We start from the raw sequence: 72,089 nt of genomic DNA on the forward strand, positions 1-72,089 counted from the left end.
AGCTTTTTTCTTCCTAGCTCATCTCTGGCACTTCATTTGTAACATACTACAGGCTTCCAAAGACAGATGCAACACAAAAAGAAAAAGGGAGAGAGAAAATGCTGAGTTCATCACCATAAATTATTGATGTTTCTTCTACTTAACTTACTCATCAGGATTCATTGTTAATGAGGTGTGGATTTTAGTTTTAAATTTGCCATGTAGCACTGCAGGCATTCAATTTGAAGCACTGCATTAAAGAGGATGTCTCCCAATGTGTGTCTCTGGTTCCATTTTCTGCAGTAGGTCTTTTCAACTGTGACTTGGCAGGCACTGATGGTATTTATCCACAGCACAGAATGCAATAGGAAACAGAAAGACAAGAGGAAGATTTTTATTATGCAACTGATAAAACACAGAAACAGATGCTGCAATTGCTCTGGAATTAGTTGATTTATTTAAAGGGTTAATTGACTCATTGTATTCCTATGGGGTAAACTGGAATTCAGATGAATTGCAGTGATCCAGTGTCTGGGAGCACCAGGAAATCTGCCAACATATGTTACTGAATTTTCATCTTCCAGTTTGCGACTACTTTAAATTAGGGTCAGATGCTGCTGCTATTGTCGTTCCTGCTGCTGGACTCCCACTGCCTTTAACAGAAACAGAAGCTGGCTTATAGGATGGGGTCAGTGCTGGGATATTCTCAGTTAAACAGCCAAAATGAAAACTAGGAGGGAGGTGGGAGTGAACTAGTTTGGGTTTACCCCAGAGGAAGCTTCCACCAAGGCATGCTAAAAAAACAAAATGGGATGACAAATCGATTTGCTTTAGGGTTTTTCCAGAGAGTTCCAGTTGTGACCTGACCATCTGAACTGAAGCTAGTGGGAGCTTTATCAATGGCCACGGGAAGATCAGACATAAACCAGTGCAGCATCTTCTTGAAAACTCCACTTGGCCCATTGTGCCATGAGGCTCCCCAGGGCTGAATGTCACTTGCAGGACTCCACATGGCTCACACCTACCTTCTGGTACAGGTATTGGCCCCAGACATCTGCACAGGAAGAACAGCCCAAGGCTGAGAGGCTGAAGTTCAAAATCCTGTTCCATCATCTGCTTCCCACGGGACTTTGGGAAACCTGCATTGTCTGACTGTGCCACAGCTCTTTATCTGTAAATTAATACTAGCAGTTCACTGCTTTAAAGATCTATTGCAGGGATAAATATGTTATAGCTTATACAATGGGTACAAGATCAAATGAGTAGCTAAGACAGGCAGACATGAACATCCTGGGGTTTTTTTCATCCTAAATCAGGCAAACTAGCAATTAAAGTGGCCTTTTTTTTCTGCTACACAGTAAAAAGGAGTAGGGGAGAGGAGGAAAAAAAAAACCCCACTTAAAGAGCTGCTCCTAAAAATATAAAATGTATTTTAATTATGAAGGGGAATTAATTTTAGATTGACTGAGGAAAATCTCATGGGGCATCCAGCCAACCCATCCATCTCCTATCACCAGAGAATTTCAGCTTTCCAAACAGACCTGTAACATTCCACTTCTCGGGATCTTCTCTGAATACCTAACTTACTATCTTTCAACTCCTTCATTATCTGTCACTGTCATAAAAAGCAGCATATACTCCTAAGGAAATTAAACACTGAAGAAAAAAATGTATTATGCTATCTAATCACCCTTCCCCTCCCCTTTCCAGGGTTTCTCCCTACTGTATCATCTTTGCCCTTCAACCACGTGCAAAACCTTGTCAGTTTTGCCTCTGCTCTTTCCCCTCCTGTCCCTCCATTTTTTGCCACTTTGTTCCTTAAATTATCCAAACGCAGCTGTCCAGGCAGTGTCAGGTGAGTGGGGACACGATGCCATTCAGACAGTGTATGGTCACCATTAGCTGGCAGAGCTGAGCGCTTTGTCTTGGTCTCCTCCTTGGACAACACAAATACCAGAAGTTTGATTAAAACTCATAGTACAGTTCAACTCAACCCCCCCACGCATGGCTCCTCGGTGCTCTGCCTCAATGCCAACCCAATGCTCAGGCTCAGGCTGTGCCTGGCCTCACTTGCAGCACTGGGACCTTGTGGCTATGGTATTGGAGAGCTTTTGGAGAGTGAGTCGTCCCCCTGGTTTTGCCACTGGCCTGGAAAAATGCCTTTGAGCAGATCTCTCTACCCCAGTATCTCCCTGTGTAAAAGGAGATGCCCTTCATCACTGGGCCCTGTATGAAGTACTAGCTGCTGGCAGCAATGGTAACACAGCACCACACTTCCAACTCCAGTCCCAATACATTCATATGTGGAAAATGCCCTTACGACCTCACTTTCCTCTTATTTTCTGGAGTACCGATATTTGCATTGCTTGTTTCAGATCAGGCATCTCCCTGTATTCCAAACCATCTCAAAATGCCACTGCTGCCTTTACCTCCACCCCTGCCTCCTGCTGTTTCATCAGCTACTCCGTGGGTAGCACTGCTCCAACAGCCATCAGATTAGCGGGCAGAAAGTTTCCTTATTTTTACTTTTGTAATACATCTGAAAGCTCACATCTTCCAGCAGCACGGTCCCACAGCACTCTCCTCCCCTGACTGCACCCCTTTACTATGTTGCACTGTCCCCAGGGTCTTATCCACACTGCCTGGGTACTGTATACTGCCCTGTGCTGAATGCTGATGGTGCTTTGTAAAGGAAAATTATTTGAGAAAAGTAAATTGTGAGATTCCTCAAACAGCAGACTGGAAGAGTTTAAACTATTTTTTAATACAAATATTTTCAAAAATATATTAATATATTAAAAACTTCAGCATCCACAGCTATCAACGGCAATAGAAAAAATGAAAGAAAGTGAAACCATTAACATGCTTTCTAACTGAAAGAATAATGTCATTTTAAAATAGTGCTGTGGAGAGTATGGGGATTTCCCTTTACTGGAAAAAATGATTGAATTTTAGAACAAGAGAGAAACATGTGAAAAATAAAAGAAAATCTACCAAATCAGAACAAGGGAGCTAGGGATAAAAATGCACCAAGTAGTACAACTATAAACACCTTCCAAAAAATTGCACCAAAGGACCTTCCAAAAGTTGACCTAGACCAACTCCAGCTGACACCTGCCAGCTGAGGATCTGGCCCAGAACATCTCAGCTTTCTGATGAAATTATAATCAGAGTACAAAAGGGCAGATTATTCAGTCCTCCTCAGTAACACATGAAATCCTTCGCAGGGCTCATAAGAAACCCCATCTGATAAACATGAGATGTAAGAGGTGCAAAAAAAAAAAAAAGTGGGAACCTGAACTTTCCTCCTCTTCCAGCACAAGGCTGCTGATGTGCCTGGTAGCCCAAAAAGCAAAGCAGCATGCCTTGCCCAGCCCCTCCACAGCAAACCTGCTGCCAGTGGCTGGCTCAGGGGGGACAAGACCCACATCAGAAAAGCCACTGAAAATGAGCTTTGGGCTCTCACATCACTCTGATGTGAGTTGAAAAATGTATGGGATACGTGGGGATAGTTTTTATGGATATCTTATGGTTGCTTAAATACATTTTTTGTAAATATATTAATTAGATATTTATCAAATATTTAACTGAAGATTTAGGGCACAATCATGTAGTGATTGATTAGGTTAAAAAAAGTTTGCTCTGTGGTTGGAATGGCTTGTAATTTCTCATTTCAGGGTCCCTTGCTTTTGCTTTTTTTTTTTTTATTTTGCAGGGATTCTGTTCAAAGTATAGCAACACAACTTTGACCGTGCATAACAAATTCTAAATTCCCCTGCTTTAAAATACTTTTTAATTATTTGTGGTTCTGCTCCAGCGTTGTTGTCCAGTCTGCTAAGATCTGCTGATGCTCTCTTGAGAGTATTTTAATTTATTAATGTGAACAGACCTTGTAAATTCACACTTAGTGATTATTAATTTCCCTTCTGCTCCAGACAATTCTATCGAGGGTGTCTCATTTGAAGAGTTTTGGTGGGTTTTTATTAATCTCCATTCATCTCATAATATTCAACTGTTGTCTTCGCCATGCAAGGACGGCTGTTGAAACAGCCAAATCTTGCTATAAGGGGGCCCAGAGTTTATGCTTGAGGTGGTATTCATAGAACTGACAAGCTCAAACACAGTTCCCTGGAAAAAGAACATGCACCAAAAAAGTAGATCGAGCTGTACAATATTGGCTGGTTACACAAAATGTAAAAATATTGATATAGCAGGCTGAGCAATATGAAGGGGAACTGTAATCGGAAATTGCAGAAAGCTGCTTTAGAGTCAAAATGCTACTTAGGTAATGAATATGCTGCAGTCATACCTCCTGCTTTCATTCTCATTCAGTTATCCCTGACTGTCAAACAAAACTAATTGCACATCTCCTGTGAAATCACATCTATATTAACTTTAGTATCTTTTCACCATTTTCAAATTATCTTTTATAGATACAGCTCCTTAATTGTCCTTAAAGACATCCGGACAACACAGCAACAGAACAAACTCTTGGATGTGTTCTGAGACTCCTGCTGCTTATGCCAGTGTCATTGTCATTTCCTCCACCCCTTTTTTACAGTCTGCTTCTTGGACTAACTTTCTGAGGCTCACTGCTAGCAGAGCATTCATCCTTAACACTAGTCCCCAAGTAAAATAAACCTAAGGTGATATTGCAGCTACTAAAAAATGCCTGCAGTCTTGCAGTTATGGCTGACACTGCTGCCAAAATGGAAAGCATGTTTAGAAATTTTTTAGAAAACAGAAAAATGTCTGTCAAAATAGGTTCCATATTCATTCTTTCATAAGAAATACGTATAAATGCCTGCTCATATTGTCTCCACACTGTCCCAGATGATAGGGAAGAGAAGGAAAGAAAGAAACCAAAACCGAAAAATTAATAGCCATTAACATTTCTATTTGAAACGATAAATTATATTTAAAAAATATTTCTCAAAAAGACAATTTTCAAGGAGAAAAGTTTTAAAAGAAAAATATAGTTACATCCCCTTTTTCCTGAGCCAGTTCTTGCCCTTTGCTCGCTCTAATCTTCTACTATACCACGTCCATCTTAAATTGCAATATGCCGACAGCAGAGATTTGCTTTGTCCTGCTTGTCCTACAGACACGATGCTGAACATAAAAATATACAGCAATAACAGCTTGCTGGTCACGTGTGTTACAAAATGTCATCTCTTTGACTGAGACAGAGGGGACCAGAAATGAAAAATCATCATGGAAAGCAAAGCCCTGAGTCTAGGAAAAATAAAGGGCCAGTGTAGCTTAAAGTTATTGAATGTGTTTTAGTTTTAGGGTTTTGTTTTTTCTGATTTGTTTGCAAGCCATAGGTATTCACATAGTTTTGCATCATTAAATCAGACCTTTCAATGCCAAAATAACTCGTAAAGGACTTAAAAATCCACGATTTTGTTTGACGAACTTTCAGCAAAGAGAGCAAAGGTCAAAACCATACAGTTTGCTTTGCTGGTCTTGTTGCTTTTTTTGATGACAGAACTGAAAAGTCCTGTCGAATTTCATGATTGAATGAATACATAAGTCAATGTAATACTATATTCCAATGGAATAATATATGCAGTCGAAAACAAAGTAAGTGCCAATGTCAAGCTCATCTCTGGTCTGCCTCCCCTCTGCTTTCTAAGAGAAGTCATTACCTAGTGTTTATTTACAAGACTGGGAAAAAAAATATCTTGGAAAAATAAAGGCTTTGTGCTCAGATTTCAGGCATGAAATTGTGTCCCACTGTGTCATTTTGGATTTGCCATTTAAAAGCTTACAGTGTGTTTGCTTGAACAGTCCCTTCTTTTAAGAGGAGGAATTTAGTTCTTTGGAATCTGTCAGTCTCAGAAGGGCTGCTCAGATGTTTTTATTAATTAGTTAATATTTGTGCAATGCTTAAAGTATCAAGTGCTATATAAATGTTAAGCTATGGAATTTGGTCCTACAATTAAATGGCAATTATAAACAACGAAAAATTCATATTTATATATTTGCTAGGAATTTACATGAGCATGACATATTTGATAGCTTAGCAGAGAGCTTCTAATCTATCCAAAGCCATATAAAGTTTAGGGATATGGCCAACAGCCTATTTAAATAACAAAGCAAAAGTCATATTTTCCCCTGTGTTTCCACGTTAGCCTTTAAGGCTCCAATTAAAAGCAATTTAAGAACAGAAATTTCACATCTGATTTTCCCATGCAGTTGCCATCTACTAGACCTCTTACACATGCAAAATATAAATTTGCCCCTTAAATCACAATAAGTGTGCAAATTAAAAAAAAAAAAAAAAGTGCACACATCTGGGTTAAAATCCACAGGCTTGAAAGCTTCCAGCTCATCTGTAGACACTACAAAAGATAAAAATACCAGAGAAACAGCAGAAAATGCTGAGTGCTTTGTTACTTTTCCTGGCTTTTCCTTCTACATATGACTGTCAGACTGTTAATGAAAACACTCTTAATGAATCAACACTCTCACAACAGTGTCACTAATGAACTACTAGTAGATGGAAATGGAGACTAAAAATACTATGGCTCTCTTTAGTGCAGTTATCTTATCAATATGCTGTAGCCAGAACTGTTAGGCTGAAAGATGCTTTTACTTAAGAAAACAACATCAGGAAACAGAACCAGGGTAACAACAATACTTCTGTTGCCAGAACACACTTGTAGTTGGTGGGTGGCTTGTATAACTTGAGCACTTAATTAAGTGTATTTTTCCAATAAATACATTGTAGGACATTAATTTTTACTGATGGCTAAATATCTGCTAAGTAGCTACCCAGTCTCTTAGGCAACCAGGCTACATTTTAATAACCTGCAGGACAAAAGAGTAACAGGCGCATAGAGTCTGGTGAGGATGTCAGCATTTCCATTATAAATCCCATTTTAGCACTGGGGAGGGTACTCTAATTTGAACATTAAAACATGCTGGGGATGGCTTTTATCCTGGAGTGATTTTCTGTTTTTCTAATAAGTGCCATTTGCATCCATTTGGAAGAATCTTAAATGCACAGAGCTTGTGGGGTGGGGGGAAGCTTAAACAGAGAATAATAAAAAAAAGAAGAAAGCCCTAAACCAGAGTGGGTTTCAGGGTTTATATGTAGTATTGAGCCTTTATGTTTGACTTTGAAAAGCTGATGCCAGTAACTGCAAAGCTGATCAAGGATGGGCCCAAGGTCGCATGGGACCTTCAGGACACAGGTCTGTGCTACACAATCTGGAGACGCTGATTGACAGCAATGTCATTGTTAGGTCGGGAAAAAAGAGGCACAATGTGCTACTCATCATGGTGAGAAAAGGTGGTCCTTTGGAAGCAGAAAATTATATCAAATTCCTGGTCAGTCTGTAAATCCTAAGGATATGATACTCTCTCTTTGGAGGAGTCTGTGTGTTAAGTTCCACTGTTGTAGGCACTTTCTAATTCCAGCTCACCATAAATTTAAAATAGCCTTCACTTCCTTTCCTAAATATATTTGCAGGAGTTTTATGTGTTCTGGACCAGCTATGAATCAGCCACTCCATGTAAGAACGTTTCAGGAATGGATGAGAATGGTTCTCATATATTCAGTAGTTTGATATATATTTTAAGCTTGTAAAGTTGTTTGTAACAAAAGCTGTTCTATAACTAAACTACATTATTACTATGAAGCAGGCCAATAATACGTGTTTTAAAGCTATCTGGATACAAGTTTATGTTAGTGGTTCAGTCACCATCCACATCTGTAAAAAATAAAACAATAAAAAATAAATAATGCATGTAGGAACTGATGTCAAAATTCATTCAGGCAGTTCCATTTTATACACAATTCATTTCCTATGTTTTAAATACTGAAATATTGATTTATGTTGTCAAGGCATCCTAAACTTATACAGAAAATAGGCTTCAGAGACCTTACAGACTTTAAAATAACTTCAAAATACTGCAGATAGAGTGGCTTCTATCCAGACCTTCTTATTCTCAGCCTTTTTCCTTTTTTTTTTTTCTTTTTTTTGTACTAACCTATACTTTTTGCTTTTTCTCTATAGCCTTTGCTGTGCTGTCCCAGGGCCTCTGTACTGCTTCAGAAGTGAAGCAGAAAGGAGTAACTTCTGAAATTACAAAGCCAAGCAGTTATTTGTTGCCCAGTCTCCTGTGCTTAAAGAAGACACGAGAAAGAACTAGCCACAAAAAAGCATAGAAATGCTTTCTTACAGGAGACTATGTTTACAGACCTGGCAGTAAAAAATAAGTCCACTGACACATATAGAAGATCCAGTCCTTTGTCCATCACTAGAAAAAGCCGGAGGCCACTACAAAAGAGGAACTGAAAATCAGAATTTCCTAAATAATGTGTGTCCAGAATTTCCTACTCTTCCTCAAATAGGCAGGAAAATGAGTGGAAATATTTTAAGTGGTAAGTCCATGCAGTCCTCATCAAGTCTGTCCATTGCCTCCTCTAGAAGAAGACGAGCCCTTGCTGCTTCTCAGGGGCACCAACTACCTTCAGCAGCATTTACAGCCGCTCGGCGGGGCTCAGCGGCAGAATGGGTGTGATAGTTCAGAAGGCATTATGTCTTTATTTTCTTATGTTGCTGAGAACAGAGCCATATTATTCTCAGTTCAGAGGAGAAGAGCTGAGGCACAGGCACTGAGGGCTTGAATCAGCACCACAGACATTGGTGGCAGTGGCCAGAAGATGGGCAAATACTCAGCAGGGATGTACCCCTGAGAGGGCATCCTCAGCCCTCAGCCAAACCTGCCTTGCCGACTAAAAAGCTGCAAGAGCCACTGGGCAGTAACATTCATCTGGGTACAGCTTTAATTTTGCCAGCCACATCCAAAGCCATAGTGAGCAAAGCACCCTGCAACTCAGTTGCCAAGCGGAGGTTGCGATGAGCCTGCACACACCCCCAAAATGTGCCACACAGCTACAATTCGCACTGATCTTCCCCAAAGCAGGCCTTGGTACATGTGTATGCCAACTTGAGACACAGTAAAACACTTCCCTAGCTATTTGCTTAGTAATGAGAACTCTCATATTACTTGGCCACATTTTGGCAGAGCGTTTCCGCCTCCTCCATTTTACTGGCAGAGAGTTGGTGGCCAATTATATCCTTCTACAGTGAATGGGAACACTGTTCAGTGGGTCTACTTTCCCTATCAGCACTAAGATAAAAAACCTTGTATATGTATAAAGAAGAAGAGAGTTAAGTCCCATCAAAAATGACATGCTGGGATTTCAGGAGGATTCAGCTTCTCAAAATGAAACTTGAACATCTGCTGTATGATATAACCTGAATAAAAGTAATTAAAAGAAAATGAGTTCTGCCCTCTTGTATCCTCCTGACTCATGCCTCATTTTCTACTTCAGGATTTAGGAAAGCAAATGTCTATTTCTGTGTCCATCACCAGAGCTACATCACAGCAAGTTAATTAGAGCACATGACAGAGAGGCGCTATTTTTGCCTTCAAATAAAGATCTTTCTGTTGCATATGAACATTTTTCTTTCTGCGCTAGTGAAAGAAACTTCTTAGTTACCAGGAAAGGATTCTCTCTCCCAAAGGTGTATGAAAATTATGCTTTTTCTACAGCTTGCAAGCTTCAAGATTAGAGTTGCCAACCATGCTGTATTAAAGAGGATACAGTCAGACTTGACTGATCAAGCTTAATTTAGCCTTATGTTTGTGTTTCTGAAACACGGTAAACAATTTTTTAGCATGTACATGCTTACTGACTTGCAAACAAGAAACATTTTTCCTTATCTGAATAAAAATGAAATCTACAAACTCATGACCTGTGTATTAATTATGATTTTTATATTCCAGAGTGTATTGCTCCACAGGGGGGGCTAAACACCACCATATATTTATATGCCCTGATAAAGAATATTCCAGGCGTTTATCACAGATAAACATTACTGAAGCTAAAAGCTGTATTTCCTCCCCGGTTTGGTGTCTGTGTCATCATGCAGAAACAGCAATTTGTATTATGTGGGGACTGCTCTCAACTGCAGAATCCAGGGTGCCCGTCTGAAAGATTTCCCAGACTCTGACACACTGTGTGCCTAAAGCTGGATGCCCAAATCTATATTTAACAATCTGAAACCTATAAGTGAAAACATTATTAAGAAGCAGATGACATTAATCATAATTCCTCACTACTCACGCTCCTCTTTCACTGGCCTTTACTTACCTTTCCCTCCATCCTCAGAAAGGATGGCCAATGGCACCTGAGAAAAGAGGTTAATAAGACACCTTACTCCATTAGGGGATTCACAGCAAACAAAAAATGATCGGTAATTTATAAAAGGGAGTTTTGCGTAAGCAGACACAGGTCAGGCAGCTCGTTAATTTTTTCTGTGGAGGTAACAGCCCACACTGCTCCATCAGTTACCATCCAGAAGGACTCAGCTCCAGCTTTGATCCTGCCACTTTTCCTACAGCCAAGCAGAAGTACTCAAAGAATGCCTTGAATTTTGGCTCTGTTGTCTGTGTCTTGAAGTCTTGGAGACCTAGGTGATGAACATAAGCAAAGGCACACATTTCTCTGGAAAGTGATCCAAAAACCTCCAAAAAGCCCTTTCCAACTGGAAGACAGTGTTAAACAAACAATAGGGTCAGAGGTACAGTATATGAAGAAATGTTGTTAATGTGCATGACCAGATGAGGAGGAAAAACAGAGCCATTATGATGGTTTTATGGACTTTCTGAATATATTCCTAAGTGTCACACAATTTTAACATTGCTCTGACAGGTTAATATGTGCAACTTGCCTCCAGGGGCTAAGATTAAGTAGCAACAAAGCTGAAGGGAAAAGCTTTGGCAATAAATGGTGAGAAATTTTTTATAAGCGCTCTTTCTCTGTGGGAATACTTTATTTAAGTAAAAGGGGGGGAAATGCAACATATACATGATTAAAATCAGACTTACAGGCAATATTTAATTATTATTTTAACAAAGTTACATACATCGCAAATAATTTTGTGTTTTCTTTCCAAATGCAACATTGTTTGAACAAAACTCCAGCACCTGTGTGCTACATCTCCATGGGGCCACCATCCAACCCATGGAGCGTGTCCTACACCACATGCAGAGGTAATCCAGACCAATGAGGCATGGCCATGAGCAGGAGGAGTGCAAGGAGCAGGGGCTGCAGGGAGATCTCAGTGAAAAGCACAAGGTGTGGGTGGTATCTGAGCTCTCCTGATGGCAGAAGGTTCACTTGCTCCGCTGCCTCCAAGCTGGGCAGTGCTGGGGTTGTTCGAGGGAACTGAGCAATGGAAAGGGTGAAAGGCAAGAAACAGGCAGTGCCAGAGCTGGTACAAAGCCGTAGTGATGACAAGGATGCTACGAGCAAGGACCAGGACCAAAAGGCAGAGTGAGGAACCCCAACAGCCCACCATGAGGGTGAGCAGCAGAATCATGCCCGCAATCACCCAAGGACCACTGGAGGTGGCAGCCCAGGAGCCATCCAAGAAACCTGCTCCTTTAGAAAGCCATTATCACTGCTCTCAAATGTGTCCAGCTATTTCAAAACCTTAGTGCCTAGGACAAGCTGCTTTCATCACCTGAGGAGGCATAGTTTCCAGCTTCTCCCAGTCAAGTCCGCTCATCTTTATTTCACTCTTTGATGTAAGGGCAGAGTGTATTTAAGAGACATTTCTCAGAGAGGATAGAGCAGTCATTTGGCATATGAAAGAGAGCAATGCCGTGAGAATAAGGGACAGCAGAGCACAACCTGTAGCGAGAGCAGAGAGAACACAATGGCAGCAAAAATAGAAGGCACCTCAGAGCGAAGAAAACAATGAAAGGCAGAAGTCCATAGAGAAGGACCCTGATATGGGGCCTGGAGACACACCAGGGTCAGTGGAGGAAGTAACAGAGAAAGGAAAGAGCACTGTGAGCTACTCATCAGCCGTAGGATAGTCACACTGGCTGGGAAAAAAAGCACAGCACTGCCAAAAAGAAAGCTGCTGCATGGCCATTGGGTTGGGCAGGGAACTCGCAGGTGGCAAGGGCTCCATCCCCTGCCCAGCGCGGGGCAGCCCTCGCCCTTCACCCCAGCCCTGAGCTCAGGTGGTGGGTGACAGGTCTGAACTGAAGTGCTGCTGGGAGTGTATTTGTAATGTTGAATTTAGATGGGAGCATAATGAAAAGCACGAGGAAATCATTTTAGTACCATTAATTAATTGGTTTCTATATTATGTTTTAAGTTCTTGGATTTTTTTTCAAAGTCAATTAACTCAGCTTTATGTTTCTAGTAAATAAAAATCTCTATTTTGAAGCATCCCTTTTTAAGCTGAGTAGAAGAGGAAATCAGACCCCTAATTCTGACCCCTGCTCTGCAAATCACCAATTTTTTCCACAGCGAGATTAAATGCACTGTTGTTGTTCTGCCAGCCCTTAACACAAATTAATGACTTAAATTACCTTTCATCTCACCTTATAAATTCTACCTTGAAGCAGCAGAAAGCCCAAGGGCTCTCGCATAACCAGATGAAGACAAGTTCACTGCCTCGAATCCTTCCCATCTTGCTCCACTTTACATCAATTCTTTATAAGAAGAGGTCTCCAGGGCTAACAAAGAAGCTGGCCACGCAGCAGAAGGTGCCATGGGACTTTCAGAGGTAAAAGCCCATCTCGCGGTGACTCAGTGCGCTCCATTAGTCCTAGGAAGTGCGGGGCACATCGAATGCAGCAGATGTGCCCTCGCTTGCCAGGCTTCAGACAAATGCAATCAAATCTATTTTAATCATCTATGAAATGCAAATGCATTCCACTTGCACACCCGCAAGATCCATTGTCTTCCTCACTGAAGCATATCATAATGCCAATTAAATGTCATTGCTAACTTAATAGGTGTTTTGATTGCGTATGGGAAATTATCTTTACTTTTTTTATTAGTAGTAGTATTATTATTATTTCACATCACAAAGATTTTAAAATGTTTTAATAATTGTGTTAGGGTTTGTTTGTGTTCTCCCTTTTTTCAGCTCTGTGGTCAACACCGAGCCAGACTGAGCAGTGAAACCCGTGTTTACACTCGGAGGAACAACACTGCGTATTTCCGAGTATTAAATATACCCTTCCCAACTTCTTCCAAACAGGCCCTACGCAGATGTGGCAGTTGCATTAATCCGCTGGCAATCTCACTCACACACACAGGCTCCCATACATGCACATAGCCCCTTTGTTATTCTGCTAGAAATGGCCAGGCAGCTGTAAAGATGTTTATTCTCAGACCCATGTGAAAAATGTTTGCAGTATATATGTAGCCCCCAAAGTCAAGAATGATAAGCATTTAAATCAGACTGGCCGTGCAAAGTCAATATTTCGATATCAGAGGAATTGATTCTTGATCTAGTGCCAGCAACGTGTACTCAATGTACTGCAGAAAAATCCTCACCCAGCCTTCCTGCCAGCACACTGTTAGGGATGACAAGCATGCAGTTATCTGATAGAGCAGATATTTGTTCCAAAAGATGATTTTCATTTCAAAGACAAAATGTAAAAAGAGCTTACTTGTGGGGAAACCAAATACTGTATTCTCCTCTTGATAAATCAAGCTTTAGAGAAATAAAGCCAAAGAGAGCAGGATTCTGAAAAGAACTTCTGTAGCTCTTTTCATGCTTTTTCAGCTACTCAGCTGGCTTAACTCTGCCAACTAATAATCTTGTGTTTTCCTAAGATGTGTTGAGAAAGAGTTTATTTGCAAATAATTATTTAGTGATAAGGATGCATGTCTGTTTGCTTTTAAACAGACCCTACAAAGCTAATTAGGGCTTTTATGGTAGAACACAGGGTTCTATATGGTTTATACCTTAAACTGCTAATTATGGGATTTTCAACAGCAACTCTTTCTTCCCTTTCCAGAGGACTAAGACAGTATTACTCGACAATAAAAGCCCTGTTTCAGTGGAAAAGGTGAAATTTCTTTATGTCACAGTCTTGTCAGCTCTCCTTATCACTGGATTTACATAAAAGTAACCAAGTATGAGTAATAACAGGCAGGCAAGGGAAACATCTTCATACCCTCCAAAACCCAAGGACTAACACAATAGTCCTTTTATGCTCTGCAAAGACATCTTCTCTATTCGGATGCAGACCTACGGGTGCAGTGTCTAATTGCAGTTAGCACACAGCACGCCCTTGACACAACACAGAATAAATATAACCTGCCCTTTCAAGTGTGTCACTGTGCTCAACGCTTACTTTATGTCTTCACACTACTAACCAGACCTTATACAAAGAAACTTAACCGTGCCTACACCAGCAAAATGAAATATTAAATGCTACTTTATTTTAGGATGACATCAAGAGGGATTGATACTGAACTACTAGCATCCAACTACATTAACTGAGGGCCTACCTCACTTACTGCTTTTTCTCAGAGCATAATAAATAATTACCTGCATGCTTTATTTCACTGCTAGTCTTTTATGAAAGTGCAAACATGGAGCCTCTGTCCAGTTTCTAAGAGGAGAATTAAAGAGTACACTGTAGAGAAAATTAATCAGAAGCATATCAGGACCTTACTGGGATGCAACCCAATTAAATTCAATACACACATCCACCGTGGAGGTCATTAATAAGCTGCTAACAATTTCTGTATGTCCCTGCTGGGCTTTATACAAAATTTTGCCCCTATGATGAACTCTGCAGGCTTTACAGGTGGGATTTTCAGAAGTGTTCAACACTGACCCAGATCTGCTCTCCTTGAAGTCAGCAGGAATTTTAACCACCAGCTTTAGGGGGGAGGTAGGGAAAGGTCAGCCTCAAACGCTTTTCAAAATCCCACCCCGCCAATCTGCTTAAGCCCCACACGGCTCTGAGGGGAGAGAAGTTTTGTTGTGTTTATTGCACAGAATAAGGAGTCTTTTACACGATGAACATCAGATTATGTGCTGCAGAAGCACAGAATACTTTTGCATTGTTTATCTGTCAAAAGAACCAACCCTCAAAACAATACATAATCCTGCACGAATAAATCAACCGTTCCACCCAGGGAGGGTACCTTCATTTACACTCACTTGTATAGCCTAGAGAGCCAAAATACAAACACTGGTCTGGTCCCTTAGACAAAAAAATTATCAAAAAACGGAATCGTACGCAACACTAATAGGCTGAAAAAATGTAAACAGAATAGCAAAAGACCCTGAAATTTTGAAACCTACTTGTGATGATCAAACTCTCTGACAGACTGTGGGAACACAAAGCAAGCAATAGTAGCTCTACTAGTAGGCTGTTGATTCAGGCTTCAAATTAATTATAAATTCATAATTAATTATGAAGTGCTACCCCTTGCTCTGCTTTCCCGTGGCCTGAGGAAGAGACAGATTCTCAAAAGCTCAGAGCCAATTTCCGTTTTATTTTTAGCCAGTCAATCTCACAAAAGGTCTTACCTACAACTTGGGGACTTGCTCTTTTATATTCCATCCATGTATAGACTAATCAGCTGGTGCAGTGATCTGTGACACTTAAATAGGAAAGATGCATATAAAAAGCAAAGGCAGAGCAGAAGGGACCCAAATACTCTGCCAGGGCCATGGCAAGGGCAAAGCAGGAAGGGCATCCACCCTCGGCATCCCGTGGAAGGAGGCACTAGAGGGACAAAGGTCAGGTGACCACAGGCAGCTCCTGCTGTGTTGTGCTCTGAAGAGTGGGAGCAGTCCATGCCTATGGATGGAGAAGGACGTAGCAGGGGTCTGTGGGGTGGGAAGCACCTAGACGCCAAGGTGTCCTGCAGGGATGGGTACTCATGATCTTCTTTTTCTCAGCAGCATCCACCTTGCTCCCAGGAAGGGAAGGACTCTTTTCCTCCACGTAAGAATTTGGTGTTGAGTCAAGGACCAACAGTGGGCCAACAGCCACAACTGGCCAGGTCCTTACACCATAACCCAGACAGCACATCCCCTTGCACACATCTTCCCCAGCCCAGCACAAAAGGGACTCTGGTACGGGCTCTTGCAGGGTCAAGACACAGGAAGGGCATGGGCAGGAGGCATGGAGGTCATTCAGAAGGCTTCAGCTGCAGCCACCTCTAGTGTGATCCCGCTGCACAAGGTGAGCAGGAGAGGAGTACAGGGGGACTTTCCCCTTCCAGTCTGTGCAAAGCAGCAGTCCTCAGCCTGGCAGTCCCTGCACAAGGCAGGATCTTGTGGGTTTGGCTGGGGCTTCTCCACAGGGTGAGAAAGAGACTTCAACAGCCCGTGCCTCAGTGTGCTTTTCTGCCTGTTTTTACCAGCCTTGTAGAAAGTCCTGGTAGCCTTTGCAGAGCTGTCATCCCCTAAAACCAAAGCCAGCCCAGCTATGGGGGCTGCTCCCGAATTCTCCCATCTGCGCTGCTCACATTGCAGTCTCAATGTCAGAGCTCAGTCCTCAGAGCCAAACTATCTCGGGATGCCCGTGGCTATCCCATCCTTGTGCAGCCACCACACTGGCAATGGCAAAGCTCTCCCTTTGTTTCTCTCTGCTGAGTTTCTAACTCTATGAGTTTAAGAGGGATCCATATTAGTCTGGGGTTTGTATGTCTATTTATTTTCTAATCTTTCCACTAGAGTACATCTCACTGGGATGCAGTATCTGGGAGGAAAAAGGGTATTATAAGCAGCCCATCAGATTGAAACAATCTTTTGTTTCAGTCATTATTGAAGGATGGAGTGGCTACAGCGGAGTTTTTGCTTACAATTACAAAATCAACATACAGTATGTAATTAACCTTAAAAACTTTCAATGTCCAGTAAACATTGATCTCTAATCCATTATGTTTGTTCATTCCAGGACTGAGCAGCCTTAAATAAAATACTATTCTGTGAATCAGCAGCCTTTTGTAGATGGCAGGAAACAAAAAGTATCCGACCATGTGTTATTCCCAGCTCATCTAGCACAGACTAGGAGTATTTTTGAAGAAAGATAAAGCAGTTTGGGGAAGTAACACAGGGCTGAGTCTAAAGAAAGGGGCATTCATTTGCTAGGTCTGCACCACTTTCCCGTCTAATCTCAGGCAAATCACTTAGCTTGTTTTAATTTTCTAGTTAAAAAGGAAGGTATGGAACTTCCCATGCTTGCCTGGTCTTCGGAGTAGAAACTGTCTCTAAACATATGTATGTACAGCACTAACCACAACACAGTCCTGGTGACTGGAGCCAGTAGCTGTTATCATAATAAAAATTAGTAAATAAATCGTGATGTGTAAGAAAACCATTTAGCCTGAACCCAACGGTACATGACCAGAAGATGGCAATATTCAAAACAGGGGACTGATACAAGCATACTTATGGGTCATATGCATTGCAGTTCCCCCAGGTTACCCCCACCTCCTTCTGTCAGTGATATGAAACCTCCACAACCGGCTGAAATCACCTTCTGAGCCAGGAGTAGGAGTAGGTAATTTAGTTTCCATGGTAATGCAGTTCTGGACCATTCTTAAGCAGAAGCTGCCAAGTATGACAAATGGTAGGTGCTGATTTTTTTATGTGAACAGCTATTCACTATGAATTGAAATGAGATTGCCAAATTCACTTTCCTTGGGACTGGAGCTAGGGTCAAAAGCTATTGTTACATTCAAGCCATAGTCCAAAACTAGCACTTTAGCCACCAATCTCTAGCTGCAATATAGAATTTTTAAGTCATAGAATAAAAATGAATGACTCAATATCAAAGTTGTCAAATAGATGAGACAGATTTACATCAAGCAATTCTAAAATGCTCTGTAGCCATGAATTAAAGGAAACATATGACAAATGACTCTTATTCATTCCCTCGTGGGGAAGAAATTCTGTTTTAAACATTGCTGACTGTTGTGCAGTTCCTATTATATATATGTATATCTGAAACCTGCATTGGGCTAAACACACAAAATGGTAAGGGCTTGAATTCAGCTACTTTTCTTCCATGAGCCATCACTGTATAATAAACCGTGGTAGGTTTTGCGCTCTGCTAATCTCCCCAAACAGTATGTAATTGGTCTTGGAAAATGCTGTAATACAGCAATTAGTAACATGACAAATACAAGAGGAAAAGGCCCCTTTATTTTAGCCTTGTTTTCCTTCAAAATGAAGCAGTAGGAAGACAGGTTGCCAGATCAACTGATGTTTAACACCATCTCTGCCATAAAAGCAGCCCAAAAAGCAACTCAGTTTTGCCCAGGCTGGAGAAATGGGGGGAGAAGAGTCCCAGCAGCACCCCCACAGCTGGACGTAAATTAGCGGGGTGCCACTGGGCTGCCCGCAGCAGCTGCATGGCAGTTGCCAGCTGGGGCTGGATGGGCTCCCCAAAACTGTCCCAGGGACCCCAGCAGCCAGATGGCACTGAAGAGCCATGGGGATTTAGGTGCTGGTCCATCAAGAGCTACCTGTGGCCTATTGGTGAACCGGCAGACTGTGCTTGGCAAACCCATAGAAAAAGCAGCTCCCAGGAAGGGGTGGTCTTCTTCATACTGGCAACTCTTCCCATTTGCAATATTACCTATGAAAAATACAAAGAAAGGAACAAAGCACTGTAAGTGTTGGGGCGGGAGGGGGAGGTGTGGGGGAAGACATCCTCAACTCGTTCAGTCCTGGAAAGAGAAGAAACACAGCTTAGAAACATCAGGAGAAAACATTTTCTGCCTTTATAGCACCCTTCCTCACCCTGGTACCAAAAGCCTGTTGCAAACAGTCATTAAGTTACCCAGCATTTCTGTGCACTAAAAGAGCAGTTCTCTCTGACATACCCTCTTCTGCGTTTCTTCTCTGTGAAATGCCTGGAATAAAGAGCACTCACCCATTGTCTGGGGTTTTAGGCATTTACATGGCACAATTGACTGCAGCTGGAATTGAGACATGGGCAGGTGGATGGACCTGTTTGGTCTGTGAGTGGCTTGCAGAGTCAGGAACAGAAACCCTGCCTGTGAAAGGGGCCCTGTGGCTCCTCTGACCCACCCCAGAGCAGTCGTGGGCTCAGCACAGCTCCCTGAGACTGCCAAACCCCCTGCAGCAGCCCCTGGCCCCTGTCCCGTGGTCCCCCCAGGCTGCCCAGAACTTTGCACGCTGCTGCCCATGCCCGGCGCTGCAGTGGGATGCCAAAGCAGTGCAAGCAGCAGCAGAGACACTTCAGCACTCATTTCCGACTCTCAGAAAGCAACAGCAGGTCTCACAGGGGACCCACATCCTAACGTGGTGGAGTGGAGACATCTGTTATGAGCTGTAATTAGTACTGATTCCCCAAAAGCGGGCTGTCACTCTCAGCCACCTGATAGCTAGTGCTGAAAGGGGGGGAGTTGCTTCATCCTTGCAGTGCTAAGGGATGGGTGGTGGCTTTGGGTCCGCTGCAAAACCCAGGCAGCTTCCTTAGAGATCACCCTCACCAGTGGCAGCCAAAATTTAAGGGAGAAAATATTCATTCAAAGCAGGTTGTTACTGTTATTTAGCAACTAATCTCTGCAAAGAATGGCGAGTTTTTGTCTAGCCAGCTCTGCACCAGACACCTAGGAGGCAAGAAATAGTGTGGATTACATCATTGGCAGGGGATTTAACTAACACACCTGAACTAATAACAGATGTTAACACACGGGGCTTCCCAAATTGCACTGAGGCCACTGCTGGTCCTTGTGTCTCCTGCAAGAGATGCCTGAACCTGTTAGTCACTGGCATACTGGGTAGTTATTAGGCAAGTCTTCACCCCTGGACAACTTATACAGATGCAGAGGGCTGTACAATTTGTAGTTTAGCTCTTTTCAAAAGTGGTGACTTTGGTCTTGTCCAAATGTTATGGTTAAAAGCAGAATGTCTGTGCCCCTGCATGCCCCAAATGCTTTCAGTAGTGCTGAACAGGTAACTGAGGAAAGTACTTACAGCCCACCATGTAATTCCTCCCCTGCACACTAAGAGGGAATATTTGTCACCTGCTGACATGTAGCACTTTAGAAAGTCAGAAGAATTTGTAAGATGGGGAACAGACACTGGAAATCTGCTTTGCCCAGGAACCTTATTGACTACTGTGAGTTTCTCTTCTATGAAAAGCTCTTACAACTTCATCCACTGTATCTCCCCTGCCTCACCTAGACAGTTCTGCAAGAAAGAGAGAGCAGTAGGAAGTTACATGCTGCTTTTCTTAGAGGACTTTTTCATTTAACTTAGCCACTGGGCTTCATAACGTAGCCTGCCTGGGACAATGCATTAAGTCTCATCCTACCAGTGTGACAGAATGACACAGAGCCCAGTATATGCTGAAATATGTACTTCCCTTGCTAAGCCTGTAATTCCAGCTTTGATATTTTTTTTTTGTTTGAGTAATCAGCAAAAACCTAGCAAGAATGAATCAGAAATTGCACACTTAATTTTGTCTTCTGTTTGGCTTCCATCTTTGATCAGAGAATGAAGAGGATAGGTTGAGGGAAGCCCAGGGCTTCTTGCCTCAGATGATGTTAAAAGCCAGTTTGTCATATGCAGTGGCCTCCATGGTAATTATTTCCTTGGTCATAACCACAAAATCCCTCCTGCCTTCCCTGTAATTTCCTCCAGAAGGACACCAAAAGTGCAGATGCATTTCCCTGACTGGGGCTGCTGCTGCCATTCTCCTCCAGAGCTGCTCTGATGCCTGCTGCCACCTTTCCTCCAGCTGCAAACAGATTCTTGAGTTATGACCCCCAAAATGGGTGATCCAGCTGAGACACCCATTGCAGAGGCATTTCAGCACCCTGGCCTGCAGCAGCATCACCATCGAGAACCTCCCCTGCCTTTTGTCCTGCATTCAGTGCGCCCTTGCTCATTTGCCTGCCACTCACCTTGGGGATGCTGCCACTGCTGTGGCTGTGAGCACTGGGTCAAGCTCTTCCACCCCTTTGGCAGAGCTTCAAAGAGTTGCCAGACTATAGCTGCCATTTCCCATTCTTTGATTTGTAGAAGCTGTTTGCTAACTTTTTAATGAGGTTGTGATGCTGATCACACAGTCCCCACCTCCTCTGACTCTGCAGGATGCCAGCAGACAGACAGAGGGTCAGAGCCACGGAGGTGGTTAATCGGCACCTTTGTGAGACCCTCTGGCCAGCTCACAGCACCCTGATTGAGTGCGCTGGGGCTGAGATGAACCAATTACTGTGAAAATGGGAGAGATCATGTGGAAAGAAGGGTTAAAGGCCAACAGCGCACAGCTTTAGTGCAGAGGGGAGCGGAAAGGGTGGAAAAGGCAGACCCAGAGGACTGAGGGGCTGTAAAAACTGATCACTCTTCTGCTTCAATGATGTTCACGTTGCAAGGTAAGGAACTATGACCAACACCAATCCGGGCAAGCAGGCTTGCTTTTCAAAGTGCATGTGAGCTTATCTCCCCGCTAAGGTCAACAGAAAATTCCCATTGATCTCATGAGGGCTTGGGTTTTCAATTAATGCAAGGCTACTGGACTTCATGTGCAATTATGCAGCACTTGTAATTATTAATTTATCTCTTCTCTGACTTCCAGTTGACTTCTGAAAGGAGATAATATATTATATCACTGCTTAAGACTGAATGTATATTTGTACTTACTTTTAACCACCATTCTTAGTGATAAAAGCCCATGAACTGACATACCATACTCTTCTGGGACTGTTTAAGAAGCAGCATGAAAATAATCTTATTGGATGCTTTTAAAAATGAACGGTGAGCCTGCATGCTTGAATCTAGTTACTGTACCATTTTACTTATTGTTGACTTAAAACCTTTTTCTTGTGTTAATACATAACCGTAACACACTTTCCAAAGAGATGCTGAGAGTTGTTTTTTTTCCATTCTTCTGAAACTTTTGTTTTACAAGCGAGATTCAAAAAGTCTGCACCTGCTGTGTCATGAACCCCAAGAAGTTGTGAAACTCTGTGGTGTGTCTCAACAAGTTGTTTTTCAGCACTGTTGGGTATTCAGAAATTAGCTCTTCATTTCTTCCTCCTATTCTGTTTTAAACCCATACACAGAAAGTTTATTAATCTCAACTGAGTCAACATCTGTGCTTATGCATTCAGAGTTACAGAAGTCACTAGGCGTTATAATGAAGTACAAACTGTTCTAGCATGGAAAACTACATACGGTGCTACAAGTGAACAACAGTTTTCTTGGCCTTTGCAACATATTACTTGAGGCCAGCTACAGAAACAATGGAGGTACAGAGGCTCCCTGGAAATCAGCGTGGCTCCAAAAGCAGGATTACTAGAAGTTTACTGGAATATGTGATATTTTCAAAGTTGAAGCAAGAATATTGTCAAAAGCCAAATTGACGAAGCTAAGCCACAAAGGCATTCCTCCCTCCAGCGTACCAGCCATGGAGGCTGGAGGTACCCAGGAAGGGAGGTGCAGGCTTGGAACAGGAGGAGGAGTCAGAGGGGAAGGCAAGCACTGGTGATAAACCAAGTGCTAAGCCGTGTTGGCAGCACATTTGGCGCTGCTAAGTTGAGCCAAGGAGAGATGGAGATCAAAAAAAAAGCACACCAGGAGGCTGGGGAGTGGTGTTCAGATATGAGTCTGAGTCAGAGCCACGTTACAGGGTGAATGTGGACAAGGTTTTGGCAGCACTGGTTTGGATCACCAGGTAAAGAGTAGTCTGCAGCAGTCAAGATAAGGAGTAGGCACATCAGCCAGACAGACACAAGCAAGAGAAGAGGGACCACTCTCTGAGACCACCTGGAGAAAGCCCCATCAGCCTTGAGCAGTCATCCAAGTGTATGGGGAAGGAAGAGAAGGTGTTAGAGTATGACAAACTGGAAAGGAGATGGCCATTTATTCAATTCAAAACCTGGTTTCTCTGCAGCATTCCTCACACAGGTATTAAACACTACAGAAACATGAACCATTACCTCTTTTTTATAGATGGGACCTTTGTGCAAAGAAAGATTAAGCGATTTCCCTAACGTTACCCAGTAGGTCAGCAGCAGAGCTGACAACTGAACTTAAGGATCCCAAATTCCAGTCCAGTCCAGGATTTTAACCCTATTCTCCATTTGTGATCGGTTTAAGAGAGGAAAAAACTCTGCACGTTGCTTGTAATTGTCAAAAAATCATTCATACAACTGTCTTTAACTGATGAGCTTCTTTCCTACCCTTCATCTATGCTGCTGATTATCTATTCACTACTGATCATCTGTGGTGTGAGGAGTCAATACTACAGCATTATTTTTCTTTACACGCTGATTGGGCACCAAGTTTCCTGAAAAGCTAGTAGCTAAAAAAGAACGTACGTTCCCTGAATACATCTGAATTAAATCTGTATTCTGCACAGGTGCTTTTGACCAGTAATTGGAAAGCACATATAGCTGTGAGACAAACACTAGAAATCCAACAATTATTTGAGATGCCTATTTTGCTATGTTTAGACTATTAGGCTGAAAGATGAAGACAAAGGAAGAGGCTGTACATGTACTGCAATGAGGAAAAGGGAAAGCAGTTGGCAATCACTCTAAAATACACAGAGCTTTTTCTCATATTGTGCTGGAGTATGTAGGCTCTTAAGCAATGGCTTTACACTGTAAATAGCCACTTTAAAAGGCTGTATCTTGAAACTAATGCATACTTATGCTGTGCAAGAAAACAGTTATTTAGAAAAGAAAAAAAAAAAAAACCAAACCACAAAGAAAACTTATCAGAACATCACACAGTAAGTGAAAGAGCAGACTGGTGACTCCATTCTATCACCTAAACACAGCTACCTTGTGTGACATGCCTTACAGTATCCTCCAAGGCATCCCAGCTTTCTCCCCATGAATGCATAGAGCTCCTCATGCATTCCTTGCTTTCCATGTATGCAATGCCTTGCATCACTTCTGACACTTTAAAGCCTGATCCAAAGCCCATTGATTTCATCCCAATGTACCAAATTAGGGCTGAAATAAGCACATTCATGCATTCCTTCTTTACTTCACCCTGAAATTCAGGCATGATCTGCCCTCCAGCCAGCCTAGAAATTACAGACTGCTGCCTGTAACATTAATATTTTGTCCACGGAATGAATGTGATCTGTCTTCATTGTCTCCCCAGAAAAAGTTTTGATACTTCCATTTCTTCTACAAACAAAATCACCATATAATTTATGTTTGTGAGCAAAGTGATTTTATGGTATTTCTCTTTGTTGACAGAATGATTGGAATAAAATTACATTCTGTTGACAAAAAATGTGATGAAATGTCGTTTGTGAACATTATGAACAAAAGAGTTTGACAAAACGCAGTTTGCCAATGGGATGTAGTAAAGGTTTTAACAAAATGAATGCTGTTTGTCTGCTATTTGTTGTAGGAATGACACGTGAAGTTTTTTAAAATCCACCATGTCAAAATATAAAGTAAAAATTTCACCTATAAAAGGAGTAAATGCTGCCTTTACAGAAGCTATTCCTTCTAGTATTTTAAGACATATTGCTCTAGGTCACCTCTGTTTTTCCAGAATTCTTTAACTTCTAATAGAGATATGCTGGATTCACACGTTTTGGTACATATCAGTCTTACACACCAGCATTAATTAACAGTCCTAGGCTTTCACAGTTTTCTGGAATTTTAGTAAATTTATCAATGAGGTAGGATTTTGTGATTTTCAGGCGTACTAGATATGTTTAAAGACAACAGTGCTTGTTCTTGGAAGACATCAAGCCTCTGACAGCAGCATGAGTACTCACATAATTTAATTCCTTCAGAGCCTAAGCAACAGTCTGACAGCATCTGGAAAACGTGTGCCAAGCTATTTTCTCTTTGAACTTTGATGCCTGACATCTTTACATGGACATGAGCTCATATGAGGATGGACAGAAAGGGAGGGGAATATCTCTTTGGTGGGCTCAAGTGAATGAGCTTAGACAAGGCTGATTTACCCTTGGTGGCAGAGGGCCTTTAGGTTAAAAGAATTTTGATGGCTCTACGGGGAGTGGGATATAAAAGCACAAGGCCCAGAACAAAGGGAATAGAGTTAATTATAGGAAGAAGTCACCATCATGAAATGGTTGAGCACAAAGCAAAAAAAAGAGCTGCTATGAAAGGTTAAAGTACAAAAGAACAAAAGCAAAGGTTACACGAAATTATGTAAGCATCAGCACATTAAGAACAAATAGATTTAAAAAAAAAAAACAAACCAACAAAAATTGCAGCATAAACAGAGCCTGCTACAGTGCATCCTTCTCTTCTCGCTGATCTGTCTTTAGGCCCAAAGACTATAAACCAGAGCAGCAAGGTGACTGCTCCTGGGCAGGGTGATGGGGAAGAGGGTAAGCTTTTCTACTGAGCTGATGTGGGCGACTGGCTCGAGAGACAGACTTGGCTAGTTTGGTCCGTGGGCTCTGCCCGCGAGGCTGCCTGTGCTCCCAGCCTCCAGCAGGTTGTGAGAAAAGTTGCCTTCCCCTCCAGACAGATGAAAATGAAAGAAAAACATAATCTCACCAGCACTAGAGGAGTTCAGTCTGATCTTCCATTGCACCATGAGGGATATGATCCCCAGTGAAAACACTCGTGGGATTTTGGCCTTACCCTGCAGCACATCAGCTAGCCGGGGCATGAAGCACCCTTACATCCATGAAATCCCCTTATGGCTAAGGGAGGAGGTACAGCAATGTTACAGGGAGAGTCCAGTTAGATCCTACAATGAAGACAAATTTCCATGTGTTCACGAGTTTGAGCTTTTCAGGTCACCGGAGCTTCATGCAGTCGGAAGGACTGCAGACCTGTGTCCTGAACTTTAATGCCAGTGGGCTAAAAAAATCTGTGAGCTTGGGGCCACCAAAGATCTTGTCAGACTTGTTTCTAGCACTCTAAGACTGCGTAAATGATGCTTAGCTCAACTCTGTATGGGTTAAAGGTCTGGAGGAGACACATCTCTGTATGGATTGGCCTGTCCCTGTACAAATATTAGCAGAAAAGCAGTGGTATAAATTTACATTCATCAGTAAATGCCTCTTAGAGCTAAAAATACAATTAATTGCACTGCTTGCACTAAGGTTTTTGTTCTTTTCTCCCCTCCCTCTTCCCCCCTGCTGGTAAGGGAGAAGAAGGGAGTTGATGTGGTAAATGGTTTTTCTCCTGATTTTTTCCTTACAAAACAATAAATGAGATTAAAAGGTAAGAAATGTTCAAACGTAATCAACACACACATACATTCTAAAGAAAATAGCAAATTAAATGCAAAGCCTATGCTAATGCATCATCCAGGTTGAGATTTTAATTGCAAAAAGTCAGGAAATGTAAAGTTATGGTTCTCACAGTAATCATCACTCAGCCCCTTGAACACAGTTAGGATTTGTATTCCAGGCAGTGTGCAGCGTTAACTCAAAACACCAGCGTATATATGTGTTCTCTGCCTTCATTACAGTTGCTGGGGGAACCATAATTCTGCATTTGCTGACTTTTGCTCAATTAATTTTTTTTTCCTTATTGCTGTGCTATGAAGTTCTTGCATTTAATTTCACTGTATTAAAAAAAAAAACAAACAAAAAAACCCCAAAAAAACCCAACAAACCACGTAAAACAATGAAAAGAAATCGGAACTTTCCATCATATCTTAAAATTAGAAGATAATCCATTCTGTCTGTGCATCCTAAGGCTCATGTAGGACCGTGCAATCGTTTTAGAGAACAAGTACATGAAAAATAATAGTAATAGTAGTAATAATTAATAATAATAATAATAACAACAACATTAAATGCTTATACCTGAAGCTTCACCTCATTGTGAAGTGACTGCAAAAAGATCAGGGACCTGGCATGCCGTGGACAAGGGCTTTTTTCAGCCCAGTGTGATAACTGTATTTACATTGCACTTCTTTGCAGTGAAGGCAATGCTGAGGTCTCATCCTGGGGGGCGAGGAGTGAGTTTGTTCCCACTGAGCCTGTCTCAGAAGCATTTCACACAAAAGTGAATTTTGTGCCCCCACATCCTGCTCTGCACTTCAGTACCCTGAGGATAATTTTGTCTGTAATCCTCCAGCAATGCATTTGTGGTGGGATATACCTTCCTGGGGCTCTCCCTGGCTGACCCACAGGAACGGCCATAAAAGTAATTAATTCTAGTGGCCTGAGAAATGAGTTGGAAAACAATGCTTAGAGTAGGTATTTTCCTACTTTGAAACAAAGGAGTCATCAGTCTCAGCTTCACCTCTGATGTCTGTTTGAAGGCACACCTGCAGACAAACACTAGGTAAGCCTCATGAGCATTAATGACATGGTCATCTTTGCGCTAGCAGAGCCCTGCTACATTGCGACCTGTCCTTACTCACCTCTCATCCTCCTCTGGGTGAGAGGATGGCTCCTGCAATGTGGCAACAAGGATGCACTGGATGCTTCAAGGTCAGATTTCCGAAGTGGCTGAAAGATATAAGGATGAATAAAAGTCCACTCAGAGCCTAAGTAACCAAGCACTTGGGCAAATCCCACTAATCCCACCTTTCTTTTATAGCTCATATGCATATAAAATCTATTCCTAGGAAAAGCCGTCCCCTAGAAGCCACCATTCTCATGCAAACTGTCATTCCAAGGGTTCCCTTTTTCTTATAGCAGTGCATTTGCAGGTCAGGCAAATCCATTAACCCCAGCTAGAACAGCCCTCGCCCAGAGGCTGCATGTGTATAAGTCTCCTGAGCTGAGAAGATATCGGTATTGTCTCTCATTAATAAATCCTGGAATTTTCTTCATAAAATCATTTCATATTCTACAGCTTTATGTTAGCTGAAGTGCAAATAGGAAACACAGGTGCCTCCTGCCCTCTGTAAGGTCTCTTATAAACTCTCACCATAGAAAGGGTGGGCTTTGTGCTGTTAGACCAGCATAGCCACAGCTGAGCCCTGGTTTCTAGTTTAAAAAGAGCTATCAGACCTACATGGTTCAATCACATGCTATGTTTGTTGCAGACAAATATCTTTTTTTACCTTGTGCATACATGAAATATTTTCTAAATGTAGCCCTCAGTAGGACTTCTTTAAAAAAGAGGGGGTCACAGATTTCTCACTGAAAAATTGCATTTCTCAAAAATGTAAGCAAATCTTGGCAGAAACTTTATGTACTTTTCCCAGTATCTATCCCCTCCCCCCCCCCCGCAAAAAAAATATTAAACCCCACCACTTTTTGCTATTCAGATCCTTCCTCCTTTCTCTTTTACCTTTTTCCATTGCAAAGGGAAAGGAAATAGAATTGCTAAGAAGGGAGAGAAAGAGTTATGAGGAAAAATTCCCATGGATTTTTTTAAATCCAAGTTTCTTTTTTTTTCACTCCTCTGAAATATGTTTATTTGGTTGAACCGCAAGCCTGTAAGTCAGCCTGTTCTTTGGACTTTGAATGCAAAGAGCACATCTAGCCAGAGGTAAGCATCCAAGGTACTGGCAGAAGACAGCATCAGACAGAGCAGATGGCAGCTCCTGACCATGCCAGAGAGAAGAAATGTTCTTGCCAAAAGTGCAAAGAGTTCATTCAGGTCTATTTAATGCTTTGCACCAATTTTCCCAAACCATAGTCGGTAGGGTCCTAATTCTCTGCAAAGTCATGTCAAGTCACCTATAGCTGATCCACAGCACTGTACCACTCTTACTGCTCATTTCAATTAAAAGCATGATGGTCACATAGGGAAAAAAAAAAAAAAAAGATGACAGAGGTTCACTGATCTAAAAGATGTAGGAGTCATTGGTTTCAGGGGTATGCGACATGTAAATAAGATAGCAAGTCATGGAAAGAGGTCTAACACAGGTCATGAAGGGAAGCACTGTATAGCAGTCATGCAGACTTTAGACACAGTGCCACAAAGAGCTCATTTCAGTGGTAGCAGACCAGCTACAGAGGATCCAGGGCAGTTCTATCATAGAAATGAACAAGTGCTACCTTCCAGCTCTCCACACTGAGGAAAGGGGCTGAACTGGCTGAAACTTGCCACCAAGTTGACAATCTAGGCCGTAAGTGGAGATGAGCAACCAGGATTTTGATATGTTCTGCAGGAATCACCTCTTATAAATACCCGTGGTCACTGGAAAGGACCACCAACAGTCTTAGGACTATTAAAGAGAATATGGAAATCAATATTAAGTGCTACACGAAGTACAGTGTTTGTTTAGTGCTTTGTAGCTCAAAAGAAGGAGGCAGAAAAAAGAAAGGAAGAGCCCAGAGGTGTGAGATGGGTGAGGAGAGGAGAGGCTGTGTGCAGGGTGGTCACTCAGGTTGGGTGGACCCAGGAGGAAGCAAGTGCTAGGGGACATGAGGGATGTGCAATGAATGGATGGGTGGGGGCAGCAACCAAGCTCTGTTTTATCATCTCAGGACAGCAGAAGACTTCCACCAAAAGCAAATGGAAGTCACAGGTCTCTAACAGTGACACTGGACAACGTACCACAACTGGTCCATAGAAAGGTTCCGCAAAACATGAGATATATGGGTAATACAAACTTACATGTTAAGAGGGGCAAGGATGTCGGGGACACTAGCCAGCTCCTTCAGCAACCCCTTATTAGTCTCTCTTACTACTGGTTGTACCTATTTTTATAAAAAATGGACTGTCCAAGAGCAGGCAGTGCATATCTGTGGTAGAGGAAAGTTATTCCACAACCTTCCTTTCCAATTTCTGCTTCAGATTTCACTTTGAAAATCTAACAATTTAGAAAGAAACAAAAGCATTTCACAAAATGATACCAAAGGACAAAGTTATTTTAGGAATACAATTTTAATCAGTGCAGTACCAGCATTTAAATCTGCTGCTGTACTGACATCAGCGGAGGGAAAAAAATTAATTAAAAACAAGGAGTCCAGAGGGACTGGCAGTTTTGGAAATGAATCCACACCTGTGTCACCTTAACGTGGGATTACTGCAATTCACCCTTGATGCGGAAATTGTGGGGGGAGCAGGAGCTGTCAGCTGGCTTGTTAGGAAGTTTCACAGCTAGAGCGTGACACCTCTGCTCTGCAATGTATAATGGCTAACAACTGATTTCCATCTGACTCCCTGCATTAGGGACTCAGAAAATGAGTCACCTCACTTTTTATTTCCATATGAGTCCACGGTGTCCAGATTACTGAAGTGAGAAGACAAGTGAAATCAATAGCATCTCTGTTCCCAAACAGATTTACTATTAAAACAGCAGCAATGGAATGGAAAGGGTACAGCAAACAAGGGTGGCTGCTCACCAGATATGGGTGACATGCTGCGTACACTCCCTCATCAGCCAGGGCCTGGAAACCAAACCTTCTGACGTGCACTAATATGTCATCTGTGTGTCCCTGGTGTTTCCCTGCTCCAGAAACTAACAGGCTTAACCTTCACATGGAGCCAGAGCCATGGACAAGTGAGCTGCTGGGATCATCCCCTGGCTCTCTAGGCAGGGAAAAATCCCTTCAAGAGTATCTCCTATCTCACACCAGCCCCCTATTCCCCATCATCTCCCAGGGAGGAAGGAGCCACCAGCCAGGCTAGAAGGATCCACGAGAATCACTTGGACATCGAACCTGCAAAAGTAGCACCACGCTGCAGTGTAGGAAGCTCAGGAGATGGCAATCACAGCCTTTGCTACTATGTGTGCTGGTACTTCTTAATGAGCTATGCAAATCAGGACAGCATTTGGGTGAAGTTTCAGAATTGTATTTGCCTGAAACACTGGCTCTCCACAACATAAAAATCACTTTGAAAGCCTGAGGACACCTGCGCTTGTCAGAAGTTCCTCATTTCTATGTGTTGTTAGGAAAGCAATTCTTTACCCTTGGCCTTGGACCACAACTCTGTAGTAAAAGGCTGGTGATGTTTTCCAACCCAATTCTAATGTGCATTGATGTTTCAGAGAACCTGGATCTCAAACTGAACCTGAAAAAAAATCCTAAACTTTTCTAAACTTCTCAAATCTTTTTTTAGACGCTTCAAAATGAAACATTTCTTTATAAAATCCTTCTGAGACCTCTACCCATTTCTGAAAGGCCTGAGCAAACCACAAGTGAAGTAAAAAGTCACACTTTGGATCAAAAAAAATGATAACAATATTGCAATGAAACCATTTTCCATCCAGTTTTTCAGCAGGGCCATCACTCAACCCTGGAATATGGCTATATTTTCTCTAGGGCAAAAAAGAGCTGAGCTGTATATACTAGGACTAAGGTGGCAAAGCAAAATCATCTCTGTGAGTGAAACGAGCCATGGCAGTAGAAGTGTAGTCTCAGCCTTAAAACCTTCTGCCAGCAGAGCTGTATCACTTTGGGTTGTCCCCAGCACACTACAGACTGGGAAGTGCTTTGCATCCCGCAGCACGGGCTGTGCTGAGCATACATCCATGTGCGAGCAGCCAGGCAGACCGCAGCTGCAGCTGACAGGAGCAATAGCGTGTCTACATGGGTTTCATTTCAGCAGTGCTCCTGGGCCTGAAGGGTTCTGATGCCCAGGTAGATAGCAGTACTCAAGCAGCAGGGATGAGGGGTTTTCTCAGCTCACCAGCAAGTTTTTTTCTGTGAGAGATGCAAACATCTACAAACAGAACCCAACCTCCATTGACAAAATATTCTTGCACCGACCAGTTCAAAGTCCTTTTTCCCTGGTGGGAGCATTGGAGGCATTTAAGTGTCTGCAGCATCTTTGGAGAGATAATTGTAACCAGTCTCCTTGCTGCCAAGTACAATATTGCTGCAGCCAATAATAATACTCACACAGTTTTTAACAGTGCTCACAATCACTTTAAGCATGAATCTGTCTTCACACCACCTGTGGAATATAAGCAAAAGGCAGAGACAGCAAAGCTAATTGAGCCCACGGAGGTCTTCAGTAAGGGCTGCAATCAAGGAGCTCCAAATCAAATTCAGTGCCATGTTGCCCAATCACACTGCCCTGTGCAGTGGGTGGTGGGAGAGCGGGCCCACCAAACAACCATGCATCATACATAATTTGCCACACAACTGCTTTTGCAAAACAAGGAAAATCTCCACCTACTCAGATTCTAGGGATATTATGAAAGAGTGCTTGACACTTTTGTTCAAGCTGACAGCTTCAGTATTTAACCATCTTGTATCTAGTATTTCATACAGGTATGTAAACCAAGGATTGGCAGGAGACAGCAATTATTAGAAGCCTTTGGCAGTTGGTGTATGTGGAGGAGTCAAGGAGAGCTGTCAGTTTTCCATCACCCACCATCCCTCCATCCAGGTTGACCTCCACAGCCTGCTCCTTGGCCCTGCGACAGCCACAGTGACGGCCAAGGGATGGCCTTTGAAGCTATAAACCACAGGCACAGTCTCACATATAGACCTGTGCAAACAAGAAGACAGGAAAAAAATCAGACAGGTACCCTATCTCTGCAAGTACATGATGCAACTGAAAGCTGGAGGAGAAGCCTTAAGCTCGCGCCAGCATTACTTATAGTTCACAGGCACCTGGCTAGCTGTTACCAATCTGGTTGCTTTTATGCTAACTTCTGCTAAATTACCCCAGTGATGCCAGCTAACACCAGAGATTTCACATGCCATTTGAACAGGGGAGGCTCAAAAGTCAGCCAGCAGAGCTGATGAAAAGCAAATCACTGAGTCAGTTTACTACCAATGAGCTCTGTTAAGTGACTGTAATGCAGTTCATAGCCCTGGAGTAGTCACTGTCCCTCACTAATCTAATGGTAGTATTGACAAGGATCATTTACACAGCCTCCCTTAAAGGTTATCGCTATTTGTCAGGGACTCTCTGTGCCCTGGACATGTGTGCAGTCCTCATTTGGATTCCAGGCTAGTCCATCCTCACTGCAGAGCCACCATCCCAGGTGGTACTGACTCCTCGCCGCACAAGGTCACGTCACTGCAGCCAGCTGCTGGGTGTCCATATCTTTTAAACATCTGCTAGGGATTACCAGGAGATGGCACAAACCTATCCTAAGGGCTGAACTATGCAGAGAAATTGGTTGTTCGACAGCAGTACCTTGCCACCAGGTATCAGTTAATCTGCATAAAGCTTACCCAGCTGTTTCTTGTGGTCAGTGGACATATCCCCCTAATGATCTGGCCATACCGCAGAGTTGTAGTTTTATGTCTTTGATCATTACGTGCAACCACAGCTTCATTTTAAATCTTCCATGTAAAAAAAAAATGAAAAAAATGAAAAAAATAAAAAAATCACTACTCCCTCAGGCCTCATCTCTGCGCTTTAACAAGCAAGAACTAGCCTCACAATTTTAAATACATGGATCTTTCTGGCTAAAATATCTGCTTTTCAGTCCCATTCCTTCTCTGTTTTGTAACAGTGATCTGAAATGTCCAAACATCACTGCCTCTATTTGGAGAAAGTCTCATCTCTTCAGCATCCAGCTTTGTCCAGAAAATGAAGGAAAACCACAGCAACAAAGCCCTCCCAATGCGGATGAAAGACAACAAGGGCTAATGTGGACAATGGGCACTTTAAACTCTCTCTGCACTTACAATGTAAATAAATGAATTACAGAAACACTATCTGAAGTATAGGTTGATCTTGGTCTTTTAAAAATTTCTTAAGCTGCTTAAGAAACAAAAAAGGCTATTGATACTCTACTTAACTTCCCACCTCACTCCACAGATACAGCCAGAAGCTCTGAAGTGATGGGGGTCACTTCTTGAGATAGTTTCACTGTGAGCGATGATCAAAGGATCAGAGCAGTCCTTGAGATGTAATCCCCAGCAAAGAGGGATGAGATTAGGCAAGAGGCAGCACAGGAACTCCCCTGAGTCCCTCCAGCCTCTCCCTCTCCAGTGGACAAACAATCTGAGCAACTTACTCCTCTGAGCAGAAACAGGTCAGATTTGCCCTGTGCTTGGAGGACCTCTAAAGCCACCGTGCAACAGAGCCTGCTCACTCCTTCCCCAAGCCACGGACCTGCTCCTACCCAGCTCTGGGGCCTCTGGCTGCTTCTGCAGCTCCAGGTCCACGGGTGACCTCGTGGTGGAACTAAACCAGGTTCGTGGTGTTCAGTGTCCCCATCTAGCGGTCAAGTAAATAAAATTAATGTACAACTCCAGGACCTTTAAGAATGAAAAATTTGAAAACCAAAATATTCATTGTGGAAAACGTAGAGCACCATTAAAAAACAGGAAAGACAGAAAAATCAGAAAGGCAGAGAAATCAAAAGCAAAGGTAAAGCCACAATAACAACTAGTAATAAACTCCCTCAAGAAAGTGTCCTCATTAAACAAAAATAAGCTAAGTCCCCCAGAGGCAGGCACAGGGACCTGAAACCTGGAGCCACTCGAGCCCACTCACTATTACTAGGGGTAGGCACATTGTGGGGACATACTGGAGAGAAGGCTCAGCCAAGATGGGTTTTGATCAAAAGACATGGTCTATGTATGCATGTGAGAAGGTGACCCATCCCTTCAACGCTGAGAAAGCATCTGCCGGGATTCAGGTCACGTCCCAGGCCCTTTACCAACTTTTTCAGTACAAAAGCACCAGCTTTCCATCACAAACTCAGCACAGGCTCAGTTCCCAGCTACTCTCAGCTTTCAGCACAGAGGAGGTCAAACATGGGCAAGCCTAGCAAAAGGCTTACTTGGATACAGGGTTTAAAGATATCTCCTCCCCAAGGTGAGTCCAGCTGCCTCTCCTGGCTCCTTAGCTACAGCTTTTCTCCTGGCATATGGCTCTCTGCTGCCTTGGGGAATTTCCCCGCCTCCTGCGGGGCTTCTTGGGTCACTATTCAACTACTTCTTTAAAGACATGTCCCCAGACAAACAAACTGGTATGTGATGTGCCCTGGTAGTGGTAGATTTTTACTGGAAAGAGAAAGTAAGAATTCAAAATTGAGAAAGAGTTATTAGTCTTTGTCGAAAAATTAAGGCTGTGCTACTGGAGTTGAAAACACCATGAAGAATTACAGTATTATTATTCATGGTGGCAGTGATGGTCTGAGGATAACATGAAGACTAAGTCTGTAGAGAGAAGTGATAGCTGTTATCAGGCCGATTGAAAGAAGAAAAAAGAAAAAAAAATGGGTTTCTTCCTCTGTCTGACAAGAAACAGCAAAATCCAAACTAAACTCAGGCCAAATTTCTTTTTGTTCCATCTAATTATATTAATTGATATGTCCACTTAAGAGAAAAGCATAGTTAGCACTCGCTGAGCAGAAAAGTGTGTTAGCAAAGGGACTGGGGGAGAAGAAGAAGAAAAAGCAGCTAGGACCTGTCAAACACAGAGACTTTGACTAGCCGGTTGTAATGCCGTGAAATCTGCCTCTGCAGCTGAAGCTCTCATTTTCTGTACCCATTAGACTTCTGAGCTGTTCTTGTGAAGAGTTGTGTGCTGATGAGCTAAAAGCAGAGGATCTGGGAGTAGTTATCAAGCTACGATCATTCCCTGTCAGGACAGGGAAACTGTACAACATCAGCACAGGATCCGATGGAAGGTAAGAGCTTTTGCAATTATAGATGCTGAGCCTCAGTGACAAATGCTGCCTGCAGACAGGCAGGGTGGCACACAGTGCCAGGGAGGGCAGGGGAGATGTCCAAGGACTGCAGGACCAGGCAGAGTGTGAAGCTGCCTTCCCAGAGGTGGCTTTGCAGCCACATTGAGTGGGTTTAGTGAATGTGAGTGACAAAACATAGAGAAAATATGAAGTTTCAAGCTAGACTGGCTGAACAGAGGAGCTTGCCCACCTGCCTGTGGCTGTACACAGCAGTATTCCCCACTCACAGGGGATCTAAACCTCTCCACATCTTCTGCAGAACCTTGGGGAACAAACTAGGTCCTGAAGCCACTCCTGCTTGCACCAGGGCCCAGCAGACCATTATTGCCCCTTCCCAACAGGTGAACGAGAGTTACTGTTTTCTTGTTATTTCTCTTTTTTCTCTCCCATACTACAAGCAGCCTGCAAGATCATGCCAAGGAGACAGAATGCATCCCCACAGAAAGCTGAGGAAATCCACTCAGACTGCGTTACTGTAATGGGAGGCAGTCATTACTGATTCTGCTCCCACTGAGAAGCATATAGGAATAGCCATTAAGTTCAATAGAGCAGGACCACACAATTAAAGGAGAAAAGATTGCCACCCTTTTCCATTTTCTTTTGTTAACACGGAAAAAGAAAAAAAAAAAAAAAAACAAAAACCAAAAACTTTTTTCTTGCTATTCCCAGCACTCGCATAAATCTGTGCTCTAACAACCAAAGTGTGGACCGGTGATCCAAAAGCTTTTTAGCCAGGTCTTCATCTTAATCTAACAATTACTCAAATCTTCGTGACCCAGCTGAGTATCTTCACCAGCATAAGAGGACTTCTGGTCTCATAAGCTCAACAGCTGGTGCAACTGTATCCTAGCCTCCCTCTACAGGGAAAGAGCAGGACAGGAGATCCTACCTGCCTTTCACTGGCAGTAAAACCCCTGCTCTGTGGAAGCACCTGAGAAGCTTTTGGATACCTGGCATCTCCAGGACTAGGGAACTTCCTGTGTGTCCTTTAAATACTGGAAATACAAGTTGAGCACAGCTGAGAAACCAGCTATTGGCTTCCAGTCACTATATCAACCCACACCCTTTTTCTCCTCTCTAAAAAGAGGGTACTTTGCCTACTTATATCACATGGTGTTTGGGCTGTTAGTTTCAGGAACACAAACACATCCACGTTCTTCTCCAAATATTCTCTACCTAATCTACTATTACATTTGTAAGTTATTGCACAACAGAGCTGCTGAGACTGCCAAGTCAAATTCTCCAAAGATAGGAAGCTGGCCAGTCACATGCTATTTTATTAAAAATACAATCGGTGCTTTAGTCCGTGTACCTGGAAAGAGCTGGGTTATGCAGTGAATTCAAATGCCCATGGCAGCCTTCCTGCATTTGCTGCAGAAACTGAGAGCAGAACAATGCAGAAGACTAGAGAAAGAGGAAAAATACTTCCATTGCTTAAAAAGAAATGTCATTTAGAGGTACAATTCTCTCTGATCATATGCCAGAAGGACCCTTTCTGATACCAGACAGTTTTCAGACCAATTCGCATGGGAATGTTTGGTAACCCATTGCATCCTCCTAGTTTTCCAGAGTCCAGACACAGGGGGATATTCAGCAGTGGCTACAGTGTGCTGGGGCAGATACACAGCAGTGAGGAGGAGTACTTACAGCTGTGGGTGAAGATGCCTGGACTTATTTCAATGCTCTGTGACAGAGTCTCAGTGCCTCAGAAAAGACAATAAATATTAGAAGGTGTGTTCAGCAAGCTTGTACTTATTTTCTCAGTTGCAAAATGGCAATAATAAGATCACCCAAACTCACAGCAAAGTTGTGAAGATAGTAAATTAACACCCATAATATTTTTGGCAGCATCAGAAAAATGTCCAAATAGCAAAGCAAGCAGGTCTTCACTGAGTGAAATAAGAGCCCTGCAGAAACTGTAATGTGCAGTCAAGCAATCCAGCCTTGAAAGCCAGGGCATCCAGGTATGGAACCTAGGAGGCTGCCCCAGCCACGGGCCCTGCACAGGCACACACGCTGCAGGCACCAGGGCCATCTTTCGCCAGGCAGCGCAGCTCCCCCTGCCCCCAGCTGCTGCTGCAGCCCCTGCCGGGATGGCCGTCCCAGGCATCCAGCATCAGCACCTGAGCTGCCATGCCAAACATCCCTGGACCTCATTCAGGCTGTCGGCCGGATCCTTAGGCTACACTGAGGTAAACAATGCTGCTAAAACAGGAAGCGACTCTATGTATTTATGAATACAGTACACATTAAGCACCATCGCATTTACAATTCAAGACTAAAGCACCTAAATCTATCCAGGCATTGTCTGCAAAGTGCTGTGAAGATTAAAAAATTGAGGGTATTATTTTGGCAGACAGCGGGATCCCAAACGCAATTCTACTTTTTCCTACTTCATGTTGAAGATGTTAAAATTCTCTGAATATTAAATGTCCAGCCCTACTTTCAGCATTGACTTAAATGCGGTTTCCAAAAAATGTGCTGATTATTCATTTCTCAGAGAATCAACAAGCTAGAGGCCCTTTGATGGGGTTCCTTGCATTTTTAAATCCCATACACACACACACTAGTTAGAAGAATTTGGCAAATATGGTTATATATGTATCTTGGTTAAAAATGCACAATACGAATGCAGAATTGTAGATGTTTGTAATTTTTCTTTAATATAGTTTTCATGTCTTTAACTTGAATCTCTCCTACATTACACGGCACTATACCACTGGCTGACGGAATGAAAAAATGAAGCACAGAATACCCATTAACCAAAAACTGCAAAGAACTGATGTCTGTTGCCTTCCAAAAATCAAATTCCATTACACTCATTGAACAAAAACAAGGAAATAACTTTTATCCCATGCTAAATATGGATCTTATCTTGTATCTCATAGATGCCAGAAAAAAGGATTCAGCAACTTCCTGGGGGAATGTTTATGTCTCAATGTTTATCACCTGAGTTGGTGTCAGTGAACTAAACCTGTAGGAGCTGACATTGAATAAACCACGAAGGAATCAGAACACTTCTCCTGGAAGCAACACACTTGAAGATAGCAGACAAATTTGAACAAATGTCATGATACAGGCTTGTGTGTTGGGAGTATTTATTCAATGTTCAGGTGAGAGTCAGGCTTCCCACTGCCAAAGCCTGATTGCTAGCGGCCACAGATCACAGCATCCACAAAAGAGGACTTTACATGTTCTGCAAGTCCCAATGCAGTTTTTAGACCAGCTCAGCTCAGACCTGACTCTCCCAGTCAATCAGAAGTTAAACATCTACAAGTACAACGCATAACACTGCAGCGTCTAACGCTTTGGCATCCAAAATCCTTAAAGCAAGCAGAGAGCTTGGCACTAATTAATAACCAGGTTTATACAGGTAGATGTAGGCAGACCTGGGCTCCTTTGGCTTGGGCTCTTAGCTGGCTGGATGCAAGCCAGCTGTGGTTCAGAGGCTGTTTAGCTATGTTGTACCTGAGCAAATGTGCCCTGCCTTTCAGCTGGATGTATCGATTCAAACACAGCAATGCGCTAGTATCACATGTATAGCTGCTGGGTCGCAGCTAGCTCTCATCTGGCCAGCTCAGACCACAGGCAGAACAGCTCTGTCTGCCTGCTCGTGTCTTCAGACGTATCCTCCAGTTTGCACGCTGGAGATGGAGCCATCTAAATTATCTCAGAGAAGTCAAGGAAAAATGCAAAGTTTAAGCGTTTAAGAAAGTCTAGGTGATCCCATGCCAGAGGACATCATCTCCTGCTAACAGCACTCTCAACCACAAATGCTTTTTTGGCATTCAACACCCAAGACAGGCCTTTACCACAAACTACAGCAAGAACATGATGCCTCCTCCTCACCCACACGGCCTTTTATCCTATAATCTCATGATTAAAGACTTCAGGTAAGAGGTGGAAGAACCCTTATTTGCCTGAAGGATTTTAAACCCCAGCTTCTAATATTTAGCACAGTAGTCTAGCCATGAATACCCAGCAGTGGGTATTCAGAGGGGTCACTCTGTCCCTCCTTGTGAAGTTGCTCCACTTTACTTGAAGCAATTAGGTATCTTCTGGGGCAAAGCAAAAGAGAAGTGGTTTCACACTCAGCTAAGGGTAGGGGCATCTTAACAATGCAAATATTTAGCCAAAGTTGAAAAATCTAAATGGGAGATTATGAGAACATTTGTCCCAGAATTCTCTGAAGTGGAGTCATTAAGCTTTCCTGGGAGACAGGCACATCTGAGTGCCAGCCAGCAGGGAAAGGATTTGGAGGCAAAGTTTCTTATATTTCAGATAAGTGCTTCAGACTAATGTGACAGTCTCATGGTGAAGAAGAGTGTGGGTCCGAGTCACTGCTCTCCTGCATGTGGGGAGAGGAAGGCTCTGGGAACACATCGGGGGCAGGACTCACAGGCTGGAAGGAACCAGAGCATCTTGCTTATCACCCCAGCAAAGCCCCAGCGTGTGTTGGGGTTTGGATTTACAAACGTTTTAGGAACATCTGATACAGAGTAGAAGGGCCTCAGTGGCATATATACATGCGAGCTGCTGCTCCCTTCCAAAGCTGCTGCCCCACAGCATGCCAGCCCTGCCACCATCCAGCCTAAACCCCCTCCATCAATGCGTGCCCAGGGGGGCTGATACTGCCCATCTGCCTTGAAAGTATGCAACACTTAATGACAGACTTGGGCTCTACCTGTCAGGGAGGGACCGCAGCAGCTTCTGGATACAGCCCGTCATGCTGGAACCACCTTGCTTTTAGTAGATGAAGGAGGACAACCTGCCTTCTGTGTCAGGGACCAGCTTCTGCAGCTGCCTGGCCTGGGGAGACGGCAGTCCAGCACTCCTCTCCTCACAGCGATGAGTTTTAGGGTACAGGCAGGCTTCAGCCCTCTCTGCAGTGCTGGGTACATTTGGCCTGAGCCCAGATACAGGGCAGAACATTGTTCCAGGCCAGCGCTGTGGACAGTCCTTTGAGGTCCAAAAGTCTGTGTGTGCATTTACACTAAACATCCGATAAAGTGTATTTCTTTCCCTCTTTCCTGTGCTCTTCTCTCTAGTCCATGAATTTTGAACCCCTTCTGCTCAGTGTCTGTCTGAGCAGCAACAGGAGGCACCAAGAATAGCCCTCTAATCTCTACCCACTTCTCATCCCTCTGATGCTTTCAGAGGGAATGGAGGATGCCTTTACTTTACTTTTATCCTCTGCCCAGACATTCTCATAGAAGGATGCATTTCTGTTCTGCAGCAGAAATGTTAATAGCTTGTTTGTTTTGTTTTCCCATAGTCAACCACCATATTAATGACAGTATATGTCATATTCTTCACTTTATGTAGCATCTTCTATTCAGGTCCACAGGGTCACTCATTCTGGTGGCTGTTTTGAATTTTTGAGCTTAAGATACTTCTCCTGCAACTTTAGAAGTTTTCATTTTACAACTTGTTTCCTGGGATTTGAATTATTTGCAAGGGAACAAAAGAAGCAGCCAGAAACATGGGATTTGGCATTGACCCAGCCCTTCATTCATAATAAATCTTTTTAAAAAAAACAGCGATGACTCAGCAGAGGCATAATTCACAAACCAGAAAGGCTTGCTTCCCTACCTTACAATTGCTTTCATAGGTACGTAATCATGGCAAATAACACTGTGGATATTTTATTTTTGAAAACATATGCTGTTATATTCATCTCTCGAAATTGCTGTAACACATGGCCTCTCATCTAAAATATCCCTGTCAGATATAATTGGCAAAAGTCATCAGATGAGGCTCACATCATATAATTAGATGTATTATATTAGGCTGAACTGGTTACTTTAGTAGTAATGTCACAATGTATGCTAACAAGATGCTTCAAAATACAAACGACTTCCATGACCTTCTTGAGGCAATAACTCTGATCCTCTGTCATTTATTTTTGGCAACAATCTATTAAAAATACACTGGGCAACTTGTTTGGGCCCTTCTAAGCCTCCCCGTCCAAACACACCTGTTGGTGCAGATCCCTACACCCACATGGCTCAGCTCAGACCTCTGTTCCAGCACCTCTGCTGGCATGGGATGAGGAAGGGCTGGGGGCAAGGGGCCTTGGCCCTCCACCCCACCTACAGTGTCATGCTGGGCATTTGTAGCATCACGTAGCCAAGCCGCTGCAGAGACTTGCTGGCCACACTGTGAAACGTCTCCCTGGTTCTTGGAAGCCAAGGATCTGGTGCCCAAATCCTTTGGATGCTCATCCATCACACCAGCAACCAAGTTATTCTCCTCCATGCCATTACGCACAGCAGTACTACTAATACACGTAATACGGCTTTTGCTTCCATTCTTTGTCTAAAGGGGAAAAGAAGCCTAGATTTTACATTCAGGAAACATCATAGTGCAAAGAAGCAATGGCCATGTGATGACTCACTACTTCCTGATGATATTCTGGTTTTTGAATAACAGCATGGGTGTGGGTATCTGGTTTTTGGGTGGGTTTCTTTAGGTTAACGATCTGATGATGCCCCTCAGTTCACCCTGTGTTGCTCTTGGCTTCCTGCCAGTGTCACATTAGAGAGGAGTTTATAACGTCTTATGTGCCTCAGTTTCTCTAGCACTTGTGCTGTAATATTAATACTGGGAACTGAGTTGAAACACTGGAAGGAAAAATACAGCTGATCTATTCCCAGGGTTATACATTGCCAGGCTATATCCACACACAGCATTTTTAATACTACAGAGGTATAAACCATCTCCTTTGGACTCCGCTTCACCAGTGTAAAGGTATTATTACTCTCCCAGTTCATTCCCCAGGAAAGAGGTGCCTATTCGCAAGACTCATTATTAGAGTAAACAAACACACCCCTAACTGACCTAGTTAAACTGTTGAAAAATCCAGGGGTAATTTCTAACGCAAATTAGTGCACCTGCATACGCAGAGGCCCTGCTCCCTGTTGCTACACCAGGGGTGTGGGTCCGAGGATGCCTGTCTTGGGGGTGGACCTGACAGCTGCCCTCTGCTGTGCTGTCTACAGGGCATTACTGGGACGCACATACAGATAATGCTACGTTGTGTGCACATTACAAGGTTGGGGGAGAATTCAAAGTTTTTTAACTCTCCTTTGAAGTTGAATACATTGCTAACATCTGCTTAACGCTTACTCCTTGACAGCTAGACCCATATTCAGGTGCCGAACTACTGCCTGCAGCTTGTATTCAGTTGAGCAATAATATCACATAGGGTCAAAAATTTTACGCATAATGTTGTGTGGCTTCAGAAAGAAAATTACTTACTTCTAAAGACAAACTTCCTATATGAGAAATCACAGATTCCTTTTCAAAACAGCCTGGCTCCCTTCTCAATGCAAATAAGACTGATTCATGTCAGCTGTAAGAATTACACAAAATTAGGACGGTCTGTCCCACAGGAAATTCTAACTCACCTGGATCTGATTTTATTACATCAGTAAGCAAATCTGAATTTCCAAAATTAAAATTTGGACACAGAAATACAGAAGTGGCAGATCCCCAAACAGGTGAGCTGGAAGGTAAGATCTGCTGTACCAGCCAGCCCCTGTCTCCAGTGGCTGCAGTCGATGCTTGTGGGCAGATACACTGAACGAGGGAACTGAATGATCCCTTCCCAGGTCCAGCTTCCCCTAGTCCAGCCATCTGTAACTTCAGAGACTTCCACCCCTGAGTGATGTACTATGTTTATTTGCTACAGAGAGACTAATCTTCCCTTTTTCATTTAATACCTTTGAAACCATTTATATTCTTTATCTCCACATCATTCAGTACCAATGAATCCTACATAATTATATAGCTTGTGAAACAGATTTTCCTTGTGTTTATACTTCATTCTATTTCGTTATTTCTGTGGGTGCCTCTGAATCTGTTGGACTAAGAGAATAGCATGTACTCTGCATAATTTTCTCTCTTATACCTCTAAGTTCTTATAAGAAATTGCAGTATTCCATTCATGATACTTTATCTTTTCCAAACCAGAGTGCCAAGTTACTGTGGTTTTCTTATTTATTTTTTCCCAACTTTTTGCAAATCTGCTGTATCCTTTCTTGAACTGGACCGACCAGAACTACTTCTAGTATATGGGATGAGTACCTGAATTTATATAGTGGTATTATCATAATTCTCTATTATTTGTCTAATCATTTGTAAAGTGTTACTTACCTTTACAATACTTCTGAATACTAATATGAGATTTCTCTGAAAATTATCTACACTGTTTCCGAGATATTTTTGTCTGAATGGTAACAACTGAAACAGACCTAATTATCCACTTCAAATTAAGGGCATTTAATTCAAGTCCTGGCTTTCTCTCTCCTAAACAACTCTGTATTATCTTAAAAAGTTGTCACTTTGCTATTCACATGCCCTTTCCTGATTTTTTATGATTATGTGTAACACAAATACTAGCATAAATTGTGTGAAAATTAAACTGATGGTAATTTCATAAAATGGTCTTTTCAGGACAGGACACCGAAATGTTTTACAGCTTTCGCTGACCCAAACCCTTGTGTAGTTGCAGTTCAAAATTAAACTGCATGTGTAACACAGTGCCCTGTCACTCTGTGGGGCGTATAGTTTAGCAGCCTGACCCTTCTCAAACGGAGCCAGATGCCCAGCGAGACCAGGAGCTTTGTTAAAGGCTTTACTGTTTCACACCGTTTCTATTGTAAGCCTTGGTTCTCACTCTGGGGCATACTCAAATACAAGCTAAAGTGAAACTAAAAGGATATAAACCTACAAACCCACCAAAAAAACAAAGGTTTTGTGTCCCATACGGAAACCTTTTAATTGTCATATATTATGAGATATCTCACTCATTAGCCCCCATCCTTTCTGGAGCAACCTGCCTGCATGGAAAAAAAACACCTATCCCAACATCTTCTAAAACGAGGAAATGAATCATTTCATGTATGCTCATTTGAAACTAGCATTACTTCCTGAATTCGTGGTGAATTGTTTCATTTTCCAGCAACATGAATAAGCAGGTATCACAAGAAAAGCCTGTGACCCTGTGGCAGCGACAAGGCACTTCTGGTCCCTGTTGGCCTGCGATGTGATCAGCAATTCCCTCACCGACAGAAGTGGAGCCTTGCCCTGTGTGTGAAAAGACCCAGAAACCCAGCCAACATCCAGCAGAGAGTTAACAAATTAACCATTCCCCCAGCCCTGCTCTCTCCATCACACTCCTCCTCAGCTCTGCCCCCAGGTCAACATGTGAAAACTGAATTTCTAACACTGGGTCAGACACTGCAACTGCATCTCCAGACATATTAAAGTGCTGGGTGAAAGGTATTAAATGTTTAATTTTTGATTGTGATGGACTGAAGGTGTTTCTGGCAAGTTAACAGCTCAGCAGCTATGGGTTGAGCACTGGGTAATGGGGCTGTGAGACTCTGCAGTGTACGGCTTTGCAGAGCCTTTCAGCTCATGTTGATACCAGCCAGTGTTTTGGACTGGCTTGTTTGGGTAGTTTTTTTAAATAAACCTTAATACTAACTTTAAGTTTAGATGCAAGGGATTGCTGGATGTGGTTCAGAGCAGTGATAACAACATACAGCTGAATGACTGTAAAAGGCAACTAATTTATTCCCAGGCTCCTCTCTTCCCTTCAGTCAATGTTACTCCTTCTTCAAGAAAAATGGCATCCTGGCCCTGCTCACAAGAAAGTGAGAACTCCCCATGGTTTCAACGGGAGTGGACTTCACCTTGCCCAGGACCTGAGAGAGCTGGCATGAGCCCTCAGATTAAAACTCAAGAGTTCCTGGCTCTCCTTTAAAGTGCACATTATCAGCCTGCCCCCTGCCCACAGCCACCCATCAGCTCTGGACCATTACCTTGCAAGCACTCTGTAAAGTCTTCCTTTTTTTCGAGGTAAACTTCTGCCTCCTCATCCAGCCTCCACCTTTGGGTATTTAAGCACCTTTAGCAGATTTCTGTCCAACTTTGGCAGCCTCTGCTGGAAGCCACACAGAGTTAGCCACCTGCCAAGGAGAAATTAATCACTTTGCTGCTGCCTTCCTCATGCAAAATGGCAGAAATTCAAGCCTTTGGCTGCTCCAGCAGCAACCACGTGCCTGTTTCAGACCCCTTCAACCCTCCTCCGTCACCTCTCCCACCATCCCTCTGCTTGTAGCTAAACTCAGGTTATTATTACTTGGTATTAGTGATGAAATATGCTTGCTTTTCCCCCTGACCTTTCTGCCAGCAAGGATGCACTGTGATTAATATCACCTTCAGCTCTAGGCAGACTTACCGCCACTGAACCACACAGGGAGGCTGTGCCAAGGCTCCAGCTTCACCGCCAAGGGACAGCTCCCATCACAAGCAGAGGGGAGAGTGCCCTGGGGGGCTACTCACTGCTTCCTCATTTATTCCCAATCCGTTTCAAAAGCCAGGAACTTAGCGAAAAAATTAAGCTGTAACAAAGACCACATCTCCAGCTGCAACTCAGCTAGTAAATGATGTTCCACCAGCAAACAGAGGTAAAGTACACTTGTTTGTGAGTTCAGTTGCAAAACAAGCTACTGGACGAGACTAGACAAATCCAGAGTTTTTAGGGAAAATATCTGTTTTTCAGAAAATGCTTTATCACCATAATTGAATGAGTCCCTATTGTATGTCAGGTTTTTCTGACTGGTAGTTCACCCTGTTGGGATCTCTGGTGTTTGGGTTTTTTTTGTTTTTTCCTAGGAGATCTATGAGAGTGTCTAGGAAAAGTTTCATCTAAAAGGATTCATACTTCAGCATGAAAATATGTAGGAACACATAAAATGAAAAGGTTTGAAGCCCCTTTATATATATGCGATGTACACAAATCAGCGTAAATCCATTATGTATTTAGCATTCAAAAGTTGTAATGTATTGGAACAGATGTTGCCGGTGCCATCATAATTCAGTCTCCTTGTGTGCTTCATACAACTTTTAATTATATAATTACTTTTCTGCACAAAGCTGCCGCTTTAAAATTATACAAAAATAATCAACTCTGAAGTTGAATTGAAGGTCTTTAAGGATGCTGGCTATCATCCACAGGATAATTCCGGAATTTTTGTTGAAGAAATCAGGAGGTACATAGTGAGTATCTAATGAAATTGGATTTGAGGAAGTTCATCTTACCTTGAACAGAGAGAAGGGCTGGCAGGGCTCAGGCCATCTCCATCTTGGTAGAAACAAAATCAGTTTTCCAGCTTACTTGCTGACTAGACCAAAGCACATGATCCTATAATAAAAAGGAGGAAATCAAGAAAGAAGGAATAAAATCATATTTTCATCTCAAAATAAAGCTGTTTGGAACAAAACTAATTACATCACTATGAGATCTGGAGAGAAGCTCTCCAATGGCCTCTGCACAAAGTGGTATGGGCACAGGCCACAGACAAAAGGGATTGAGACCACTCATAGGAGCACAAATTCACCCCAGTTTATCTGTTGAAAGCTGATAACAAGATACTCATAGCAGGAACTTCAACATCAAGATTAATCTCCAATTTAGGAAGGTTTCAGTGAGCACAAATGTCAGAAAGTGGCTTACTGTCATTTTCCATTCCTGGGTCATGGACAATTGAGAAGCAGATGCCCTGAATGCCCTAACTGCACAAGCACAAGAAGAGGCAACAGGCAGCTTAGGCAACCACAACTGAGTGCAGGGAGCCTTCTTCCTTCAGTATCTGCCCAAACTGTACAAAATGCTGCACTGACACAGGCTTCAAAGTGAAATGTGCTGGGCCTCTCTTGGTGCCAGCACCAAAGTTTCCTGAAGACATTTTATATGTCAGTTTTCATGCTCAGAATGACTTGTATCCACATGAAATGAATTCTGCCTCACATCTCAATCTGCCACAGAAAAACTGATCACAGAACAGAAACTGGCTGTTGCTTAGGTCATTTAACAGATGTAATTATGTGCAAACAGGATTATATGCTTGGCTCCGTGGAAGTTCCAGGTTCACAAAGCTAAGAATAGTTATGCACAAAATCACCTGGAAGAGAAAACTTAAATAGAAAAATACCAATAATAGCTGGGAAATGCCTAAGACAATTTTCCTAGGTGCTGAAAAAGACCAAAATATATAAATCTTATTACATATATACACTGTATATAAAATAATAATAAACTACCATAATTTTTAACGGTGTGATTAAGATGCCAACCTGCTTAAAAAAGGAGATAAAAGAACCATAAGAATATGGCTAATTATTTCAAAAGACTGAAATCTGAGAGCAACAAGTAAGTATCACCTAACAGTTAAGAACTGTAGAAAGGTCAGCAATGGAGGCAGAAATACTCAAGAAGTGAGATCGAGGTACATAAGATTAAACCCATGGAAATGAACTGGTCCAGGTAACTTGCAATCTCGGTGTTAAGAGCTGATGGAGAAGGTCATCAGACCTTTACTATTGGTTTTCAGTAAAGCAGTCGCTAAGTTACAGCAACCTGGAAGAGACCTGATGCTGCCCCAATGACTGTAAGAACAAAAGGCCCAGCCTGCTGCTCTGACAGGGAACCCAGGAGCACAGCAGAAGAGCAAATAAAAGATCTGAGTTTAGGGCTAATATTAGAAGTAATAGCAAACAATAGGTTTATGGAAAAAAATCATATCAAACAATATTGAGAACTTTTTAAAATACAAGTTTTGTTGATAAAGGCACCAGCATTGAGACAATAGTCCTGAATTTCTCTAAGACATTCAGCTTTGAGTCACATAAGAAATGAGAGTGAAACCAAACCCAGTTTCACATGCATTAAGTGAGAAAGGAAGTTAGCTCTTTGATAGGTTTTAAATGATAAATGGAAACAGAGAGACAGCAATGTTTCTAGTGAGTTTTCTCTGGGGCTAGGTAATAGCTCTGTGCCATTTAAGATTTTAGCAAAATGAAAGAAAGGTAAAATAATTTCAGAGAAATGATGAAAGTATTAGAAGAATATTGTATTACAGACAGGTGAAGTAACCGTTCCTCAGTAAAGGACTATGCAGTTAAAGGTACAGATGAATAAACATTTTTGAAAGGAGAGAATCATCAGCGGGATAAAAATGAGAGGGAGCATAAGTTCAGTGAAAAGCATGTGAGGAGTTTGAAAATATCTTCCCAGGATGAGGACTTCAGATCTTGGTGGAACTGGAAGAGCAGTCAGCAGTCACCCTCCGGCAACTTCTCCTTTTTCCAGGCCAAAGCAGGAGGAGGTGCTGAATAGATGAAGGCAAGAGAAAAACAGTTTTTCATTTGGTGTCACTGCAAGCAAAACAAAACTGCTTTGAAGTAAATATATTTATTTTTAAAAAGCAAATCCACCCCCCAGAGGAAACAATACTGGAGAGAGATCTGGTGCCAGACACTGGTCTGGTGTAGTAGAGCACCAGTGGGGCTCTGGCAGGTGCTCCTTGGAAAACCTACAGACATGTTCAACACTCCCACAGGGAGACCTTGGCTCTGCAAACTCTTACTTGGCAAACAAACATTTCACTTGAAAAATGCAAGAAATTTGGACTGTTTCAAGAGATGCATGATCTGGGGAACAGAGAGAAGATTAAGAGAGTCTAAGCAGCTTTGGAAAGAGGTGCTATGCTAAAGCTTAAAACAAAAAAAAAAACCAAAACAAAAAAAAACCAAAAAAACCCCAACAAAAAAACCAAAGTAGTTTAAAAGAAATATCATCTCTCAGAGAAGAAAAAAGAAGGAAGAAAAAAAAATACAAAACCCAATAAAAGTATTAAAATGTGCAGACTGACCACAGCAATGATACAGCCATCTGCAGCATACCTTCTCTGACTTGTGTGAAATAAGTAAAACAACTTCTTGGGATCCTGGACTACAAAAAAAATCCCATCTATAAACTGTCTGACTAAAGTAAAAAGCTTGTAAAAAGTGCCCAGTGGACGTGACATGAAAAAAATCTTTTAAGTGTTTGAGCAACAGAGTACAGAGCTCTAAAACTGAGCGGCAACAACAGTAGGTGGAAAACACAGTTGTTCACAGATGTCCTGAAGGATGGTATTGGCACAGTCATCTTAAAGTCACATAGCCAAAACTAGAAACCAGATAGCCTTCCACTCCTCTGCAGGTGTCATTTAAAAATAAAAAGAAAACCAAACCCTTGCACTGATACACTTCTGCAGGGAAGGAGGCTGTGCACTCTGTGAGGGCACCAAAAGGTTCACGCATTGACTGCAGCCCGTGTTAACTGAAACAAACCACAAAACATCGCTGTCATTTTTGAAGGGGCCTGGCAAACCTTGCTTTACCACAAAAATATGGAGCTTATTTTTCAGCTTCAGATGTATGATTTGCAAATTAAATGCAAACCTCAGAAAGACTCAGTGGCTGCAGACATGCTCCGAAGAATTAGAAATACGCCGTAGAGAAAAGACAAGAGCTAGATATCTATCAGATCGAAAACAACTGCTGCAGGTCACATTTAATGAGAACTGTGATTTTGAGAGCTACTGCTAAAGGTACAGCGCTATTGACATGGTTTAGAACTTTTGGCCCTATTTTCAGTTCCAAGAAATTATCTCATAATCTGAAAAGAAACAACAACAACAACAAAAAGTATTTAAAAGCCTGAAGATGGCTAACCCTGAGATGTCATAGAAAGGTATTGTAAAAGTATGAATGAAGCTTCTTTGCAGATTAAGCAATCTAAGAAAAGAGTTAGCAGGATAGAGATGGTCAGGCTTGTTGCATTAAACAAGTGAAGCAAAAGAGCAATTTACTGATATTGCCCTTTTTGTTGGTTTTGTTCCAGTGCAGTGTCCTCATTCCCAGATTCAACTTTTGTCTCAGTCTTCCTGAAAGCGCAGTGGTACACGAGGCAGGCAGGATGGCCAAGACAGGCTCTCTGGCCTCGGTTCAGGTGTTCTACCAGACATACACTGAACACATGCAGATTTCCAGCTAGCTTTGCATAAATCTCCACCAAATTTGTTTATTTTTCCAAAACACTGTAATTTATGGAGTCTTCAGAAGATAACTCTACAAAAGCTCCTTTTTCATCAGCAGCAAAAATTACTTTCTACTTTTTTTTTCCTTCCCTCATCCTGGGAAGAGCTTGGACTGAAAACCATCTCCTGGAAGCACCAGTTGAGAAGAGCAAGCCTGAAGCACACCACCAGCATGAAGAAGGTCAGCCCAAATGGTCATAGCTCAGTACAGTTCCTTCCAGCCAAAACCACTTTATAGAATAAAACACCCAGCCAGTTTACAAAAAAAGTTTCTCTTTACAAGAAATTGCCATACAAAATCAGCACCATGTAGGGGAGGAAAATTTATTTAAAAAAAAAAAAAAAAAAAAGATTGACTGTTGGAATTTATTTAGGTTGACACTGGTGGGACTTTCATAGAGGGAAGGAAACTTTCCATGCACTAAATGTTTACCTCCTTTGCGGTAGCAGCAAATTAGGTGTTTACCCCTTCAAGCAGCAACAGGAGCCAATACACCTGTTCCTTCCAGATTGTCCCAGCTCTCTTTTGGCATGCAATACCCTGAAAATGGCTCCAGTGATCTGCTGTGGGAGGGCCAGGAGGTTTGCTAAAACAGGTTGAAGCATTTGTTTCTCAAGGCAAAGGGAAAAAAAAAGCCAGGCAATGATTGTGCTGGCTAAGAGGCTGTAACGCTTGTTGCTGCATTTTATTATTTCTGGTATCAGTTTCGCAGAATATTGAAATTAAATGTAAAAATGAAGGAAACGTGGGTAAAAATGAACATGCTGCATGCATTTATGAAAAAGCGATAAATCCTGTATGGCTGCACCTTTCCTCATGGGGTAAGTGATGGCTTTGGAGAGATGCTATCCGTGGCCTGCTCCATGGACCACCAGCCCCAGTTCCCGTCCCTGGGGAGGACAGAGGGACAGATGGGGACTGCATGACTGTGAGGGGCATCTAAAACCCCATCCCTGATCTGCCAAGTGCAAACGTGTATCTTTCCCACATGAAAACAGCAGGGAATGACCGAGGGGTGGAGATGGTGTGAGCGTGAAAGCCCCTTTTGGAGCACCTGCATTTCTCCGGTGGCACCTTGCACCAGGAGTCACCAAGCTGCCATGGACTGGCAGGTGATATTCAGTATATTTACATATACAGAAAGCCACAGCTGGATTAAAACAATTTGCCCTGCAAAAATGATGGGCTTAGAGGGGTGAATATTAAAACCTGAGGTTTGAGTTCACAGCCCTACGAAAAGATCATTGTTTTTCTCAGTATCAGTCAAAAAAATGTCTTCACTGTCAGAAATGGTGCAGGGGTATGCAGGCAATCCAGCTCAGAAGACACAGACTTAAAAACACAAAGGGTTTATGCAAAGGAGACAGACTGAAAGGTGGATTGAAATTCCCTTTTGACCTAGCAGTCATTACATGCCTCCTAATCCCTTTGGTGTGCAGAGTGCCTCAGCCCTCGCCTGCCAGGGGGAAAATGGTGGCTCACATCGGCACCCAATGGAGGTATAGCACTAGTCCTGCCACAGCCAACACCCTGAGCAGAGAAACAGCTTATACCAGCAAAAAAAAAAAAAAAAAAAGTTGTTTTGCTGGTAGGAATTAAACCAGTTCACTGAACAGAACAGATTACATTATAACAACAACAAAAAGGCCTTTTGATGGTAGGACTGAACTCACAGTAGGGATTTTGCCGTCGTAATTATAACATTGCCATGCCAGCAAAACTTTTTAAGTATAGACCAACTCCCTATGTTTTTTATCTTTTCAGTTGAAAAGATTACATGGAGGCAGAAGTTAGGAAACTGGTTGGCAGCAGGCATGGGGAACTGTCTTGGCCCCTTAGAAAGCAACACATCTTGCAATGAAGAAGTCCCACGAGGGCAACTTCCCCAAGGAATCACAGTGATTCGTCAGCTCTGGAGGCATGCTGGGGGAATGGAAGTTGTGGGCCAAGGGGTGTGTTTGTGTTGTAAATATTTTTTCGATGAAGATTTAATTTAGGGTTTGGGGGTTTTTTAGCGTACTGTTTCAAAATGTTTGCAGCTACTCTGTTAATAAAGCTTGAGGGGGTTTAGTTGTACGGAAGGGATTTTGCTACTTGCACAGTGATGAAATAGTATGCACATGCAGATATAATCAAAATGTAATCCTTCCAGAAAATCTGATGTTTAAGTGCTCTCTATTCTGGATGTGCCAATTCAATAGCATACATGCTTTTTATATACAATGTAATGCAAGAGTAAGATACTTAAGACACATTTACAGAGGAAAAAAAGGGTGGAACTCCTTGGCAACGGCTCTAATCCCTTTGAAGGCTCCGGCATCTGCTGAGTCAGGCTCTCCCTCCCTACGTTGTAGTTTACAATCAACCACTGAATCACAGCAAATTCCTGACTTCCCTATTTCACAAACTACAGTAGCATATTTTTAGGGTTTAGGTCCTTTTAATTAACCACTTTTTAAATTTTTTTCTCAATAAAACAATAAAATAATGATAATAATATCTTAAATTAAATAAAAATAAAAATTAAATAAAACCAAACAAGCTCTGAGCTCCCAGCTCTGAGCCCAGCTCCAGAAAACTTGTCCTCAGAGATGCTGTCCCCAAGACACAAAATGTACTTCACTCCTTGTGAAGTCCCTGGAGCCCTGGGTCCATGGGGATGCTAAACACTTTGCAGACCAGCCATGGGATCCCACACGAGGTGTATGGAGGCAGGATTGCATTAGCAGAGCTCTCTGCCCTTGCAGATAGACCTTGCTCCCCAGCAGACTAATTAGCCGGGGTGGAGCCCCATTCTGATATAAATCCGTGCTAGCCCCGGTATCTTTCTACAGCACTTCCCAGTGCCACACAGATATGGTGATATTGCCTGGAGCCAGTCACCAATCCTGCCTAATTTCCTCACCCAAAAATTGATGATGCAGCCTGCCTGCCAGCAGAAACTCCCATTGTGAAACTGAGTTTGCTGATATTTGCAAAGCATTTAAAGGTGTGTCTTAGTGGGAGAAAGCGTGTTCAAACTCCAGGTAGGTCATAGGAGTAAACCCATTTCTGACTCCAGCAGAGAAACACCAGTGAGCAGCATTTCATATGCATGGAGTCGAGCTCGGATTCCTCTTTAATCAAGTTAAGTCAGGTTTCATTCCTGGCCCTGCCAATTATTTAAATCCCATCTACCCACAAAAGCTTCCAGCCCTGCTGTGGTAGAGCTGTTGACTCATGTTGCCTGGTCAGATGGGGGGTTGCGCTGCACCCAGCTGCTGTCATCGCCTACGTGGACGGAGTAGCTCCACGGGAATGTAGCAGTGCATCCTCTGGCATGTCCCCGTGCTGCCACAGCACATGTCAAGCCCACGGGGAGATCCCAGAGGAGTTTTCTGGGAAGAACTAATGTGGTGGGTCAGGTGGGAGCTGCTCCAGCCACCATGGCACATGCCACTAGAAACCGTAGGACAGCACAGTGCAGGTACAGATATTGAGGCACTTGGGTTCGCCAACAGGCACCACGATCACTCTTAGGCTTGCCCAGGGTAAGGGGACTAGCCCCAGGTAATTCAGCATCAAAATATGCTCTACATTAACCCGAGCCAGAGAACTGAAACCAAGGCCACGTCTCTCTACTTCATGAGCACATTAGAGGGGAAATGCTGAAAAAATGCAATGTGACTGTGGAAGAATGATTTCTGTCTTTTATTCAAAATGTTTCTAAAGTTTAATATAAGCATCGACAAACTTAGCTATGAAAGATCCCCTTTGCTCATCAGCAGTGTTTCTATCTCGGGCAGAACTTGATATCTGCTTAATAGTGCAGAGCAAATTTACAGGACAGCTTAAGGTAGGAAATATGAATACCACTCCAGCAACTGAGAGCCCATAATTGTGTTAGCTACAGTTTGTCACACTGAAATGCATGATAACATGTAAGCACCAAGGCTCAATTCTTATTTGCCTGTTATTCTTTAAATGAATAGAAAAATTAGAAATGTTCAAAAGTTGAAGAGTTCTATTAAGACACTTCCATTTCAGTGAGATTCTCTATTATTTTTAATAATGTTCCCTTGATCTGTATTTCTTAAAATGTAATTTTGTGTACTTCCTTCCCATTTTTCTCCCATGTCCTTTCTATATTTTGCTCTTTTCCCCATATACATTACATGATGTCAGAGTTAGGGGTTTCTTTCATCACTTTATTCTCTGCAACTTTTCAACATTTCTCCAGCTTTGGAAATGTTACAGAACATCAAATGAAAATTAAAAATATGTACATTTAAAAACCCCTAAACTTTAAACTTGTATGTAATGCCTTTTAGTGAAAAAAAAAAAGTTTAAAGGAAGAGAGCAGAATTTATAAAAGCTAATATTTTACCACTAGTTTTATATTTCATTGAAAATCCCCCAAATCTGAAAAAGCCCCGCATTTCATTTAAGGTTTTGATCTCTTAACCCACACATTTTCATTGGAAAAAAAAAAGAGGAGAAGTATTGAACTTGCTCAGTAAACAATGATGTTTATCGCTGAGGGGATGGAAATTAAATGCAGTCATGTTTACTGAGGAGCTGACTGCAAGGGGGCAAGGTCATAATTTACACATAATTACTGGTTTGCACTATCGTTTAACCACTACAGAGATAAATATGTTTTTCTTCCTTCCCTCTTCCTGTGCAAAAGTAGTGTTCAGCACACTTCTTATGCATTAGCTGTTCTTGTGCAAATCACTGTTTTCTGTGGTTTGTGATTCAGTAGTAAACACTGCTGTCAGAAACAAGGTCTGCATCTAGGGATAGCTCTGTATTTTTTGATAATATTTTCAGTTAGTAAGAATGCGCCATCAGCACATAATTACAGACATACATACTATGACAAAGAAACATGGAAATATGAAACAGGAATATTTTAAATATGGGGTGTGTCTGCCTTTGTATAGTACATACAGTCACACCAGACTCCTTTGTACCAACTAACACAAAAAATATCCAGTCAAGTATTCTGTGTGAGCCTATAAATGATTCTTGTTTCCCAAGGCTGAGAAATATATGCTTCTTGGATAACTTTTGAAGAGTCTGAGTCAAAATTTTCAGAACTGGCCAAAGCTTTTACTCGCTTTCATACTGCCGACTTTGAAAACACAGGATGTCCAGAAAGAGCCAAGCATTCCCACTGTGGGAATCAGTCCTTAGCTGGGGAAAAGTCAGGTGCCAAGAAACAGAGGGACTCAAACTCCCTAATCATGCTACAGTTTTTTCCTCTGCATCAAAGGTATTTAAAAAAATAGAAAGATTTTGTGTTCTCCAGCTAGAATAAAGCTATACGTACCATTTTCAGGTTTTGATGTGGCCAGGGGTGTGTTATTGTTGGCCACCTATTCAGCCACAGCTCGTCCTGGCATAGTCATAACTCATGTTAACCATGCTGGTCTGTTCACACCTATTTCAGCATATGACCCATAGTGCTGCAACTAGCTTAAAAAATACGGGCACAATGTTCACTGCCTCACTGATATCTTCAGGTTTTGTTGCAAACTTTTGCTTTCAAGGAAAGTGCAAGGTTTGAAATGGGCATGAGTTCCTGGGCCTGTACCCGCTCCTCCTCAGCAATCTGTGTGGTGGTCCCGAGATAGCACCCAAAACCTAAGCTTCACACCCAAAGCCACCTATACCACCAAATTCAGGGGGAAGGTGGCTTGCCTGGACTAACCAATCTTCTTGGCTCAACAGTCAACATTTTAATCACTCCTCTAACTTGCATTTATAGAGAATTTCTAGACACAGGGTTAGTCCTAAGCTAGGGTGAAATAAATTTCCAGTTTCTCTGCAAGACAGAATGCTATTCTCTGCCTGGCTCTGAGAGGCTGATTGTGGGCAAGCCAGTGCAACCCTCCCATTCTTCTCCAGCTGCTTGTGCCAAGGGCAGAGTACTGTGGGGGTTATTCACACAGTGTGCTCCAGAGCATCTCCCTACATGCAGGCTGGTGAGGCAGGAGGACAGGTGATTATTCAAATACGTCCAGGTGGTCCCTCCTGTCTTCTGGGAGAAGAAGCATACTAGACTGCACAGTCTGACAACCACTTCTGTGCAACTCATAAACAAGCCCCCCCCAGCTGTAAATAGGGTGTGAGCTAAGCTGCATGCAGATAGCTAATAGGTCAGCTGCATATAAAAAACCCAAAATCCTAGATCATAGAATCAAAGAATCATTTAGGTTGGAAAAGACCTTTAAGATTGTCAAGCCCACCTGTTAACCCAAAACTGCCAAGTCCACCACTAAACCATGTCCCCAAGTGCCACCTCTACACGTCTTGTAAATACCTCCAGGGATGGTGACACAGCCACTTCCACTGGGCAGCCTGTTCCAATGCTTGAGCACCCTTCCAGTGAAGAAATTTTCCCCAACAGCCACTGTCACCCTCCTTTAGCACAACCTGAGGCCATTTCCTCTCATCCTGTTGCTTGTCGCTTGAGACAAGAGGCCGACACCAGCTTTGCTACAGCCTCCTTTCTGGTAGTTGTGGAGAGTGAGAAGGTCCCCCCTGAGCCTCCTTTTCTCCAGGCTAAACAACCCCAGTCCCCTCAGCCGCTTCTCGTAAGAATTGTGCTCCGGACCCATCAGCAGCTCCGTTGCCCTCCCCTGGACACGCTCCAGCACCTCTGTGTCTTCCTCATCCTGAGGGGCCCACAGGTGAACACCGTAGTCGAGGCGCAGCCTCACCAGTGCCAAGTACAGGGAGATGGTCGCTGCCCTGGTCCTGCTGGGCACACGGTTTTGGATACAAGCCAGGATGCCCTTGGCCTTCCTGGCCACCTGGGCACGCTGCCGGCTCATATGCAGATGGCTGTTTTCTGCCCCAGGCCCTTTTCTGCTGGGCAGCTTGGCAGCCGCTCTGCCCCCAGCCTGCAGCGCTGCGTGGGGTTGGTGTGACCCCAGCGCAGGCCCCGGCACTGAGCCTTGTTGAAGCGCACACACTTGGCCTCGGGCCATCGCTCCATTCTGTCCAGGTCCCTCTGCAGAGCCTCCTGCCCTCAAGCAGATCAGCACTCCCACTCAACTTGGTGGCGTCTGCAAGCTTAGTGAGGGTGCACTCGACCCTCTCGTCCAGATCATTGATGAAGATATTAAAGAGAACTGGCCCCAGTACTGAGCCCTGGGGAACAACACCTGTGACCAGCCACCAACAGGGTATAACTCCAGTCACCAGCACGTGTTGGCCCCAGCCATCCAGCCAGCTTTTTACCCAGCAAAGAGTCCACCCATCCAAGCCATGAGCAGCCAGTTTCTCCAGGAGAATGCTGTGGGAGACACTGTCAAAGGCTGCGCTAAAGTCCAGGCAGACAACATCCACAGCCCTTCCCTCATCCACTAGGCAGGTCACCTTGTCATAGAAGGAGATCAGGTTGGTCAGGCAGGACCTGCTTTTCAGAAGTCCACGATGGCTGGGCCTAATTGCCTGGTTGTCTAGATCCTTAATGCTAGATAGGCACAGGGAAAGGTTTGTGCAACCTTGATTCTTCTAATCTTCAATTACAAAATCATATTCTGTATTTTCCATGGGACCCTGCCTCATTCAGTTCATGGAATAGATGGTGTTCACTTAATGAGCAGCTATTCAATATTTTATTTTCTTCTCACTCAGTGTGTTGCCCTAGGCATGATTTACTAGATGTAATTCAAACCTAGCTGTGCAGCCAAAATTATTAATTTCAGTGCAGCTTTTTTTTCCTGTGGTACTCATCCTCACAGCACTCCTGAGTGCTACACAGACAGTAAATATTACATTTTTGTAATACCACAGTGAGATGTTTTCACAATACCCCAGTGTGATTAAATGGGGAGGAGGGATGGAATTATCCTCTGTATTTCACAGATGCATAAAAAAGGCAGAGAGAGACATTAAGGTCTAAAGAATTAAAAATCTGGGGCATCACCTTGACAATTTGAGTCCTGACTTTTGAAACTTCTTCATATCACGAAGAATATTTATATACTGGATATTCAAGGCAAGATTCCCATCGAGTCAGCCTCCATCCATCAGTGCTCAGGGATGGAGAAGATCTTCTCAGCCATAGACTATTTCCCTCCTATCACAGGCAGCTTTTTAGTAATCTTATCAAATCGGACAGAAGAGGAATCAGGTTTTGTAAGTTCCTATTAAAAAGCCGAGAACTCACTTCTCTGATAGTTAGAAAGCATTTTATAATTTTCAGACTAAATTTATTCATAGCCAGATTACACTCATTTGTTCTTGTGCCAACATTGTCCTTCACCTTAAATAGTTCCTCTCCCTCTTTGGCATTTGCCACCACTGACAAATCTAGAGCAAGCAATCACATTTTTTCCTCTCTCGGCATTTGTCTTGAGAAGCTAAATGAGCTACACTCCCTAAGCTGTCTCTCTCAAATTAGGCTGCCAGGTCCCCTGCTTATCCGAGGAACTGCTTTCCACACCTGCTCCAGCTTGTGCTTATCTGCTCTGAGCACAGCTGAATGGGCTCATACATAGCACCAGGCCTGCCTGCCTTCACCCAGAAGAGGCTCAAGTGGCAAAATGGTAACTGGTGGTAACTAAAGGAATTGCAAATGCTTCTCCATCTGTCCTGGAAATGGTGCGTCTTAGAATCACCCTAGGATTTCCACAGCTATATCACATAAGCAGCACCCCGATGACTGCAGCCTACCAGCGATTTTGCTCCTTCTTGGTTTCCAGCAGACATTCTCAGCACTGGCTGAAAAAAATGCATGCGTTTTGTACCACTGAATTTCACCTTGCTCCTCTCCTTCCAGTCCTCTGGATCACCATCATCATCATCATCGCTGCTCCAGTATCCCAGCCCTGATCTGTGATGGTGATGATGCCCCCACCACGTCACTGGCTGGCATCATTGGCAGAATAGTGCACATATATATGTACACATATGTGTATATGAAGTAGGTTTTTGAATGTGTCTCCTCTCAAGACCAATTTTAAAGAACCCACCAGAAAAAAAAAAATCAGAGCAACTGTTAGGAAAGTACACAGGACAGATATGAAACTTCAGATTAGACACCCTGATTTGATAAATTTTGAAAAATTCCTGTACTCAGTGGCTGTCAAATGTTGCTCACCTATTTGACATGAAATAATTATAATTTGGTTTTTGAGAAGACTACACTCATCATTACAAGTAAGACCACTTCAGTTATGACTTCTATATGCACCTTTTGGGGATTCATGTGTTTTTCTTTAAAGTGTGATTTCATGTATGCAAGGCTATTTGTAGTCATCTTTTTTCAGTAAAATATCTATCTTACATTTGCATACGAAAATACCTAGTAAATAACAACCAGACAAACTCAGTGCAACTGGAGAAACATAATACAAATTTGACAGTGAAACAGAAAGCCTAAGCAAGGAATTCAAGGAAAGAGAATAAAAGCAAGGTAGTGACCGTGTGACACCGTGACTTAGCTGAAATAAATCATGCCCTGTTTGCACAGACTGCTTGCTTTTCTGGGTGCAAATTTTGCACATTTCAGGCAGAATCTGGTGGGGGGCGGGGAATGCTCCCTACCCAGGAGTTAATGGCAGAATCACACAGGGAGGAGCACAGTTTGGGGACCTACCCAACAACCATCACTGCCACCAGACCACAACCTAAGCCTGGTAGTGTGGCCCTAGCATGTGGTGGTGGTCCTAACTACATGGTTGATGACAGAAGACCGACAGCCCTGTGACTACGTCAGGCTTTGTGCCACCATCCTCTCAGATAGCCCTGGTCATGCTCAGGAGGGAACAGAGGCACCACAGCAGCTTCCTACCCTTACCGTCTTGCAGACACATCATGCCAGGCAGTTTTCCTTGCTTTGAGCTTCTTTCAGTCTCTTAGTACAGTTTATTATTAGCCTTCATCCTATTTAATACAGCACTGACTGGCAGTTGCAGTGAAATCTGATTGGCAACAAACCCATTCAGGGACCCATGGCAGAAGACATTGGTAATGTTGTGGTGGCATCTGTAGCCTTCCACATGAACAGGAGGATGCAGGTCTCCTCCCAGGAGGACCAAGTGGTGTGCCAGGTCCTGGGGTAACAACTCTTAATTGTCAGTGAGAGATATATACCCACGTTCATGTCCTGGAGGCTTTGACAAATCTATGCATAGGACAGCAAGTGGGGAGGGGAGTGCATAGGTGTCCTAAGTCGTGTGAGGGGAACCAGGGGTATATACTGTCAGAGTTAGACCACCCTATGGATGTTCTTGGGTGTACATCACCTACAAAATGACTCAGAGACTGTGATAAGCAATAGGAACTTTCCAAGCCAACAAACTATGGTGATTTCAGGATAACTTAGATAACCCTCCAAGGTGTAGGATGGGTCAGATTTGAGCTGAGACAATTGAACAAGACAGTGAATAAATGCTATGCTTCTCTGACCACAGTAGGACTCAGCTCAGATACACAGAAAAAGTTGCAAAATTCACTTTGGAGAGTGAAAACTTAAAAACATAGAGATATAGAGCAAACAAGGGGAAATACGTGATGTTTTCCATGAAAGAGCTGCACTGCCATGCGTGCTTGGGAAAAGAGAGGAGACTTTGCTAGCATGCAGGGGATGAAAAGTAGCAGCCGTAAGAGCCTTGGGTGGAGCATAGGGCAGGTACAAGCCTGCAGGAGTTGAGAGAGTAGGAAGAAGTGGTGTTACTGCAGGCACTGCAGCTACGAGGAGGCATGACCTGCTCTGGGGCAGAGTATTGGAGAAGGGGTCCCTCAGCTTATGGGTCCTGCACTGCTACCTACTCTGGAGAACAGGCCTGGTCCTCAATTACATAGCTGAGTTGTGGTATCTTTGCAAGCACAACCAAACAGATCCAATGAGTTCCTTTAATGAAGGCAGTTTTGCCTGCACAAAGTTTTGCACCAGTTTCTCTAGACCAGTTTTTCCCCAGCATTTTAGTTAAACTGCTGCTGCTGCACTGACATCATCTGAGAAGGTAAGGAGGGAAAACAAACTTAGCCCCGTGTGTCTGACAGGAGCATGTTTAGTCTTTTTCCAGTGAATAACACCTATTTTGGGGGCAGAAAAAAGCAACCGTCTGACAAAGTCACACTTCCTATGCCCCTTATTCTTCCTCGGGAAGTATCTTCAGCTGTGAATACGTATATACACTCTAAAGACAGTCAGCTGTCATGTCTGTAAACATACATTCACCTCCCATTAAGGGCTATTTGCCCCTTTTTGTGACCTTCCACCAGTTTTCCATACCCTGGCCATGTGGCACAGATGGTATAATCCTGTCAGGCTAAGGCAGGTGACAGTGCTGCTCAGTGTTTAGTAATCAGTGACTGTAATTAGCCAGACTGGACACAGGCTTAGATAATAGGGCAGTCAACCAGCTGCCATTCATGAGGCTTTTCCTGTGGACTGCAGGAGATGGAAGAGGGGATGATATAAAGAGGCCCCGCATTTTTCCAGCACACTCTGTACAAAACTGCTGACAATGTTATATATGGTGTTTGTTAATAAAAAAAAAATAAAAAAAAATTCCTTTTTATCCCAGAGTGACCACTGAAGTGTTTCACATTGCATGGGCATAAGGAGCTTTCAGCTGGTTGTTAAATCTGATGGAGGTGTATGGAGAGTGTTTAGCAGCACCAAAGCTTTTTCCTGTTTGGAGACTACCTTGTCGTGCTTTCCTTACATAGATACATTCACAAGCACTCAAAATGTGCATGGTTGAAGTGCTCCAGGTTCATGATCCCTAAACCAACTCTTTTTAAGGCAGGAAAGTGCTGTTACTAAGCTACTAGTTGTCTGCATTCGGAGAGCAGCATTTAGACAAACAAAATTCAACTTAGTTACTTAGTTGTAGTGGAAGTAAATGAAACCTAAATTATTTTTTACTAAAGAGCTACTGTGATGGGGGTATTGAAACTACTGGCATTAAGAAGTTATCAGAAGAAATATTTTTACTGATTTTAGTTCTTTTTAGGGAGCTAGGTGATCATCTTCATTCCTGATTTTCTGTTAAAGTACACATTCAGATGATATATAAGCTACACATGCTGTATTTAAGACAAGTAAGCAGTAGGCTGGACTGACCATATTTTCATGTGAGAGATGACTCACGGTCTCCTGGATGATAGAAAATTCTCCATGCTGAGCAGATGCTCATGCTTACAGCTTCTGCGGGTGAAAGAGGTTTTATAACCAAAGAGGCAACCAGTCATCTCTCACAGAGGAAAGGCTGGCATTCATCACCTAGGAGGGCTTTCTTCCCCCTACTTCAATATTTCTTTCCTATTTTTAAACATATGCCCATTATTACAAAGACACTAATAATGAAATATTTTTAATTAAAAAAAAAATAAGTGCACACATCACAATGAATCAACTTATCCTTGTCTCTTATTGCATATTTTCCAACAGCTTTTTTCCCTCTTCCCCTCCAAAATTACACTATTTATCTGCACGGAGCAGATATCTTAATCTTTCGGGGGAAAAGCAGAGAATAATTTCAATTTCCATGCATTTATGAAAAGACATTCTTAAATAAGCCAGAGAAAGAGATATTGCATCTATAAATAAATTATTCTGAGGCGGGCGGTGGGATGGGGTTACACATGGCCATTGTGCGGGGAGGTTGCAAAGCCTGACCCGGGAGTGCAGCTGTTGTCTTTGTGCCGGGCACTCTGCCTCTGCCATTGTTCCCCTGATTACAACAGGCACGTCGGGGGCGCGGGGAGGGCAGGCAGGGGTGAAAGGATGGCTGTGCATTGATAACGCCTGGCACTATCTCCGAGGGCAATGATAGGCTTCTCAGCTGCAGCGCTATCGGGATGTGGGTCTTTTGAGTCAAAACCACCACCACCACCACCCCCCTCTTCCCTGGCCTCCCCTCCCTGAATCAGCAATTTTGGGAGATGTGAATGCGTTCACCTCCTGTGTGTGCCAGCTGGATCTTACCCAGAGACACATACGGGATTGTGTCAACAGATGGTGTTAAAGGGGACAAAAAGGACAGTATTTTCAAACTGAATATGTAATATCAAACAGGTGTGGAGGTAAGACTGTAATGAATAAGTAACACTGTGCTGTGGAGAAGGGCATTCACACAGCTTGCAGCAGAGTGGTGGGGAGGGAACTCATCCCTCTTACCATGCTCTACTCTACAGGAGGGGGAAATGGCCATGATCACTCTGCCACAGCTATTGTCCCCAGTAATGCAGGGAGGGCTCAAACACTGGCCAGCCCAGCCCTAAGGAGCTGCTGTCCCTGCTTCCCTTTCACCCCTCACATCGCTGCCTGGTTTCCAGTGGTGCTGCCCAAAGTCCTACACAAAGATGCTTGGCTTCTCACCACCCTAAAAGCCATGCTCACCCCACTCCTCCAGCTGGGGCAGAGGGAAGCTTGGAGTACAAGGTGCCAACAGCAGTGGTGTCCCCAGCTCCTGCCACCTGCTCACCTGGGGCAGAGGGGCTAAACAGCAGAGGACAGCAAAACCTGAACCAGCTGTACTAATCTAGGATCATACTGTCATTGCAGATGCACCAGGGACATCTGAGCTGGGGTTACTCAGCGTCAGCATGAAAGGCATTTGTGCTGCAGGACAGGTTGTGGGGTCTGTAACTTGCTATAACAATGTGATTGATGCCAGTTTCCTTCTGTGGACCTGCTGGCGCCTAGGACAGCTGTCACTCATGCCACGACGAGTCTGGCCATCTGACCTTCACGGCTGCATAGCACGTGTGGTACCACAAGCCTGGCCACAGGGGAGGGGTGTGCCTTCTCTGCAGGCAAAACCCAACATATGCCACATTTTGGGGGTGAAAAGCAGCCATGCTCTGCTCCAGCTGTGGAGTCCATCACAGACAAACTGCCTGTCCATTTGTACCCCAAGATGTGCACCCCAATTCACAAATGGGGGGGGGGGGGGGGCGGCGGTGGGGAGGAAGCCAAACTGTGCTTTCCCTGACACAGCAACTCACCGTTACTTTGCACATTCTTCCCTTCCCAAAGCCCATAGGAAATCCTCCCATTGCTGAGCAGACTGCTGACCAGTCCTTCTGAGCCCCTCCTTGACAGCTGAAGTATTCAACTTAAGCCTATTTTAACTCAATTTTTATATCTCTGTCTAGTTTCTCCATTAATTTCCAATTAGCCTCGCTATCTGACAGGGACAGGATCACACGTCATACTCGCTGTTAAGACTGCCAAGGGAGACCAGGAGCAAGGCATCTCTGACATGAAAGCCAAGGACACCCTCTGCAAGCAGGGCTGGGAACTAAGATGTCCATTACTGCGGGACTGAGCCACTCAGTGTTGCTTTGATGGCTTCAGTTGCTGTCAGACAGTATATGGCTACTTCGTAAAATTTTTTCCACCTTGTTCTGTTATAGGTACTTTAACGTGTATGTTCCTAAATTCTTTCTTTGGCTTACCCCAAAGTTATAAAGTACATCTATGTGTACACATTGTATACAAATCCATCTTACAGATATTAATCTATTTTACTTGCAATCTGGTACGCATTTGCTATATGTAAAAGATGACCTTCCTGGTCTCATCACTTTCAAATTATTCCCTCCAGAACTGTGTTCACCCAAAACAGAGTATTGCTTATTTCTCCATCCTCCATGATCTGTCCACTGCATTCAACACAGTTAACTCTCTTGCTCATCTTGCAGTCTTGCCCTCGCTTACCTGGCTTGGTCATTTTCTCCTTCCCCTCCCCTAACTGGGTCAGTTGGAGGATCTTCCTGTTCCTCCTCTATTTTCCGTGGAGGTGCCAGCAGGTCCTCACCATGGCCCCATTCTCTTTTCACGTACCAGCCTCCACCACAGGCACCCATATTTCAATTATCTTTCTCCCAACCGACTCTTGTTTAACTTCTCTCTTTAATTCAGTGAGGTAATAAAATTTAAGTAACTGGAGAGCCCACTTTAATTCTCTCTTCTTCTGATGGGGCAAACAAAGATGTAAAAAAAATACTAATATACAGAGGCTACTACCCAATATGCTGGTTGTTCTTGTCACAGTTTTAACTTGTATTCTCTCACACATCTCTCTCATCTGACATGTAAAGGTCTCAGTTTGTACATCACAGCCGGGGCCTCTGCCCCTCATTGTCTTAATTGTGGACTCAACGTGCTGCAGATATATAAATCATGGAAATTTAATCAGGCTTATTGCATCCCTCATCTACCAGCACAGACTGAAATGAAAACTGTGGTGAAAGAAAGGCTATTCCAAATGAGAGGGAGCAGCAATATTACGTTATGCTCTTGAGCATTTTCTCAGAATAAAGCAGCTCTGGGGGAACCTCTTCCCTCACACACACATAGGTGTAATCACCAACTCAGGCTGTCATTTATTTAAAAGTTATATTCAACATATAATCCACAGAACCCAAGCTGACAAGCTGCAGGTGATTTGCTTGCACAGAAGATGGGAAGGGAGGAAAGCTCGTGAGATGATCCTGCAGATGCTCACAGTGTCTTTTAGAGAAAAGAAAACTCCAGGGCAAGAACGTAGGGCAGATGAGTGCAGGCTGGTGCATTGAGCAAGCAGGCTGAGTTTCTGTCCTGCCTCATTCCCCTCCCTTTCTAGGCTGCTGTGATCCCCGGTTCCTTACCAGTCCCACCGTGGTGCTCCCCTTCACATCCTTTGCTCATCCAGTCCTTGCTGGTGGTGCAAAGAGGGGAAGAGCGAGTCTCTCTGCATTTAAACCAGCCTGGATAAAATCTTGGCCATGAAACAGCAAGCTACCATCTCCATAGCCAGCTCTACCAGTTAGGGCACAGTAAACCCTACCACTGAAGTAAGCGTTGAAGTAGACATGTGGGGCAACTTGTCAGGTAATTTCCATTTGCTTAATCAGATCCTGTAACAGGCGTTAAACAGTAACATCTTCCTACAGAGCTGAGAACCTGACTTATCCACAGGCCATTTCCTAGTAGGAACCTGAGGCTGATAAAGTGAATCCACTCAGCCTGGGGTACAGGTATAGAAAAGCCAAATACATATCTAAATTGGGTTGGAAAAAAATCTCATCTTGATACAAGAATTTGGGTGAAGCACAATAAGCATTTGCTGTCTAAAAGACAGGGCACACTGAAGTTTTTCATCACTGTGCATTGCCAAAGCCTGCCTGATTAGCACCTATTGAAATCAATTAGTTTAATCACAGTAATATCCTCCAGGTCTGGATGGGTTTGTAAGACGAGCCCCAAAACCTTGTCTCTACTGGGAAAATTAGCCATTACTGATGTTGGCTACACCCTAACAGATGCAGATGAATAAGTAAACACATTAAGCTGCTGAGGTAGACTAGGACAAACAGCACTCCGCACTGCTTAGTAACCGTTCTGTGTTACTCATCTGCCAATGTGTTGGCTGCTATTTAACTTGTTACGCCCTGATTGACACTTGGAGCTAAACAGCATTCAGCCTTTCTTCCTTTTGTGAGCAAGGTATGAAGTCTGAGTATCCGTGGTTTTCAAAATAGTGTTTAAAAACAAAGCTGCAAGAGTTATTACAATACAGTAGAGTATGAAATCAATACTGGAAAACTATTTTAACTTCAAAATGCTCCTGTGAGTGTTGCTGTATGGGATGAAGTCTAACACAGGTTATAGCCAGTGTTAATAAGAAATGATGAAAGCAGAAATTCTACAAAAATTGGGGGGATAAAAAAAAAAAAAAGCAGAATTAAGTACTAAGTCAGACAGCAGAACTGTGAAATGTGTTAGACTATATTCACAAGCACTCATGTGTGACATGCAGGCACAAAACATAAACATTTGTTTAGCTTGGGTAATTCTGCTTTTTAGAGTAAGAGGCTTTTTAAAAATGTCTTATATCCTGCAAGAACTGTTTGAAGTAGTTCCAGAAGAACTGCTTTTCATTAGCAAGTGCTGACTCAACAATCTGTAGCAATGTATTGAGTTCATAAAAAAAAAAAAAAAAAAATTTGGTTTTACTTCTAAAAGGTTACATAATTTGATTTGGACTTCATCGCTTCAATCACTATATCCTATAAAAGTTAATGTTTCAAATATGTTATCACTTGAAAATCAGAATAATAAAGCCAAAACTGGTTTGATTTCAGTGAAGTTTTTGATAACAGTTCTTTTGATGACTTCAAGTAAAGCAATTCCCAAATGTCATTTCTCAGCAAATTTTGAAATTTCAGGATTTTAAATTTTAAAAAAAAGCAACCAAAAATTAAGGTGTTGGCATTTCTTAAGGAACATAAATGTTAAACTTAGGCAAATGCTGATATAATTGTGCCCAGCAGCCCAGGGGTTTACTTGAAGTGAACAACTGCTTGTGTAGTTATACATGGTGTAAATTTGGATGTATGTGATATAAGTTTGAACATGAAGTCTTGATGGCTGCCAGGGCAGGGTACCAGAAGCTTTTCAAGATGCTCTAATATAATCTGGAATCACGGTTATTGCTTTTCTGTAAAATAAGTGAGTCTACATTTCCACTTTTCCCAGGCATGTCAGCTGGGTAAAAGGGGCTAAAAATACTCTGGTTACACCTACGCTGATAAACAGCAGGCTTGGGCACATTCACTGGTCTTGAGGCTCTGTGGTATGGCTACGTCCATGCTCTTGGCTGCTCTTACCCACCAAAAGAGAATGATGTGAGAAACAAGCATTTATCTGTATCAACTTATCAGATGGCAAGACATCATTTGTTTACATTTCATACCAAACCACAGTGGTGTAGACATTACTCTATGCACTTTTTCAAAGCCCCTGATTATCAAGTTAAGAGCAGGGGGTTAAAATCATGTCTGTTCACCATGGGCTACAAGAAAGTGTGAAGCCAGCAGTTACCTGTCTCTGAGAGCTTTACTCATGTCATTTTCTTGCCCATGCCCCAGTTTGTTTTCTGTTCAGCCAGCCTGCAGCAATAGGAAGTATATATTCTTCCTTTCACCTCTCGTTCGTCCTCAATTCTTTGGATTTAGTTCATATCAAGCATCAACATCTGAACAGATAAGCTTATCCTACTGTCCTGCAGACTTTCTTCAAAGTCAAGAAACATCATCTTCTGTCAGTAAAAACATCTAAACAGACAGGCTCCTTCACTGACAAATTCTTCCACTGCTGCTACGTATAGGAATGGTCATACTCAGACCAAAAGTCTACCTGGGCCAGGAGCCTGTTTCCAACAGTAATCAACAGTAGATGCCTATGGTAGAGCATGAAAGCACACAGTGCCAGTTTTTCCCAGACAATGTGTTTGGGATCTCCTGTGTCTTCAGTAATTTCTTTGTGTTTTGTTTTCCACAGTGGGATCATCTTCCATGGATTTTTGGTGGTGTTTTTTAGCCTGTGCTAACTCTCAGCATTCATAACATGCACCGACAAGTCCCATGCCTAAATACACACTGCATAAGGAAAAACGTAAGGTAGTTTTGAACTGCTTACATGCTGGGCTTATAGATTTTGCTGGAAAGAGGTAAGGAAAAATCAGTCTTTATACTTTTTCCTCAGAACTGAAGAGTCTTACAAGTTATTCTTTGTGTAAAGGCATTCCCATACTTTTCTTATTTCTTTTCTCTGAACTTTCTCCAGTTCTCCACTATCCTTTCTAAGAAGAGGGGACACGAACTCTGTGGGGATTTATGCAGTCTCTTTTGTTCTCTATTTCTTTCCTAATAATTCCTAACATTCAATTTACATTTTTATTGCTACTGTGCATTAAACTGATGCTTTCATAAGAACTATTCATTATAATTCCAAGATTTCATTCCTAAGTGGTAACATTCAATTCAGAGCCCATCACTCTACATGGAGAGTTAAGATTGCTTTTTTCCAGGGTATCACTTATATTTATCTGCATTGAACTGGTGATATCAGAATTTGCAACACAGTCAAAACTTCCAGTTCAGCAATAAAATTTGGAATTGCATTTTATTCAGAAATACTCATTTGAATCTACTTCACTGAAGAATTTCCCACCAATGACACCATGAGAGTGTAGTATCAAGAGACCTCCATGTATCTTCTGGTATAGCTTTCTTTTGAGCAATATCACTCTCTCTCTTAATATTCTAATGAGTAGTCATGCTATCTTAGAGCCACAGTTCCCCAACACAAGGGAATGGAAGAAAATCTGACCTTTCATTAACAAATATCAAGTACATTTCAAGATATCACAGGTGTAAAAGTTAAAGCTTTAAAATGTGATACAATCGCATGGTCAAGAAGAACAGTAAACAGATTAAAAGGACTTCTTTCATGTTTACACCCATTTTAAGCCTATTTCACACTTTTTGAAGCATAGTTTTTAACTGGATAACTGAATTATGATGATGAACATGGACACATACATACTTATATGAATCATATCATCGAGACCATACTAGTTCTTGAGAACATCTTGGTGAGGAAAGCTTTAATATGTTCAGGAAAACACCAAACAGACCACAAAGATTTAATAGCAAGTAGCGTGGTCGTGAAGAGACTGATGTTGGGAGACTCCTATTTGAGAACTGACGGTGATATTATCTCATTACCCAAATAAGCGTTCTGCCCCACTGGCTCTCAACCAGTCTTGGAAGCATTGCTTACAACCTCTCTTCATGTAGCTGTTCTACCATCAGATAACAAGATCCCAATCTGAAGCACTCTGAGTTAGAAAAACAAAGCTTGAAAAATACAAGCATTAGGGAAAAAAATACTTATTTTATATAAAAATTTTGTGGCATATATCTACAGATATGCATAATACATTGTCGCTGTAACTCCTTTGTTTTGTTTTGTGTTTTTTGTTTTTAACATAGTCAGATATGTGAGCAAATATATACAGATCATGGATGCAAATATTATGGTTTATAAATGCTGTTAGAAATCATTTACCATCTGAAACACACATAGTTTTAACAATTCTGAGGGCAAGTTCTACTCTCACCTAAGTATGCATAACTAGATAAAATAGAAGCCCCAAAAGAATTAGCGGTTGTTTTAGAAAACTCTTAATTTTCTAAGTTAAATTCTTTGGAAGTACCAATTTTATTAAAGAGCATTCAAAAGAATTGGTAATTTTAAGTCACCTTGAGAATAAATAGCTCCTCTTCTACATCCTCATAAGCTATAAGCATTATAAGATAATACATATGCACACACCCAGTGTTCACAAAATCTATTATTTCCATATTTTCCCTGGCATGGTATGATCTACTTTTAAATCACTACAAAGGAAAGACTTTTTAGATGATTTACATGGCATACAAGAAATGTAAATAATCTTATTTCCATTCAACATATTACGTCATAAGCATTGCATAGGATCTTACCCAGTACAAACACAAGAATTCATGTTTCAGGTCTTTTATTTCTAGTAAAAGGCAGATTACCTCTTACCATGCTGTGCTTCTCATTTTCATTTTATAAATGCAACCCTTCTTTAATCTTTCTGTCAATTTAATTATGAAGTGTGAATTGTCACATTTCTAGTACATGTTATAGTCCCTGCTCTGATAGCTTTATGATTTGCACATTTAATAGCGCATTACTAGAGAGAGGTTGGCATGAAGACCAGTAAACATCAGCAAAGCATTCACTCCTTGCTCTGCGACCCCGTGGTGGGTAATAACTGAGCTTGATAACCAAATTAGTGAAGGCAAACACCTCCCATTTTTTTCATGCAGTGGGGCTGCCTGCTAGACCCCTGTCTGTCACCTGAAAGAGGAGACACATGGCTTGCTGCATTGGGGTAAGAAGTAAGTACGATGCTCCTGTCCATATTGCCAGGCTAAAACCTTATTTTGGTGAGACTCTTCACAGAGGAACGATCTATCATAACTGCCCCACCCCAAGAGTCCATTCCTCTTCTGTTCAAACACCAACGTGTAGAGATACGTTCAATGATTTCTGCAACTACCTTGTTTGCCAGAAATGTCTTTAGCAAGTCAACCTGAAACTCACTGTTGTAATATTTTCATTAACTGTTTTGTTGCTGGGAATTTATTTACATTGGTTTAGTGGCTGAATGTGAGAAACTTCTTGACTTTATTTTGCCCCAGCTGTCTTATTTGTTCTTAGGTGGCTCCTGGTCCACCCAGCTAACCACTGCTCCTGTGGTGGGCTCATAAAGCACTATCACCACTCAGGCACACATAACATGCATTATTTATACGACTTTTCTCTGATCAGTCAGTGCCTCCTGTTCTCCTGTATCACTTTGGCGATCCTCCAAATCACAATACCATCACCAGAGTGTATTTAAACTCATACAAAGTTCTCAGCCGTTTCCTCTCAGGTTGAGAAGTTGTTTTGAGATCATTGAGGCTGCTTTGAGATTTCTAGTGTTGGGCAGATGACTATTGAAACTGAAATGGCCCCATGGATTTTGGGTTTTTGCACTTTCTGACCCTTCCAAAAGCTGCCAAGTACACTAAGTACCGAAAACTGAGAAACAGGGGCAGCTTGGATCTGCAACACTTCAAATATTAGTTTCCACTTTGGGTTTTGACAGAAGCTTCATTTGTTTTGTATTTTGCCTGAATCACTTCAGTGTGTATACATTACAGATGGTCAACAGGTAAAATAAAGTCCTAACTTTATTTGTAAGTCCCAGCCCTGTATGGAAGATGCAAAAGCATCACTACCAAGAAAGCTGGGATGATAATGCCCCTGATAGGGATAGAACACCCTACAGCTCAGTAGATGTAAAAAGGATTCTGTCTATAACATCCTTAATATGTGGCAGTAAATATGAACAGCACTGCTAGCTGGTGAGATTGGTGGGAAGGCTCACCAAGATTGTTTGCATTTCAAGAACTCTAAGGACCACCACAGCAGCACATGCCAAGTGGCAGAAAGAAAAGGTTCTGCTAAAAGTGTTTAACTAGCTCCTA

Source organism: Falco peregrinus, chromosome 2, assembly GCF_023634155.1.
Source record: "Falco peregrinus isolate bFalPer1 chromosome 2, bFalPer1.pri, whole genome shotgun sequence".
Lineage (NCBI taxonomy): Eukaryota > Metazoa > Chordata > Aves > Falconiformes > Falconidae > Falco > Falco peregrinus.